Source organism: Dermacentor variabilis, chromosome 4 (assembly GCF_050947875.1).
Source record: "Dermacentor variabilis isolate Ectoservices chromosome 4, ASM5094787v1, whole genome shotgun sequence".
NCBI classification, from domain to species: Eukaryota; Metazoa; Arthropoda; class Arachnida; order Ixodida; family Ixodidae; genus Dermacentor; species Dermacentor variabilis.
The window spans coordinates 160430099-160502187 of NC_134571.1; the positions used below are offsets into that span (position 1 = coordinate 160430099).

General features: G+C 46.3%; 1 long non-coding RNA gene across 1 annotated transcript; it reads left to right on the forward strand.

Annotated features, from left to right (window-relative positions):
- The first annotated feature begins 6817 nt into the window (after nt 1–6817).
- Nucleotides 6818–35046, forward strand: LOC142578024 (uncharacterized). The gene is made up of 3 exons (XR_012827133.1): nt 6818–6942; nt 24501–24593; nt 34854–35046. It is a non-coding gene; the product is annotated as an uncharacterized LOC142578024 (long non-coding RNA).
- Nucleotides 35047–72089: the final 37043 nt, after the last annotated feature.

Genomic DNA, 72089 nt, shown 5'->3' on the forward strand with positions numbered 1-72089 from the left:
CAATTGAAACTGCACCTGCATATCGTCAGGGTACATTATCTATAAATCAACATGTTGCAACATAACCCTTTCCCTGAACCCATGTATTGAGAGCTGTGTTTGTCTCTATTCGGTAAAGATGCTCTTTGCCGTGTCGTTAAAATGTATATAATGCCAGCAGAGAAAACACTTTTGTTTCAGCTGCACAGTTAGACCTTGCCCGTCAAAATAAAACTTCATGAAAACTTCATGACAATATGACCTCATTGCAGCTTGCAACTAACCCGAGATAATAGAAAGCTGCTTCATTTTTTGTCGTGACGCATTTGATCTTTCAGACATTTCGCAAAGAACTATCAAAAAATAACTTCTTGTCACATCTTAGGATGTTCGGTTCCTTCCTCTCAAAAAACAATCAGTAATGGATGGACCATATGATTTTTATGCTATCGAGACTCATTTCATTATGTCAGCCGCATGATCGACATCTGTCTTTCGATAAGAAGCCGCTCAAATGCGTAGTGTGGTAGGAACCTTCGATGCCGCTCTTGAGTGGATCTCGCATCTGGGCGCCTGTCTTTGTCCCATTTCTAAACTTTCAGTATATTGCGTACCATGTATGCGTTTGTTTTTCGTGTGTGTCTAAATCGATTGTAAATAATTTTCGCACGACATTACTCATAATTCCATGCAATTAAAACTCATCCGTGGCGTAGAGCTCTAGTACTAGGCTTGCGATATGTAGGTCAGGCGATTGAATCTTGGTGGTAGCACGTGTTTTTTTTTTGTACACTTTATTGCGTTAAAATGCTCTGGGGCACGTCTGGGGCGGTTTCAAGTACCGCAGAGATCAGGGTGGACAGTCCACACAGTAATGTAATCAGTATACATAAGAAAACAAATGTCAGGTATTACCATCAGTTGTAAAGCCAATGGAAGAAGAGCGATTGTGGGCCGCCTTCTGCAAGGACGCAGACTTGTGGAACACCGCGGTGTGACGTGAGGAATCCTCCTTCCCGAGCATCCAGGCGTACAGGAAATGTTTGGACATGGAGGAAGGTGCAGAAGAACGTGGACGAACGTCCAGGGAGGTGCAGCCAGTGGAGAATTCCCACGTTTGCTTCAGTGCTCACATGGCTGTAAACTTTGCGGATGTCCATCAACAGTATGGTTCGAATCCAACGGTAGCAGCCTCTCACGAGAACTACAGAGGAAAGTACCCAAGCCCATTTCAGGTTCTCATCTGGTGATAGAATCGAAGTTATGCAGGGCGGTGCCTGGAGTATCACTCGAGCCACCATTTGGAACAGGTAGCAAGCATTTGCTCCATTAATTTGCGCAGAGAATATGGGCTTCATATGAGCGCCATTGTCTCCAGGTTTGCATGGCTTCGGAATAGCGACCACCTCCACATGGCACCACGTATCTTGTATCATGCTAGTGCAGTCCACGCTACGTTGATATGCTCCACAAACAGCTCAAAAACATTGCTTGCGGTTCTTGTATGCGGTTAAGGAATGCTGTCAGGTCCTGACGCAGTATGCGGATTCGCTTCGTTTACGCAGCCAGAAATTGGGTAGTCGAAAAGACGCTAGGATGTCATCAGTATCGTCACGTGTAGGTGGCATACAAGCATCAGTTGGGAGGAACACTTCCTCAATAAATGTGGCGAGGGAATGCGGAAAGCAGGAAGGGCGAGTGGCTCTTTAGCCGATGGCGAGAGGAGTCTGGCTAGCTGCTAGCAAAGCCTATGCCACATAATAAGGAGGATGGCGACTGCGTTCCATCGCTTGAATTGCGCTCCAAAATTACGCAGTTGATTACGAGGGGCTGAGGGAAGCAGACCAATCCTGCCATCGGCCTTGATCGAGGTGCCGTTCATGATGCCGACCCACCACTGTAACGGTGTTGAAGATCTAACGATGCTGCGGTTGACGTTGGATATGGCTCCTACGCAAGGTCTGCTTGACGCGTGCAGCCCAAAGATGTAGAAGATGTAAATACAGAGAGGCTTGGATGTCGTCGCGTCCAAAGGTACGTGTTCCATTGGTTGGTTCCGGGAGAACGCCATGTAATGGTGGACAAGGGGTCTTCCGGCAAAATTTTCTGATGCGGAATGCTAGCGATCTGAGTCCACCACACGACAGAAGCGACGAAGACGACCCATCTCTTTAGGATAGAGTCCAAGGTGAATTGGATTATTGTAGCTACCCTATCAATCCAGTTCACATTGTTAAGAACGGCCAGCTGTAGTGCAAGTTTTGCCGGTCGGTTGCGACAGTGGCGGCAACTTTCCTGGAACGTCGCCGCAAACCTCTAGCCACGGCGTGACTAAGTCGACTGTGTGTGAACAACAATACGTGCGTCCTCGACTTTCCGTCGCTGGAACCGAGTTTGACGAAGTCGCCATTGTGACTAAAAGGGCTCGGTGGACCAACTATTTTTACTGAGCCCGCGGGAACGTTTACTGAGACCCCTTCCCACGCGCCGACCGTGGGCAGCCACGCGCAGACAATGGGCAGCCGGCGGGCGCCGCTGCAGCTCGGGGAATAAATGCCCCTGCGGCGCCGGGTCGTCTCCCCTACGGTGCCTCGTCAACTCGCCTACGTGCCTCGTCGTCTCCCCTACGGTGCCTGGCCAACTCGCCTACGGTGCTTGGACGGCTGTTTCTGTCACCTGGGTATCGGGGGAGGACCGAGTGTTTATAAACCGCTGTTGTGCGGCTGCTCAGGACACACTCTCTCAAGCAGTCATGTTAGACTGATGTACTTTCTCAAGCAGTCATGTTAGACTGATATACATACTGTAAATAAACCCATATTCCTCGTTCTCGAAGAGAAGCAGTCCTTCCCTTCATCAACGTCCTCAACGCGGATAAGTTGGACAACGGCATGGGCCAGCTACCTTCTAATTCATGCCCGACTCGAATCTTGACAACGGATCACGAGCGATGGGATCGAACCCCCAATCATAACAACATGGACATGACACCATCATGCTTCTTAGTCACCATGATAAATCTAGTTACTGCAGTGGCGTCGCTGCTGTCCGTGCCGGCGGGGAGGCACGGATATATAATTAAGAACAATGTCTACAGAATTGGCATGCATCTGGTACTCCGCAGGCTCGATGCAGGATATCTCCACGTGGTCTGCCGTGCACTAAAGTATCCCGCCACCGCGACTAGTCGGCAACGACAGCATTGGCGGCATGGATGCTAGCGCTGGATATTTATACTACCACATAGACACATATACTACGCACAAGCTACCAGCGCTACCACTGTAGGGGCGAGCGTAATATGACAGAATGATGACGTCCGAACATGGGAGGAGAAGATATACTGCCACAACACAATGCCGCAATGTGCGCCACCGTGAGAGGTCGATGCCGGACTGCCGAAAAGTGGAAGGAACTTACGTTGCCACCTTTCCAGTTGGTATATGCGAGGTGTCGAATTTAGACACCCCAGAATGAACAGTGAGAAACAGTCTGAAAACCATGGAATTAGTGAGAGGGCATTCGTGTTTCTTTAGCACTAATGTCCAAACTTGTAGCTTTCCACAATGAAGTAATGGTCGAAACTCTCCAACCTTACAAGAAATGACACAAAAGTTCCATTGTAGTACGGCTTTCGACGACATCGTAAATGGCCGCATCATTAAGATCACGGCGATTTACCAATACCGAGGTGAGCTGCCACACATGCTGTGCTACCAAGCATAAAAGCTCCATAGGTCACAGCGCAACTGATGCGACTGCTTGCTTTCACGGGTGGGTTGGTGAAGTGACAGGGACGACTGCGGCGGTTCGCAACACTCACGCCGGCGGCGAATTTATGCGCTGCGTTCTCCTAACCGCTTAAGCTTCTTTTGGAGTGGCAAGACAAAGATGAGTCACTGATTCTGCACACACTACCGTAATCGAGGCGTCCTGTGACAATGGTTTGAATGCGGAAGACTCGAGGGAGCGGTTTTAACTGCTGCGTTGGGCGTGTTGTGTATCTGAATTGGCGGATAAACTTATTGGCGTATCTAGGAGCAGTGGCTCCTCATTTAGCGATGCGAGAACTGCACAGAGGTTGGACGTAGCTATTTGTTTTGATGCTTCATACAAAGGAGTCTACTGATTGTCGATGACGACGGCCCGCAGCGTTAAAGAAAGGAAATGCGGGCAAGACAGATGACGATTATGGTTGTGTGGCTAATAAACGCCCCAAAGGGTGCAACTGTTATTACAGTGTAAGTTCATTTATACACAAAACTTTTCATGTTTAGCGAGAAAGAAACAAAAAAAAACATAAAGCGTTGTCTAATTTTATTACATATTCTTCCTTTTGCGATGCTTGCGTCAGCTAACATATGGCATTAATCTAGGCGTGACGCGTTTGCTATTGCCAGTTTTTGCCTAGTGTCCCCTCTCGAAGTGTCCCCACTTCATTCAGCAGTGCGAACTGTGCGAAGCTGCTTTTCTACTGAAGCGTGCCCTCATCCCCAGATGTCGTTTGTCATTTTGGTAGGAAGGCACACATTCTACTGCATCATGGCATTAATGATCAAGGAATTGGCACAACGCTGCTGCTTTTCCGCAACGGCGCTTCCTTCGAGAAAGTCCTGGCATATGTAAGCTGCGTTTTCGCTTCTGTGGAAAAGAAGTGAGCTATCACCAAACAGCTGTAGCTTGCTTTTGTATGCTTGGCGCAGAAATTTCACCCATACCCCCCACAGATGACGTTTCACTGTTGTTACCGATCATCATGCCTTACGTTACTTGAGGATGTTCAGAAACGTGACAGTACACCTTGGTCGCTAGAGCGTCAAATTACAAGCATGCCATTTAGAAGTCATTTGTAAGCTCGAATCGAAGCAACAAGACTCCGATAATTTTACAACTTGCCCGCTACCTCCATCTTTGGATCACGTCGCAGTACACTGTAAACATGGCCGCACGGACGTCGCATCGTTAGTTTTACCTATTGGTTCCTCGTTCCAGCTGTCAGTAAGCCGTTCTTTTGTGTTTCCGGTCACCAGCGCGTTGCTTATTATTGCTACGGCCTCATTGAATATCTCAGTGGTGTTTTATTTAAACCAAACCTCAGGCTTCGGAAATAGCTGAAACTCTTCAAATTAGGCGACAGTGGTCCCTGCCGCTCCATTTTCTTCCGGTGGATCATTTATAGGTTCACGGCGTTCTGTGCTTCCTCGGTGCTGAATTTTAACAAAATTATTAGGCCAAACCGATGTCTGGCTACTTGGGTTACCTTAAAACCCGTGAGCACATATGCAGCCGATTCTCCTGTTCGAGTCTTCACACCAGTCCAGCTGGAAATGTCGCCTCGTGTGCTCTTTATCAACGCCGCAAGCGACCTGCCGCTGCAACTTCCTTGTACAGCAGCACTCTTCACTATCATCGGAATTGACCTTTACGGCGTTCTACCGGCCACCGGTGCATTTTAACTGCTGTAGACTACATGATCCCGTTCATCGTAACTGCTTCCCTCCGGTGAGGGAGTGTTCCAGAAGTGGCTGCCGGGGCCAACTTTTAAAAAGCGACCTACATGTTTCATGCAGCCCCTGATGTTCTTTTGAACGGGCACGGCAAGGCAGTTCTCTGCAGCGCGCTTGGCGAAGTTCTGCGAGCCTCCAACACCGTGCAAAAGGCATCGCAGGCTCAGTGAAATACAGTACACATATATCCAACCTAACCATGTAACTGCGAAGTCGTTGTTCTCTTTGTATCATTTGACTATAACGACGCTGTTCAACGATGCAATGAGTGGTCTGCGTTTCTTTCTGGTCCACGGCCAACATTAAACCTCTGCATTCATTGTTTCCTTCTTTTTTCTTTTTTGGCGTCATCAGGACTTCCCCATCTATTTGCGTGGACTTTGCGTCCCTACATACCCGAGGTCACCATTGTGCTCGTGTAAACACCGATGCGTACAAAGAAGATTTCAAGAATCGTTACAATGCAATTCACCGAGTCGTTTTGTGTAACCTCGGTGAAGGTATGCTGCTTCGGAGGCCCGTACGACGCCTGCTTTATGTGACAACTTCAATCTCGGTACAAACGGCCCCTGCAGAATCATAGAACACAACTCTGCGATGAACTACTGTTTTGACCTATTGTTACATAGGGCGAGCGACGCTGCCGCGGGAAGGAAATTGTTTATGTTTGCAGCCTCAAGACCTTCCATCGGCTTTAATGAGCTTATGGGCAACCATCGTCTCTTGCAGCACAGATAGAGAGAGAGAGAGAGAGATATTGCTTGACAAAGGTTAGTCCAGCTTCGTGACCGCGCCGTTTATTTCTAGCGTGTGACACACGACCTCAACATCGGTCAGCATTGTGAAGGAGGGATAGAAGGAACGGAATGATTATAAAGATCACCTTTCAGTCTCTGCTGTTACTAAGCCTTTTAAGAAATTATTTGATTAGAAGACGCCCTAACTGCGATGTACAGCTTTCCGTGTACAAGTAAAAGTTCCAATGGCGCCCACTATGGGGTTCTTTCAAGCATGTACGAAAAAGACATTCACGTTATTGATTGTGACACTTCGCTCTTAAACTTTTGTAAATGTATTCGAAGAGGAAACAGCGCATGCAGTGAACGCAACTTAAGCAGTGGTCCTAATCAATTAATAAGGTTACGTTCTGCGATCCCGAAACACTGCTACTTCATAAAAATACGGAATTCTTGTTGATGAGCTGAGTGCGGCACGCTGTTCTTATATGTCAAAGTTGACTAATGACCTGCTGAAATAACTTCCCTCATAATAGTAGTAGTGTTTGAACTACTAAGAGCTTGTGGTCAATTGTTTGAAAACATACTCTTTCCAGGTGTTAACATCAGGGTACAATGGTGAAAATGACTATAAACACGGCACTTGCAGGGGTGGAAAATGTATTTATACTGAGATACCCCTCGGGTGTGAAGATAAAACAGTACGCTTAAAGTCTAAGGTAAGTAGCAACAACTAAAATATTTCTTACCTTTGAGAACGTGATGTCCAACTACTTCTTTATTTATTGATACTACGATTCCTTGTAAAGGTCATAGTTGGGTGGATGCATATGTTTTCACAAAAACAAACAAACAAATAGCTAGGCGTACAATTAGTGTAAAGAATGTAAGAATTTCAAGTTAGGCGTTTTTGAAACGATGGCACTGTCCTGTGTTACAATGTCGTTGCTGAAGTTGTCCCATTCTATTATAGTTCTATGGAACTAAGAATACTTGAAGTAGTTATCTCAACTACATAATGGCTTATTGGTGAAAGAATGATGTAGCGGAGTTGCATAGTCCGTGGAGTAAATCGAAACACTCGAACTTTCTGTGTTATACTGCCCTCGCACTAATTGAAAGGAAGATTGTAAGCGGTAGATGAGATTTCTTTCTGTAATTGATGACGACCCACTTCGCTTAAATAACTTACCAATTTATGTTCGGCCACACGAATTATAGATTAACATCAATGCCTTCATTCGAACTTTATCGAATTTCATATTTTATGTCTGAGTTCATGAATCACAAATTAAAACTGCATATTCTAGTAGTGGGCAAATGATAGACTTTTGTGCGAAGAGGAGGAGGGCAGCTGTGACAAGCTGCAAAGAGGGCCTCAAGAAGAAAAGCTTGCTTGTAGCCATTTACCCATCACAGAGTAGATATGCTTTGGCCTAGAAAGGTTTTTACTATATTTTATTAATCCGCAAACCAAGATATCTATAGTTGGCAACTTCCTTTAAACAAATATATCGAACGCTATAGCAATAAAAAAGAGGCTTTTCTTTAAAAGCTGTTCGGGTATATACAGCTTTCCCATAAGGAATTTCCATCCGTGATTCTTCACACCGAAAACTATGATACAAGCGGCCAATTATAAGGAAAACTACGATCATGTCGTCGTGCTCCTACCCGTGTCAGGCGCCGTATTTTCCCCAGCATTACTATTCAGCAGGGTAAGCTGCGATGAGTTCATTCAAATAGCCATTGGCGCCACCAATGCCCGTCGCAACTTTCGGCCGGAATGAGAAAAAATAATACCCTGTTGCTGCCGGGATCGAACCCGGGCCTGCTGCGCAGGAGTCAGCTGCGCGGGAGCCACGGCAAAACTTGCTAGCTTGGTGCGGAAAACAGCCTTATCAACGTGTCTTCGCGTGCGAGGAGACACGCCATGCGACATGAGTGCCGCATAGCAACAATACGCGCTCACTTTGCGTTGTATTTGCATAATATTGCTCCAGCCGGTAAGCTATGTAGCAGATGCGCAGGTAGCTATATAGCATATAAGGTAGCTGGAGTAGGTTTGAGGAAGAAAAGGAAGGCTAAGTAGATGTATAGAAAAATGCTGGGAAAAATTGGTATTGTGTACCTAAGTAAGTCAATCTGGCTAGCGGACTACGTCACCGCCGCATTTCAAATGGGATGTGAATATGATGTGAGATGCGCGCCCCTTAAGTTAATACGTGCGCCATATGCATTGCAGTTTCATAGTATTACACAAAGCGGCACGCCATGTAGCAGTTGCATAGGTAGCGGCACGAGGTAGACAGAGAAGTCTTGAGGAAGAAAAGGAGGATTATTGAGTTATATAAATACCGCTGCAATGAAAATATGTCTGAGATACCTGATTAAATCAAGCAGGATACGTGATTTCGTCGCCGCTTTGTTTTAAAGGTGCTGCTAATAAATCCTCCTTAACATCATCATCTTCATTAGCACTGCAGCATGCCACTTCTCAAGCGATGTGAGGTGCACACTGCATAGCGTCGTTACGTGTACACTGAAGAGTATGCACAGCATACCTGCTTAAATAAGCAGGCTAGCAGACCACTACTATTCCGTTTCAAAGGGAATGCCAATAACGCGTAACCATCCTCATCATTAGCATCGTATTGTGCCATTTGTCACGCGATGGGACAGGTGCGATGTGTAGCGTCGATATGTGATAATTTTGCATTGTACTTGCGTTGTATTCCACCTGGTGCCCTGACATCTAGCACTTGCATATAGGACTTACATGCTGCATGTAGTTGGACCTGCCTAACTCAAGCAGGCTAGGTAACTGTTTACAGGCACCCTGTTCAGTAAGGTATGCCATTAAAGCGTCATCGTCATCGTCAGCAACAGTATCGTACTACGGCTCAAGGTATGTGATATTTGCGTCACATAACCTACATAGATTTTTTCACTCTTCGCTACACGTAATGGCGCCCCCTCGCAAGTTACTAACCGCTACTGAAAAAGAAAACGAATCGTAAATCTATTGGCGCGGCTGCAACCAGGCAACGTCTGGCACAGCGGAGCGCTGTGTAAAGAGCACGACAAGCCGAAGCTCACCGTCTATGCAGGGTGGACAGTTTAGATCGTTTAAGTGAAAACGACGCGAAGCGACTTCGCCACAAAGACCAAGTAGTGTGTGGTGCCGACGATGGAGCTCCTATGGAGCGGCTTCTCCAGCTTACGCTCTGACCATGCTGCGTGTGCCGCGCAGGCCTTTGACATTATTCTATGGCATTTTGCATTCTATCTTCACATACTGGATATTGCTGAGGTTACCCGTATTCTGTGTTTTGGCATTTAATACGACTCCACTCGCAACCAACACTCTTTCTCTGGTCATGTGGAAAAGCTATAGCCTACAGTCAATTTACGCGTTTTGTTTCATTGTCTTAAGGGCCGTCAGCGTGCGAAAACTGCGCGCTCTACTTATTTTAATGTTTTCTGTGTACAATAAAATCATTCTTGCTTCCTTAGGCCTTGGAAACATCTTCTGCTGTTCTATACCAATTGATATTTTATATTTTTGCATGCATCAAAATCTCACACATTGTGAAAGGAACTGGCAGATCTTATGATGAGCACATACCCCCTCAAAACATGCTAATTATACTTGGCTTTCGAGCAGGGAGTGGCGTTCACACTTCATTCTTCTTATAATTGCCTTCCTCTTCTCTTGGACATCGCCCGCTTAACTGAAAGAATCATCACCTGCTTTGTTGAATGACACTCGCTCTGCAATTACCGTTCAAACCTCTAGCTGTAATAAATCGCTTTACGTTTTAAATTTCCCGCTTTTTCAAGCGAATGTACCCTCTGCTTAGATGGTGCAAAACCCTTTGCTCCTGTCGTGTGACATAATCGCCCATCCGCGGGCAAGGACCTGTGAGATCGCCTTGCGGATCCCAAGCGTCTGGGCGCACACGACCTTGGTAGCTGGCAGCCAGGTCAGCTGATGGTCAATGCGCAGCCCCACGTTGATGACTGCCTTGCTCCATGGGATCTGGACGCCCTCCAAGCACAGCTGGACAGCTGAGCGGTGGGCTGCTGCTCTGGGATGCAGCAGCAAGGCCTTGGTCTTCCTGACCGAGATGGTAAGGCCGATGCTGCACAAATAGGCAGCCGCAGTGTCCAGAGCTCTCCGTAGGGCCGCACGTGCCTTGCGGATGTGTTGCAATGGTACCCGCATACATAGGGCGATGTCGTCTGCGTAGATTGAGGACTGCACGGGGAAGTGAGGGTCTATCGGCAGGGCAGGAGACAACCGTGCCATGGCCAGGTTGAAAAGGAAGGGGCTCACCACTGACCCCTGTGGCTCGCCTGCAGCGACTGGACGGGGGGTGCTCTTCGATCGACCCACACGTACCCTGAGGGTGCGATTGTGCAGGAACGACGAGAGGAACTCTTCACTTCACTTCACTTCACTTCACTTTATTACCTTAAAGGCCCCCGGGGTTGGGGGTCTTACATAAGGGGTGGGTTAAATGTATAAATCATAATAAACAAAGAAAACACGTAATGAACATAAATTATTCGCTGTTAAATATAGTAGTTATACAATTCAGAAATTTGGATGTACAGATGATTGCGGCGATGTCGTGTGGAAGGCCGTTCCAGTCCGGGGCTGAGCGTGGAAAGAATGAAGATGCGAAAGTAGCAGTGCGCGTACGAAGCCGTGCAACTTGAAGGGGATGACCAATGCGGGGGGAGATACGTGCCGGCGGATTGATGTAGGGCGGATGACGAAGTGAGATGTAATAAAGTTTATGAAACAAGCACATACTAGTAATACGACGTCTACAAGCTAAGGATGTTAAACCTGCCTCTGCTTTTAATGATGATATACTAACATTATATGAATAGCATGAATATATGAATCTTGTGGCTCGACTTTGTACTGATTCTAGGAAAATTGTTAGATAATTTTGGTTAGGGCTCCAAATAGCAGAGACGTATTCTAATTTAGGACGGACAAGTGATTTGTAGGCAAGTAGTTTTACGTTTTGTGGGGCATGTCGTAGATGACGTTTTAAGAATCCAATGGTTCTGTTAGCGGATGATATGATTTTTGTGACTTGTGCGTTCCAGGTTAGATCATTGGACAATGTTACGCCGAGGTATTTATAAGTGTGAGTTAATTCTACCGTGGCGTGCGAGATTTTATATGAGAAGAGGAGAGGATTCCGTTTTCGGTTAAAAGACACGAGTTTACATTTATAGGGGTTTAGTTCCATGAGCCATTGGTTACACCAGTTCTGTACGCTGTTTAAGTCATTCTGGAGGGCGAGCTGATCAGAGGTGTTATTGATTGTGCAATAGATGACACAGTCGTTGGCGAAAATACGGATGTTACAAGAGACATGCGTTGGTAGGTCATTATGGTATATTAAAAATAATAGCGGGCCAAGGACTGATCCTTGCGGGACACCTGATGTTACGGGAAGAGGACTAGAGGCTTGATTATTAACGTAAACATACTGGGTGCGGTTAGCAACGAATTCACTTATCCACTGTAAAATGTTAGGATGAAGGTTTAACCATGAAAGTTTTAGTAGCAAGCGTTGGTGGGGTACTTTGTCAAACGCTTTCGCGAAGTCCAGGAATATTGCATCAGTTTGAAGGTTACAGTCAAGGTTCATATGCAAGTCATGGATGAAAATAGCCAATTGTGTATCACAGGATAGGTTTTTACGGAAGCCATGTTGAGCAGGATGAAACAAATTAATAGAGTCAAGAAAATTCATTAAGTGGGAATAAATGACATGTTCCATGATTTTGCACGGCACGCTTGTTAAAGAGATGGGGCGGTAGTTAAGGGGTGATTCTTTGTTACCCGATTTGAAGACCGGAACAACCTTCCCCACCTTCCAATCGCTGGGGATGCTACCTGTGGAAAGTGATTGTGCAAAAAGTTTTGATAGATACGGTGCGGAAGCATGGCCAGTATTTTTGAGGAACTTGGGGGTGATTTCATCAGCACCCGCTGAAGATGACATCTTGATATTTTCTATAATACATATAATGCCGTGCGCAGAAAACGTGATTCAAGGCATAGGCAAACTTAGGTTGGTAGTTGTGGTAGAAAGTGGCATATCGGTTTTGTGTGTGAAGACGGATGAGAAAGCGGTGTTAAAAATATTTGCACAGTCAATGTCACTTGTCATCTCGCCAAGTGGGTTAGCTAGTGTGATGATCGGAGCCTGTTGAGGATTTAGTACTTTCCAGAACTTCCTCGGGTTATTTGTTACAATCTTTGGGAGGTCAGTTTGGAAAAAATCGCTTTTGGCATTACGGATAGATTGCAGGTATGTTGATTCGGCTGTGTAATATTTCTCCCAGGCACATGCGCTTGGGTTGCGTTTTGCTGCACGTAAAAGTCTCTTTTTTTGTTCTCGAGTGTCTTTAAGAGCTTAGAAAACCATGGTTTGTTGTGACTTGCACGATATGTGATGGTGGGAATAAACTTCGCGGTGAGTTCGGCAATTTTAGTTTTGAAAGTTAGCCAATTATCCTCCAGGGATCGATCATCGAAACCCATCTCAAAGTTTGGAAATGACGCCGTCAGGTGATTATTAATTTCTTCGTAATTCCCTCTGTCATAGAGGCGAATTGTTTTGTGGAAAGTTTGACGCGATTCAGGGGTGACAGGGAAAGTAGCGTGTAAAACTTTGTGGTCACTGATTTCGCGGAGGTAAGTAAGCGATGATAAACTTTCTGGGTGATTAGTTAGAATAAGGTCCAAGATGTTTGAGGATTCATGTGTGACTCGTGTGGGTTCAGTTACTAACTGGGTGAGATTGAAATCCAAACAAATGTCAACGAAGTTAGTTATTTCGGTGTTGCCTGTTGGCGTTAGGTTCAGCCAGTCAATGGAGGGCTAATTAAAATCACCAAAAAGAATAATGCGCGCGTTGGGATATTTGCCAGTTATTTGATTCAGACTATCGTTTAACTGCGAAGAAAAGATTGGATTACTGGAGGGGGGTCTGTAGCAGGCGCCTAGTATGACGATTTGTGGTATAGAACGACAGATTACCCATAGTATTTCAAGCTCCGATTGGATGTTAATAACAGAACAAGGCAACAGCTGGTTAGTGGCAATAAGAACACCTCCTCCTCGTGAGCTCTCGCGGTCCTTGCGAAAAACGTTAAATTGCGGCAAATCAGCCAAAACTTCCGGATCGGTGACGTCGTCTGTTAGCCACGTTTCTGTTAGTACGAGTATATTGCTCGCAGATGAAGAAACAAGATTACAGATGTGTTCACGCTTTGGGAGGAAGCTACGTATGTTGGTAAAGATAACAGAAAAAGAAAGATTTGGCAGTTTACCGCGAAGGCTTTTACAAGGAAAATTAGTAGTGCGGCGATAAGTCGTATGCTATGAGATTTCATGTACAGATTGTGATGACTCGTCGAATGCATAACGTTTAGTACCGATACACAAGGTTTTATAGCGCAATGAAAAATCAGTGTTAGTAGCTTTGGCAAACTTTACGAGGTGCTTTCGCGCTTCTCGGACAGGGCGTGAAAAGTCCTCTCCTATGCTGTAATCGGTGCGCTTTAACTTACGGCCGTTTGAAAGAATCAGCTCCTTGGTTTTATAAAATGTAAATTTGACTATTATGGGTCGTATGCGGTTAGCAGAATGGCGCCCGAGACGGTGAGCCCTTTCAATTTCTTTGGGGTCAATGGATAAGTTTAAGTGATCACGGCACAGGCGGAGGACTGTTTCTTCAGATTCGGGGTATGTTTCGGATGCATTCTCATCTTTAATGTTGTAAAAAATTAAATTGTTACGTCGTGAGCGATTTTCGGCATCATCCAAACGGGCTTCTATACCTCGGATTTCTTTGGTTGTTTGGGTGGTGTTAGCGCAAATGGTGTTTATATCGGTGCGTAGGGTTACAACATCTTGATAATTAGTTTCCAGGGCGGATAACCTGTTACTCAGATCAGAAATAGCTTGTACCGTAGTAGTAAGTTGATTTCTAAGTCCTTGGACCTCGGCGATTAAATGTGACTGTCCATCAGACAGTTTCTTCAGTTGTTCTAGCACCTTTTCGGGGCCTGGGTTTGATTCAACGTCGCCAGCCAAGAGCAACAGGGTAAGCATGACATCAGCACATTCGAGAGCAATAGAAAGGCAACACTGTGGGCTCGGCAGCTGCAGGAGACAGTAGTTGTTCAATTTTTTTGCGAAAAGAGAGTTTTGCTTACTAACCTGCGTAGCGAAAACGAGCGGGTTGGATGACTGCATAGTGGCACAGCCACCGAGCCCACAGAGCGCCGAGCGTGGATGATGCGCCTTTATAGTCGTCGTGTCTGTCGCTGTCGATGACCATGGGAGAGTCCGGGGGCAGTCGAGGAATAGCAGAGGTAGCGCCGCCGGGCTGGCTGAAACTGCAGGCAGCTGTGCAGCAAGGCCGGCGGGAGCTTTGAAATGAAGGGATTCGATGGCACAGGTGGCATGCGAAGGGGCAGGAACCAGGGACAGGAATAGCATCTGGGTGATGAGCGGTGCAAAACCCTGCGTAGCGAAAACGAGCGGGTTGGATGACTGCATAGTGGCACAGCTACCGAGCCCAGCAGGTTACCACAGATGCGGAGGAGTTCCAGGCCCTGCTGGACAACTGCGTGAGGGAGGCCGTGCACCAGATGGTCAAGCACTCCTGACCCACCTTCGCTCCCGGCCAGCATCACACAAGGGACGGCTGTGTGGCCTCTATAAGGAAGTCATAGGGGACACGCCTTCAAACGTTGTGCAGCCTCGCCCACCACATCGACCACCAATCCCTATCTTGACGGAGCTGCCAGGCGTTCCCCAACATGTGCCCCACACCAGACGGCAGCCTCTCTCCTCCAAGAAAGACTTGGGCACCACCTTCACATCTTTGTCGATGGGTCCGTGATACCGGAGACGGGCTCATCCACAGCAGCCTCCGTTGCACCGGCCCTACAAAAGTGCAAGCTATGCCGTCTCCCGGGACATCCAAGCTCTACCGCAGCAGAGCTAGCAGGACTCCACTTTGCTGTGGACCTACTGGCAGAGGAGCTACCAGCGACCCCGGCAGCCTTGTTCTGCGACTCCAAGGCGGCGCTAAACTGTCTGAAGAATCCTGACAGGGCTAGCATTGGGTTTGCGCTGCTCTCCTCAAGACTGATGGCCCTTCAGGACGCAGGATGCTCACTATCCCTGCATTGGCTACAGGCACACGGGGGGATCCCGGGCAATGAAGAGGCGGACAGTCTTGCAAATTGTGCCCACCACTCAAGCGTCTCCCTCAGCCCTCCTGTAACGGCCGCAGACTTCTCGAGACACAGGCTGCGCCGGCACATTATCGCCTGCCACCCGGACAAACGGGTATCCCTGCGCAGGCCTCCACGGCCCCTTCCACAGCACGGCCTCCCACGAAGTTATGCCTTTTTGCTGCTCCGACTGCGAGTTGGCTGCTACTGGACGGCAGCCCGCCGGCCCCGCCTTGGGAAAGCCACCTCGCCAGCCTGTGCCTCCTGCGGTGAACCAGATACTCTGGAGCACCTCCTGCTGGCCTGCCCTGCTCACCAGCAGCATCGCAGCCGATTTTTGCAGGAGTTCCACCGCCTGGGGCTCCCATGTTCACAACAGGAAGATATCCTCTTCCCCTGTCGTAATCAGGTACAAGCCTTCCTAAGTGTCGTCAAGTACCTCGACTCGTCGGGGCTTTCGGCGAGACTATAGGAAGTTTCTACAAAGACGGATAGCCTAACGGGAATCCCACCACCTCGGGCTTCCTCATCTGCGACTACTTCGCTTCTGCTGGGCCACCTCCTATACGGTCTACCTCCAGCCGACTCCTCCGATCAAACCCACTGGGCCCTCCCTGCCGGGCTGCTCTGATGCTGCTAGAACGACCCTCTACCTTTCTCCCTCCTACCCTCTCTCTATCTTAAGCCCACTGCCGGCACCCTGCTGGCGCTGAGCCGGGCTCCCGCATGGGCTGCAGAAAATAGTGCTAACCTTTCCTCGTTCCCCACAAGAACCACTTGTGCATTCCCTACCAAAACAATGCTTTAACGTACCACCAATATTGCTAGTTAGTGCCATAAATGCATATGTTCTAACAATCCACAACCTATTGGCGCAGACAGTTGAAGCCTGTTGATACTTGGCTATTACATAGAAATAAAACTGTTTAAAATTTTGCCCATTAAGTTACGCATGTCCATAGCCGTGAAGTTCCACAGGATAGTGAAAGTGCAATGTCCAGAATTCCTCAGTATGCCCATGCTACAAGGCACGATAGTACTTTTTAACGTAACACAAAGACATGCAACAACGAGCACGAGTCGCCTGCTGCTGCTCCGACCATCAAAGTGTATCCCACCCGCACCAGTGCCGCCATCAAGCGACCTCCAACAGCGCATTCCTGGCCATCGCGAGCGCCACTTGCCTCCGAAGCATTTGACCTTAATACCCAGGTTGCGGCCAGCGTGCGCACGACCCTCTTGTCGAGACACGGGCGAGGTCACACGCAGAAGTCTGCATCTTGAGCTGTCGACTGCGGATCGTGCAAGACCGGACAAGCGCGTGAACAAGCTACGTCCATCATGGCTCAGGCATCTGCGAGGGCGTCACGATCCATCTTGCCGCTTGTCGTGTCCACCACTAAGAGCGCGCTGTCCCCCTTTTTTTTGCATGGACTGCGTGAATTGCTGCTGAGGCGTGTGGCTTCACACTCCCCATGTGGACGTGCTGTGTGCCGTTCGTTCCGCAGCGTAACCCGCAGTCTTGTCCATCGGAGGGATTTGGTAGTCCCCTCCGCTTTCAACGGACTCGCACTATTTGGACTGCTCATGGACGCTTTTGACACCTGGTTTCACTACCTCGCTTTATCGCCGTTCCGCCTGTGCGGGGGGCCCTGTAGAACCTACCGACGCCGCAACGAGGGGCACTTTTGTCAGCACTCTTAGCCGGCTACGAATGAAAAAGGAATGACGACGCGCAGTGCGTTCTCGAGGTGCAAGCTCGGCACGTGTATTGTCGTTCTGGAAGGCTGCCACGTTGGTTGCCACAGCCACCATTCCGCTCGCAGCTTTCGCCTATCAGTCGAAATCAAGGCAGGGACGACGGCAAGGCTCATTGGCAACCATCACGTATTCCTACACTCTCACGATTAACGCATGGTTTTGAGGCTATCCTGTGGCCTTTCACTTGGTGTAGGGGTCAGATGTAGTGATCATCCTTTAATTTTGCGCTAAATATTATTCGTAGGATAAATATGGATCACTTTTTTAAAATAAACCCGCCTGTTCTATACTCTCGGCGATAGACTCAGATGCATCTACTGCCTCACTGTTGATATTGCTGTTAAACGAAGGGTTCACCACACAAAACACTGTGCTTTCCGACACAAAGACTGGCAGATTATCTGTTTTGTCGAGAGTAAGGATTCCTGGTAACAGATATGTGCGGCATCCTGATTTGGGATACAAAAGTCCTTTGCACTTTCTGTGTCTGTCGTTATTCTGGTGGGCGATTTAGTACTGATAGAAAAATAAAGTACTCTGTGAGATATATCATAAGAAGCCAACAAACAGTGCACCATGAACAACATAGGGGAAATTACTTGCTCTTAATAAACGTAATAAAGAAACGATAAATTAATCGAAATGAAAGTGGATGGAAAAACAACTTGCCGCAGGTGGTGAACGATCCCACAACCTTGGCATTTCGCGTGCGATGGTCTACCAATTAAGCTATCGCGGCGCCGTTTACCCGTTAACTTTCTTGGGTATTTATGTTTCCTAGCAGAACCCTGGGAGTGCTAGCCAGCGCCAGAAGCCAGCGCTCACAGACCTTGGAGGCGGATGTGGAACGGCGGTTGTGGGATCGTTCCCCACCTGCGGCAAGTTGTTTTTTCACCCACTTTCATTTCCAGTAACTCCCAGGGTTCCACTAGGAAACATAAATACCCAAGAAAGTGAACGGGTAAACGGCGCCGCGATAGCTCAATTGGTAGACCATCACACGCGAAATGCCAAGGTTGTGGGATCGTTCACCACCTGCGGCAAGTTCTTTTTCCATCCACTTTCATTTCTATTAATTTATCGTTTCTTCATTACGTTTATTAAGCGCAAGTAATTTGCCCTATGTTATCCTTGGTGTCACTGTTGGCTGCTTATGGTATGAATAATAAAAATCGGGCCCCTCGGTTACCCCGCTTTCTTCTGGTTTATTACATAACGAGTGTCTCGAATCCGGCAACATTGATGCCTTCAGATATCACGTGTGGGTATTTGAGCGACTGCCTTCACCAAAAAGATCACGTTCTCGTGACGCCTGCGGCAGAAAGAATGCTCCACATCCGCTGCCAATGTCTGTGTGTGGTGGCGCTGGGTAACACTCCCAGGGTTCTACTAGGAAGCCTAAATACCCAAGAAAGTGTACGGGGAAACAGCGCTGCGGTAGTTCAATTGGTAGAGCTTCATACGCGAAATGCGAAGGTTGTGGGATTGTTCCCCACCTGCGGCAAGTTGTTTTTTCATCCACTTTCATTTCCATTATTTTTTGTTTCTTTATTTCATTTATTAAGCGCAAGTAATTTCCCCTTTGTTGTCATTGGTGTCACTGTCTGTTGCTTGTTATGCTATGACTAATAAAATTCGGGCTCCTCGGTTAACCCCCTTTCTTCTGTTAGATTTATGAAACACTGCATTTGAGCAATGGCTGTAAGCTTATATAATAAAATCGCCAATTAGCACCATCGCATTGAAGGAAAATGCAATTTATAGAAGAACAACGTGCACAACTCTACTAAATTACTGATTCGCTAGAATGAGAACGATAAGTGGTTGCGATCACAGTGCCAAAGCATTTCCCAAAATTGACTCAGGATGAACATTAAGCTCGAAAAATTCCGAGATATCAGAGTCATTTAGTGTATTCTTTGTTACAACGTGAGGAACCACCAGCTTGACGATTTTTTTCTGCAGAAACCTTCGCATATGTAACCACCAAGTAATTTGACATCGGTAACCGAAGAAAACCACGTGCTTGTAAAGGCAACGATGCCAAACTTGTAACCTAATACATCTGGATCTGTTTCCATTTGAATGTTCTTATTGCTCAGGCTCCTGCTATAGACAACGAAATAGACAAACACTCACACGGGTAAAAAAAAAACCTGTTCATTGCAGAATTAAAAAACACAGTTCTAATGAATATTTATTTTACATGATTCCGTCATCAGTGAAAAAAAGAAGAACGTGAAAGTAAAAAGTAAAGGTTTGAAATGAAACACGAGCTCACTGCATCTTCTCTTAATTGGCTTCGCATACAATGTGTATCGCTCGCTCGCCATGCGACTTGTGCCTAAGCCTTCCATCTATGTGTCAAGCTGGTACTGTTTTTCTGGCGCTCTAGCGCTCTTCACTAGCAAAAGTTTTTCTTATTTTCTTCAGCCAGATCTTAAGTTAGGTGGACATAATAATTCTTTGATATATATATATAACCCTTCTTATCTCTCCATTAATCCCATGGACATGTGGCATAAAGCGAACGAGCGCCGCTGCTTGTTTGCCTGGCTTATCGGGAAGCATATGGAAGCAGTCAATTTCTACTCATGTCAGTTAAGCAAGGTTCACCTGCTTGGTCAGGTAATTAAGCTCAGTTTTCGTTCTGACTTAGCGGCCGACCATGGATTTATGAATTTTGACACTGGCGATATTGCTCCAGGTAGTTCACGTGTTCTGCAGTTTCTTAATTTCGTGAGTAACGTTCCATGCTTCAGCTTTTTTCGACCCTTTCGATTAGCTATTTCGCAGAACCGTTCCCTCATTTCAATGAGTATGTCTTCATATTGCAATGAGAAGCGCTGGTCTAATTGGCCCATGTTGTGGACTGTTTTCCTTAGCTGCATGGGATGATCAATTTTGCATTTACAGCGGCTATTTGTGATAACCTGTAAATAACTTCTGCCAGCATTTTTTTAGCAGCTGACGTCTGCTCTCGCTTCAGTTTTTTGACGTCGCTGTTTGTAAAGGCAGCTAATATGCCACAGGTTTGGCATTACATGTGTCATTTGTCGTCTTCTTTCGAGAAACAGAGAAACGTTTATCGTTTGTCCAGAAGGACAGCCGAACCTGCACCTACGAACGAAGTTGTCAAGACCAAGTGCACGTCTAGGAGACTGTGCAAGCCTCAGATCACCAGGCGCGTGACATCAGAGCGGTAGGACTGCTCGTCCTTCACGACGCCACTGCTTCCATCTTTTTGAGGCTACTCCTTGGTCCCGTTCGAGCTTGCTGCCGTCTGCCTTCTTCGTTCCGCTCCTCCACCCTTCCGCTTCAGCGCCTTCATCTCACAATTACTGTTCTACCACAACGGGCACGCCTCCAATGTGCCGATCGTACTTTTCAAAGAGGGGCTGCAATAAACCCTCCTCTTTACCAACCAGCACCGCCCCGAAACGGCCTTATAGCGATGACATCGGCAAGGCACACCATCGACAAAAACACACACTACTTCCGAAGTAATTGGAGAACTCGCTTATACAGCTTCGCTGGCTTTGATGTAGAAATTACTCAGATTAGCGTCCATTTCCGATAGTTGCTTTCCTTGGTGTTTCACTGTGTGAAATTATGGCTGAAAGGAGCGTCAAGATATGACAGGGACCTACTGCTGTCACTAATGTGATGAGCATCCCGGTTGACTGTTTGTCTTTTTTCTTCCAAAACCTTCAGAAATTGCGGCATACGTACATAGCAGATAGAATTACCTTGAGAAGATCTAGAATAGTTAACTTGTAAGTTGAACATCTGTTTACAGGATAGGTTCTGGAACTCTTCTGAACATGGTTGCACTTCTTGATCACACCCATTCTCTCTCTTCACGGCGCATGAATGTGTGGTCCGCCTTGTTATGTTCCAGGTGGCGTTCAGGTAAGCAAGAATTGAGCGTCAGCGGATTATACAGAGTACCTCTCATCGCTCATTAGTTGAATGCAAGTGGACTTTCTTATAGGTTTCCACCAAAAACATCATTTACAGAATGTTGATTTTGTATTACACATATGACTAGATTTCTTTCGGACGTAACACTACTGGGGCCCTAAATCTTAACGCGAAGCTTCTCGTATCATAGATGCGTGACGAAAAACTAGAAAGATGTGCAAATTTAGAGTGCTTCTAGCTCAGGTTCGAAATGCACGTCGCTGTAAAATGAGGCTCAACGTCGTTTCTGTCTCAGGGCAGTATGCATCGTCAGACTGCATCTCGGTGCATATCTAAGGCCGGAGAAAGCGCTGACGTCACATTGTTGGTTCGTGGCAGTGCAGTGAAGTTTGCTGTTCACTAGCTGCTGGGCGCTGAAGATTGTTTTTACATTTCAGATAGTGAAGTAAATGGATGTCGACGAGTATTGAGCCTGTGAACATACCACTGAGCCACAGCTACACCTTAAGAGCGATAACCAGAGCAGTATGCCCTTCAGTATGTCTTTGTCGTAATTGGATTCAAGGAGTACCAAAAACAAATTGCTTTTAAATATGTTGCCACTGTCTCTAAGATAAAAAACTAGAGCATGCTTTACGACTACATAAGAGGAGCACATTAAGTTCATTCCAAATATACTTGGCCTTAGTGGCACAAATCGCAGCTTTTGCAATTTCTCTGCACGGCATAATGAAGAAACATAGTACATCACATTAAAAACACGCTGTAGTGGCGCAAAGATAATTTAGTTTGTTCCCAGTGAACATTTCAAAGTGCGCCCATCTGCCATACGGGGATGTTGACTGTTTTCTGTAGTAACTGAGCAGCGTTACAAACCTAAGTAATGAGAAATAGAAGAGCCGAAACAAATGTGTTCATGTCTTACTCCTGTGCAAGTATGCCTGGTTGCCCTGAGTCGGTATTGGGGGACCTGCATTGGCCAGAATTTCCTACGTGCTCTCGGCGTCGTAAGTGGAAACTGATTAATTTGTAAAGAATAACAGACAGCTGGTGTTCACTCTGTGGTTTTGCGGGCTAAATGTCATCTTGATGGCAGTTCTTCCAGGGCAGCGGGCTAAATTGTGCCCCGTTCTTAAAACGATTCGCAAAAGTCGTAATTATCTCGCACGTAGCAAAGCATAGCTACACGTCACCCATAGCCAACCTCTTTATTCTTTACAATATAAACCAGGTACCCCGTTTAGTTCCCCAAGAATGCCTGGGAGATGGGAACCGCGCATACGGCAAACCGACAGAGAAAGAAGTAGGGTTCAGTAATTATTTGCAAAGATCTTATACAGGCTAGGAAGAATAATGTTTAGCCATATATTAAACTTAACGTAGCACCCATTTCCACCCTATGCTAACCCCGTGTCATGTACACGTCATTGAGGATAAAGGAACACATTGGGGATAACGGCCTTAAGTTCTACAACAACTGAGTAAGCAATTTTCTGCAAAGGCTGTAATTCTCTAAACCCACAAACCTTTTACTCTGAGTAACTTAAAATGAGCTTCCCCTTCAACTAAATACAAATAAACTATGACTAGTGCACTTAAGCAAGTATAATAACAACTAGATTATTTGCAAAATGCATGAAGTACGAGAGCCAAAGAGCCTGCAATGATTATTTTACAAACATATAATTAATCTACAGATGTCAGTGTTTCCATGCATGTCACCCATACAACGGCCTCTGATCTAAAATTTAAAGTTTCTGCCGGCTTTTGTCCTCCCGGTTCATCTAGGAAACTTTGTAACAAACATTTTGCATGCTTCTAAACGCGCACAAAAGGACATCATATTAAATTTTGCGATAGCAATTGTATAGAAACTCCTGGCAAATTCAGGCGCCAGCGACGGCGCAGCTGTGAATTTCCGGATTAAATCGAAGTGCGAGAAGAATGCGGCCGCGCCCCTTGTGCTGCAGGGGAAAGGGCAGCGTGCGAGAGTCAGCTGGGAAGAATGGTGCCTCGATTACGCACGCGTACGAGAGACGCCAGGGAGAAGCCGCGCCGTCTATTTGCGCACCCACTTGGGGAAGTGGCGAGGTATAGGCACGCTAGCATGGGAAGGGGGAGGGGGCTGGTTAGGGCCACGCCGCGGCCGCGCGTTCCCTATTTTGCAGGTAATGTGCCATTGGTGCAACTGTCGGCTACCTGAGGTATCTGGTAGGTTCATGTACGCTGTGTTGTCGCGCGCCTAGTTTGCGTGGAAGCAAGACGCAACAGGAAGTGTTTTACTTTCGCAATCAATGTTAGGCCTTTCGGGCGAAACTGCGACTTTTATAGCCCTTATTGAAATCAGCCACCTCCGCGTCTGCCGGCATATCCCATAACATTTGCCACTTCTTTTTTTTGAAAATTAAACTTCTGTATTGACCTATGACTTTAGAAAACCATTAAAAAGTGTACATACCATTTTCTTGCACTTCTAGCCACACTGATAGTTACGCTGTAGTAGGAATGCCTCCTCATTTTCGTGGTAACCTTAGGTTTCCTAAACGTTCGCAATTCTTGTAAGCCAGCTGTTATTCTTTTTTGATCGCAGTAACATATCGCAATCATAATCCACACTTTCGGCGGCATCGGTTCTCTCATAATCCGAATAGCACTATCCATGTAGCCAAGTGATAAATAAGTTTGTATAAAAGACGACGTTAATCCACCTCTAACAGCAAAGGCTTAGCTCCGTAAACTGGCGCTGGAACTACGGTACCACGAGGATAAGGACAAAATAATATGTAAACATTGTACGTGTTGTGCTGCTGTAGAATAATATGAATCAATCTATGCAATAATAAACGTTGCGTTTATAACGAAATGAGCGATCTCATAGGACGTCTTTTATGTATACATTTTCATCGGAAAACTCTACGAGCGATTGAACACCTGCCACCTCCCATGAAATTAATGAAAAAAAAATGAGAGAGAGGTTGCAACGACTCCTGTATGTAAAGTCTTGAACCGATGACTGTGGAAATTAAACTGTTGTAATTGAATTGCTCGGCTAAGCAGTTATTGCAATGCATAGCGCAGTTTCTATTTGCAAAGATGGCACACTGGTAAAAGAATAGAGTTCAAGATTTCGTTCCCGCATACAAGAAATTGCCAGTAAACTGAATATGTAGGTATTTGGAATGTTCTTGCTGCGTTAGCATACGGCATACTGTGGGTACAACGATATTAGAAAACTAGGAATATTTATAGGAGGTGCAGAGACCCACTTGTAGGTCGCAGGTGCAATTCACAGATGTCAATCTTGCAGCCTAAGCGTGGCGGTCAAGTTGGCTGTGCATTCACATGTTACGAGAGTGGAACTAAATACTATGGATTTCTACCCCCAGGAACTCCATGTCAAGTAAGAAATCTTGCGCTTTTTGTCAGACCATAAGTGATATATTCGTTAAATACGAATGAAAGAGCCCTGTAAGTGTACAATGCATAACCAGCACCATCTTTTCCAACAGCATTAAGGTCTTGTGTTTCCACAAATTTATTTGTTTTATATATTTACAACACCTTAGGGGTCGGTACAAACTCGTGCATATAGAAAGCAGCCCTAACGCTAGAAATACAGCTAATAATATATTTATTAAAGTAGAAACATGAAATATAAAGCAATCATGAATTATAAACATGAAATAAAACTGTAGAGATGAAACTAACACACAAGGAACGTAATATAAATAGTTTTGAACAGGGAGTATATGCAGTAATTCTTGAAACCTCAAGAAACTTGGTACACATTACATTAACATCCACATGTCCTAAGAATAAGTAATAACCAATCTGCCAACTCTAACCGCTTTCTTGAAACAATGTCTGGAAAGGTGGTTAGATAGCTCCAGCAGCTATGCGTGTTGGTAGGTTGGTGGTAAGCGCACTAATAATTATGCATAAGGAGATGAGCGTAACGTTATGAGTTTTACTTTGTTATCGTGACCATAGCGCGGGAAAACTACAGCGGGTGCGAAAATAAGTAATCTTCAAGCGCCGAATAATGACATAGCTTATGAAATAAATCTAGGCGACCAAACTAACAACGATGTTATAAGGATTCCAACTCGGTGCGTTGTTTTAGTGGTGTGATGATGCTGAAGGGTGAATAACCTGAAAAGATGAAGCGAACAGCGTGGTTTTGCCGAGCTGTTCGCTTAAATGCCATGGAAGGTCCCAATTGTGTTGGCACATGTGAAATAACATTACGTAGGAACACTGACCCCTGCGGGCGGAAGTGACAGCAACAGCTAGCGCAATATCTGAACCAAGAATCCCTACGCTTTGTGTCAATGCTTATGTACGATATACTCCGTCTAAAGTCGGGATTACAGTGGAAGAAATGCATGCAGACTAGTAGTCGGATACTTGGGTTCAGTGCCGACTTCAGGACGAACAATTTGGATGGCGGGTTAGGGCGCCATCTGCCGTAGCCACATACTCTAGAGTTGGCCCGAGCTAGTTCTTTCTTCTGCATTGCAAGACCTGACGCATGGCTCGCTGGTCAACTCGTCTTGTACTAACCTGCTATGCCACAGCTCTACTGCGTGTAGCTTCACTTTGAGTCACGTAGATTCATCTTACACACCAGGAAAAAGCAAAATGAGAAATGGTTGTTGCTAAGTGCAAGCACAGAAAAAAAAGGAAAATTAAGCGACAGATTTCTGAGATTGCAGAACTTCATTACGAGATAAATTGTTTTTGTTTTTACGAGCAGCTGCAATAACAGTTTTGGTTGTGCTCACATAAATCAGATATATTAACATGTCGCCCTTGTGTGACTGACCTGTTTTAAATTTTACCCTCATATAACACTTTTAAGCACTTGTTAACGACGGTTTCCAGAGAAATTGTCATACGCGCACATCTCGCTTTGCATGAACATAGATCAAGCCATAGTGTCCTCCCCTCACCTACTCTAAAATTTATTTGGGTTTCTTCTATAGACCGTTTTTTCGTAGGCGCCGCCATATTGTGAACGCAGTGGCGCCGCCTATGAGCAGCGCCTTACTGGCTTGGGTGAAAGCGGTCTTTTGCATGGCAGGTATACACTCGGCAGTAGGTTCTGGCGTTTGTTTTCGCGGCCGTGCGGTCTGTTTAGTATGACGTGCGTCTTCTACGTGGTAAACGGTTCTGTGAGACGTGCTGAAGTGGTTTAAGGCGTCGTGGCCGGAATTTTTGCTGGCGTTGAGGTGGACGGAACACGCAGCGCGATGTGTGCGCGCATATTTGAGCCTACAGTCAGCCTCGGAGATCAGTTGTGTATTTCTGAATGTTCCAATCACTAATGTGAGCTTATTGCAGTATTATCCTGTATTTCTAAGCTGCAGTTTAGGAGCCATGAAACATACGCGATGATCGTAACAGCGTGGGTACCGTTCTGCTACGATAGGATCTGTGCTGTTATACTTTGACAAGCGTTCAAACTGTTCGCTGCAGGTTACATTGCGTGACTACTTGGTTTGGTGGATGAGGTTTCCACCCATGAACAAAATAGTTTTGCCTAGTAGTAGCAGCATACCTTACAATCTGAATTAAGCTTCTTTAGCGACCGTTTACGAACTTCGCGAGCGTCCTAAGCAGTAGTAGGTGCTGGATTACAGATATCTTTGTTATATAGCGCATGGTCCAAGCATACGGCATCAACGGTCACATATTTATAAATGTTGTGCGGCGTTAGCCCATTTTCTCTTGCATTTTTAGAGAAAGAGGATCATAATCGAATTTTTTTTTTCATTTGTGTTCGTTCAATTCTCTACGACGCACTTACATGTATTACGAGAATTTTGCGCTCAAAAATTGTCATCGCATTCTTTTTATGCGAACCCTCTCATATATTATGGCTTCATACAGGCCAAAAAGGCAATGCCGAAGCACACAGCTTATATATGTATCATGCTGGCTCACCAACCGCAGTGATCGCTGTGTTGAGCAGGGCCATGGGCCTCATGCAGCAAGGCTAGCGTAGACATATTGTAATTTCAAGCGTACTAGACTTGAAATGCGTGAGAACGATGCCAGTTTATCACATATATTTGATAGCGCCTGCTGCTCTGATGTTTCATGGTTGCCTTAGGTTGGCCGTGCACGAGCATGCGCTCTTATGTTTTATGTTTTACTCCCTACGCCAATCGATCAGACAGTGAGCTGATTTACCACTTAATGCTGGTAATACAGAGACGCCGGTTTTCTCATTTGAATTACAATCTATATAAGCAAAATAGTAAACAACATATACACGCACCGCGACTGATAATGCGCATACACCGCGGCTGATTATGCACGTCACATTTTTGCGCCCCCAAGACATATTTCTGCCTACAGTAGTTACCGATGCACCGAAAGGCTTCCCTGATGACCTTATATGAACGAACATGGCGTAAAGCTCACAAAGTAAGATCTAAAACATCTCGAAATCGTTCCGCAGCACGCGTCAGCAATACTTTCAGGCAGGGCCGCGCCGTGTCGCGCAAGCCAGAGAGGAGGAAAGGTTCTCCGCGCGCCCTATCCTCCTCGCCCGATGAAACGGTCTATAACCCTCCCGCCGCAGCAGTACAAATTCTGCGGTGTTCGTAACACACACTTATGACGCATCGCATCGCTTGCATACGTCATTTACTGCTAAGGTAGTAGGTAGTCCACGAAGTTAGGACTGCACCTACGTGTTACTCAGAAACAGCTCCTGATTTTAAGCAAAAATGAAGACGGTGTTATGCTTGTTTCACCAGTGACGCCACAAAATCTTAGCAATTTCTATACCGCATAAAACAGGGAGGAAACGAAACTTTCATAAACAGTTACAAAGCTTCTAGTAAGACACGGAAAAATAATGTTTCACATCACATTTCATCTAACATGGCACCCATTTCAGCCAACAAGTACAAACAAAGCGCAATGTTGATGTACGTAGAGTTATCTTGGGACCTTGGCTGGGCACAGCTGGTAACCGTCGTATGACACCGTTGATCAGTAGATCAAGGTATTTGCAATTGAAAAATGTGCACATTGTTCACTTGCATATAACTTCACACAAAGGTTTGCATTAACATTTCCGCCACTTTATCTAAATATGATATATGTGGCAATTGAAATTTTACGAGGGTAATGGTATAAATTTCGGGCCGTGTATCAAACATACTTGCAACTCTCCGGAGCGCTTAGATATGTACTTTTCTGCAAAGGCCGCAAATCACCTACCTAGTGTGGATTTTGCCTTCACATCACACATAATCCGCTCTTTACATAGACCAAATACACAAAAGGTGTCTCGCCTAGTCTATCAAGGACACGGGGCGATCGTCCTATAACGCATAAACATACCAAAAGAAAGAAGGGATCAAAAATTAGTTGTGACGTGCCCAATAAATTGAACAACACAAAAAAAATGCTGCGAGATATCAATTTGGGCCTTTGCTGACGAGTGCTTCCTACTGAAAACAACCGCAACAAATCTATTAAAAAAAACGGAAGCTTTCTTTCTGAACCCCTTTGAACTTTTCTGACCATGACTCGCTCCTGCGCTCTGAAATATAGCTCACACGTAGGACAGCACCTTCATCTTTACTTGCTTTAAACGTGTTCTCACGGTTGGCCTTGTTTTCTAGGAAATATTCATTGATAAAACAAACAATACCTAAGCATCATTCGAAAAAAGAATATACGTCATCGAGTACACAAGTCCTTTAATAAAGCCAAACTTGCTATTTCTATTTTGCTCTAGCTTTCTGTTTGCCGCATCTGGGGCGCTATAACGTAAAACTATTCCAAACTTTTCTATTCCAATTCTGCTATCAGCCCTCCACGATTGGTCAAAAACTTTTTTTCGACCACCCCCACTTCGCCTGTCTCTCACGCGACGTCACAAAAACCGCGATACCTCCCCATCTGATATGATCTGAACACACTGATTATGCATGATTTGACAGAAAAAAGAAAAACAGTTATTTCTGATTCGACGCCTTTTCGCTATTAGTCCCCGGCTATCGGTCAAAAGTTTTCGGGCTGCACCCACTTCACCTGCTTGTCACGCGACGTCACAAAACCGCGGAAACTCACCGCGTCAAAGTGGCATGTACGCATTAAAGATGCATTAAAATGCCGAACAAAACTGAATTTTCTTCTGAATAGTCGCAGGCTGCCCCGTTCCGAAAGGAATAAACGATGGCTGCCGTCGATCGCTCAGTCGCTGGCTACTCGCACCTGCCGAAGAGCATGGCTGTATTTGCGTATAATGAAACTTCTGGCGTGGCCATGTAAAGTTTTCGAGCACTTCCGGCACGTTTAATACCTCATTCAGCCAAACCTTCTTTGCTGAGGGTCCGTTTTAGCCTCATTCTTAAGCTTCCGTTGCATGCCGCCGCGATTTACGACGAGCCACCGCAAGCTAAGTAAGGGAAAGCCGACCAATCGCAGACGCCGGCACAACCCTCTTCATCCGGTTACATATTTTCAGTGCACTGGCTCTGCCCCATCGAATCCCTCTCCACTTGAGCGTTCTCCTCGCATTTTGTCAGCCAATGAGATACGACAAGCCGCTCAGTGTAGGCAATGTTATTCGTTTTTCAAGCAAACAAAAGTGACCTCCTATGAACGAGGACAGCGTTTTATTGGTGTGTTCAGGCAACCCTGCGGGCGACCGCCCGGTGCTTGCGCCGGTGGTTACGCAAAGTTGACGTCAGGAGATTGGAATAGAAACATATTGGAATAGTGTTACGTTATAGGGCCCCTGCTTGGTCGTTTATTAGCAAGTAAACTGCAGTTTACAATGCAACTGTCTCCAGAATCAGCCCCTTTTAGTCAGTGCACCAACCGTGCACGCACTGTCATAGACTAGAAGGCCAATCCCGGAGACAGTGTAATGCAAAATGGATCACGTGGAGGAGGTCTCTGTATGTTGCCGTCTTTAGTGGCAGGCACATAATTGTTAAAGCGCAAAACCTTGTGTGTAACATTATCAGTTCCATGGCCTTTATTTACCTGTAATTTTCGGCTCAATGTCTTTCACCAAGACTGAATGATAGGTAACAGGGGCCACTAATCAGGGCATAAAGGGAGAATAAGGAATAAGAAGCGTCGTACGCTGATTGCTTTCTTCTTAAAGCATGGTCATAGGTTAAATTCCAATGCGTGATTTTCAGCTACAACGCTATTACAGGCAATGTAGAGGAAATACAATGTGCAGCTGTCTTTCATATCTCATGAAAATTGTCTATGAGAACATTCCATGCGAAAGTCGCCGACCAACATCGGCGACCTCTGTAGCGCAGCTAGTTGGCATGGCGCGCGTGTGAGGAAATTTGATCACGTAGTCGGCCGCGATGGCAATGAACTTATTGTCGCAGATGGATGTTGGAAACGGCCCTGCAGATCAAGACCGACAGGAAAGCACGGCTGTGGTGGTATGCCTACCGCTTCAAGTTTGCCATCAGGTTCAAAAAAAGGACGTATGCGGCACTGACTGCGATCGCAGGCGGGGACGTAGTGGAACATGGAACGGTAAAGGCCATGCCAAACAAAACAACAGCCGCACGTGGCCGTAGATCTGGCCGACACTAAGATGCCCAGGTGTCGATGTGTCATGAAGATGCGGGAGAACGGTAGTACCCAGATGCTGTGGAAGAGCTAGCGCGAATTCAGGGCAATTTCGCCGAAGTTTATGGCGGTATAAACGTTGCCGTGTTGGACAAAGTGCAAAAGAGAGTGGGAATGGCCACAGTGGATACGGCTGATTATGAATGACAACCAATCCTCACTGTACTGTTCGATGCCCGTTTTGAGCAAATTGGAGATAACCAGAATGCGTGTGTCGGCGTCATGGTCAGGAGCGCCAACACTGTCAACTGGGTGACGCGAGAGACAGTGAGAGTGTTGGTGCAATCGGTCCGACTTGTATATTACGACCAAAAAGTACTCTTTGAGCTGAAGTAGGAAGTAGAAAGAAATAGAGAAGGCAGGGCCGATAGCCCAGCGACGAAGGCGACCATTGGGTCCTTGAGAGAAAACACCCATCAAATGACGCGGTGTTCGGTAATGACTGAGAATGGCGGTCATACAAATGCAGCTGAAATTTTGGGCCTCCCTCGGCTAAGGCGCCCTGCGATCGAAAAGTTTGGTCCCAAGTAAAAAGATGGAGGTTGGTGTAAGCAATGACTTCTTCCTTCTCATGCTGATATTTGGCTAGGACAGCTCCTACGCAATGTCGACTGCTGACGGTGCGAACTTCAGTGGGCGCACATGGGTCGAAGTTAGCCAGTATTGGTTGTTAGCTCAAAAAATTGATCTGCGTGGAGAATGCTACGGCTTGTTCGTGGCCCCATAAAAATTGCACATCCTTTTTTTACAAGATTCGTAAGATTAAAAAGCTATGTTATCAAAATTTCATGCATAATATCGAAAGCGCGAGGATAATCCAATGAAACTCCGAATATCTTTCGCGGAACACAGCGCTGGGGAATTCCTACGGCACGAATATTTTCAGGGTTAGGCTGGACGCCCATGGTTTTGCCAAGTGTTTGCCTTTATGTGCCGAAATTATACATGGATGAGCTTAGCTGGAGGCAAGCATTCTTCTTGCCCACAATAACAGGAGAGGCCCATGGGCTGAATTATGCTACCATGAAGCCTTTGGCAAGCGTTTTACTCACTTCACGCTGAATAACTGACGTTCAGCATGATAGGATGCCCAGGGATAGGACGAGTAGCTGCGGCATGAATACGGCGAGTCACCAGCGAAGTTTGCTCTAATGGATGCCGAAATTTAACATGTTTCTAATAAGTTGCTCGAAGACTGCGGAGCTCATAAACTTAGTCGGGCACAAGAGCAGGAGCAATTAACTTCCTCATTTCGTCGGGGAGCGACCTAGAGGTACTAGGTGCAGCTAAGGCTCAATAAATGTTAGCATCTAGGATGGATACGTCGCATACACCAAGTGCACACACCCTTGCCCCCGAAATGCCTTGCTGGAGACCATGAGTAGAGATGCTCATTTAGAGGAGATGGAAGTGTGCCTGGTTGCCGGTGACGGTCACTACAGTGCGCTGAATGGCGGCATTTCGACCGATTAGAACGTCAGCATGATGGGACATGCAGTCACCGTCGGGAACGAATGATAATGCTGACAAGGTGACACAAGTGGCCGCTTCTGATTGCAACCGCACACAATCAGCTGAGTACAAGCGAAGCGGCGTTACCACTGGAATGCCGGTAAGATGAGGAACCTCAAGTTGTAGTATGGCGGTAGCACATACAATAGGGCCCGCATGCGGCGATGAAAAGTTCAATCCAAATATATTGTCATTGGGGCATTGCACCAAGATTGCAAATACGCCAGTGGTCTCGCAACCGGCAATAGTGACATCAGCTCTGCACATCCGCAAGACAGCAGGACTTATTCCATGAGCCACTTGAAGAAATTAGGAAGTGGCAGTCGTTAGTACTTTTTCAGGCTCCGGCAAAAGTGAGCAATCGTTACGGAAACGCACGCACCGAAGTCGACAAGTGCGGGCCCAGTTACAACGTCAATGTCAATCAAGCTTCGTCTTGTCGGCAGTAGAAGGAGAGTATTTGCAGCAGAAGTTGATGGTGCAGCATCACCTATGAGAGCTACATCACCTTGCTTTCCTTTTCACAATTGAGCGGCGAGTTTGGGGGTGCCCGGGGGAAAGAGACAATGGGCGACGTGGTTGTGGCGAGTGGAGCGGACGACCTCGCAGTGATGACGATCTGCTGTTAACGCAATGGTGGAGCCGTGGTTATTTAAATGGCCAAATGGAGGCTGTGAGCGACGGTAGCTTATCTCAAAACGTCTAGAAGCGGTATATTGTGTTCTTCGTGACGACCGCCAGCGGTTGTTACGATAGTGGACCACGGGACCGATACGGCGGCAGTAGAAACAAATCGGGCGCTCACCAACAGTCTCCATTCCGCTGGGTTGCGAGTGCAAGTATAAAACCAATTGTCCTCAGGTGGCGATATTTGGCGATAGTCATTGGTCGTTGAGCTGAAAACGTCGCAACCAAAATTTGTTGATTTCTATTGTATGATGGCCCGAACAATGGAAAGAAAACGCGCATAGGAATCGCTGAGGAGGAGGCATCGTGAAATTTCAGCACATGAAGAGGTTGAACAAGTCGTCCATTGCGCCCTTCAAGACAAATCCTACCTTGTCGGATACGGATATGTCTGTCTTCAATTCATGTCAGTCTGCATTCTTCGCTATGCTGGACATCAATCTTCCGATGTAGCGCCAACACCTCTTGAATATAGGATATGCATGGTTCGGTAGATGTCGGAGCACATCTGGCTAGGACTTTATTTGAAGAAACTTTTGGCCGACGGGCCTCCCGAACAGTGCGTGTAGTTTTTCCTTGAAGTCGTCGCAAATCCTGCTTGTGTTTGTTCAACCATACCTTTGCCATTCGTTGGAGGTAAAATACCGATTTTCATTGGGATCTGATGGCCACATCCCAGTGATTGTGCTGATTCACTCGTTCATAGCTCTTCAAACAATTTTCTCAACGTCAACTTCATCCGTACTGTAGAATGTTCCCGGGTCGCAAAGATGTGAAGGGGCAGTCATTGACGTTGTCGGCGCTGTTGATGTTGCCGGTGCCGTTGATGGTGAGCTTGCCGACTCGTCCACCATCGTAGAAACACCGAAGCCACGACCACGGCGCCACTCTGTGATCGGGCGTGTGGGACCGCGGCACTTCCACCAAACTGGCAACGCAATAAGGCGTAAATGAAGGGAAAACAAGAGCGTGTATTTATACAACATATACAATTGCGTAACGCAACCATGTTGACTGCCTGCTCGTACAGCACTTGGCCACGACGTTTTCTTCGCGCTCAAGGCACCGGTTTAGCGTTTATATGGAAGAGACGCACAAAAATATATACATTGAAAGGAAGAGAGTTATCAAACGTGGTATTTGTGACACGTCATGTTGGTAATACTAAGTACTAGCAGCAGTAATGTAAGAATAAATGCATGGTGAAAACGTTAACAGTTCGAAAAACCGCAATACGCTAAAATTTCTTGTCTTGCGATTTTACTGAAGTCTGGCTGATGTCTATCACAATATTTCTTTTATAGTAGGAAAGTATTACATGGCCCCCTTACTCGAAAATCCGGCGGCGTCATCGGGGGCAAGACCGAGTGATGGTACCGAAAATCGGTGATGACGCGAAGAGCGTACACAGTCTTTTCTAATTCTTGGACTCTCTTATTATCATAACGTGCGTGCTCTGTAATGTAGACAGAATATGGGGGCGAAGGGCACAGACAAAAATCGATTAGATGAGGGGTTGCTTGATTAACTTCTCAAATGGCAAATTTCTGTTATGTCCAAGAGTTCTTCAAGTGGGGTCCACGGGATGCATGGCGTAATGCCTAGATTACAGTCTGGCAAGCGGCCTGGAAATCAAAAATGTACGATTTGACTATAATGACAGGCCTAATGGTCTATTACCTAGTGACTAGTAATAATATGATTTGACTATGATGACTATGAGTATAGTCAAAAAACGTCATTGTACTCAGTCATCACGACAATGACAATCCCTTCGGGCCGCACTGACCTTTAAATTATCAGTTACACAATGTATATTTTGTATTTTCAGCACACTGTCGGTCCAGGAAAATATGTGAATGGTACATGCGTAAACCAAAATGGCACCGGTAAAGTTTTTTGCCAAGAATATCCAACTCCACCTGCCTGTTAAGAATATATCTGAAAACCGAAACATATGGATGCTTGTATTGTAAGCTAATCTTGCCAATAAACGCCCGCTGCTTTCGGCAATATAATTTTTGACCTCAACTTTCTTGTGTAAAAAAATCAATATACAAAATACCTCGTCGCTGGCTCATTTCATCCGAAACTTGGAACTGAAGTATAGTTTTGGCTAACGTTGAAACTTCATTTGTGAGTGTCATGGTATATCAAGCGTACATATGTGAATACAAAGAAATGAGACATCAACTTAAAATGCTTTCAGAGCCTTTAGATTCCAACTTGCGGCAGAAAATGATTTCCTAATTTAGGAGTTACATATTTGGTACACTCTAGAAAATAAAGCAGACATGATGGCGCATTACAGCACGTACTCCACAAGAATGAGCTTAGCTTTGAAATATTTCTGACAGAAAAGAAAGTTAACAGAAACTTTGCTGCAAGTACTCTACGTCCCGCGCAAATGCACTTCACACCTTAACTGCACAATTCTCAGAGAGATTAACATAGCTCTTCACTAAAGTGACCAGAGCATTCGTATGTTGATCTTAGTTTCGTTTTGGGCAAGTAAGTATGTTCGCTCATTTGATTCCTTCTACCCATTGTGGTTGCTTAGTGCCTATGCTATTGGGCTACTAAACAAAAAATCGTGGGATTGAATCTCGTCCATGGCGGCCACATTGCGAGGGGGGCTAAATGCGAAAACATTCGTGTACTTAGATTTAGGTGCACGTTAAACAGGCCCAGGCCACCCTCAATTTCCGGAGCCCTCAATTTCCGGAGAGAATATATGTGTAGGTATGTGATACGTACACAAATTTTGAATGATCAATTACAGGCTGGCCTTGTCAAAAATAGGTAACCATATCAAATGTAAATGCTACGTGAATATGGTAGACACTAGAAGGGCAACATTAAATAGCGTGTCATAATTCTGTAGGTTTTTTATGGTGCGTTCAGTTATCCAAACAAAAACGAACAGTGCGAGCGAAAGTAAAGTGAAAACAAACGTACGCACAAATACGGATGACCATAGCCACCAGCGTTCAAGTTATCTGGTTGGGCGGGGAGATCCAAGAAAGTTGCGCTGTCTTCATAAAATGAACATTGGAATTGCAGCTTAGGAAAGAAGTCAGCGGCCCATTAGGGCGACTGCACGATTGATACACTGCAGCTGCGAGAATTAGCACACTAAACAACCTGCAATCATAGCGCTTCTTTGACATTTGTGAATATAGGGTCATACGAACATTAACGCCATGGCGTTAAGGGCCGCGGTTGCAAAAATCCGGTGTTGGCGTCCGGCTTCTAGCGTCGACCGTTGTTTTGGCAAACATCATTCCGTACCACGTGTACCCAACCACTCAGGCCGTCCATGTAGCGCAAAACTTTGCTGAACTAATTCAATATGTCAAAGTAAAATATGTCAGAAAACGCGTAAAGTACGATTTACACACAACCTACAGACATGTTAGCGTCGGAGTATAATTTAAATATACCAGAAAACCTAATTCTGTTACTCGGAAAAGCTAACATAAACCCTTTTACAGCGTTTCTACTATACATAGACCGGCCACAGTGAGCATTGAGCACAGTGAGATTTGCCACAGTGAGCACTGAGCCCAGCGAACATTGAGCACAGTGAAATTTGCGCGCGCTAGCGCGCGCCAATGTCGTAGGCTACGGAGTAGAGCTCCCGGTTCCTTGCAGATGGCAGTCACCTCCGCCACACTGCAGCCAATGCAAAATGCATAGCGTTCAAAGCAACAGGCATAGCGTTCGCCCCCAGCGTTTCCCGGTAAACATTACGGTTACATAAGCTGTGGTTGCCGGGAAGCGTGAGAAGCCCTCAGAGATTTTGAATGCTATCGCGTTACACTCTTAAAGGCACATTTTAAGCGTCGTCAAAATTTTTATTGAAGGTCATCACAAGCTGGTACGCTTAATTATTGTTTACTCAAAGATTACCACACCGGTAGCATGTTCCATCCACTCTGTCTCTTGAGTACACTTTTTTCTTTTCGTGCTCACTAAACAAAAGAAAAACTACGATTAAAGGATTGAGATAACTCGCTGCACTCAGTATAGATCAGTACTTCATCATTGCTCCGGTAGACCAAACATCCGATTTAGTTTTTCTGGTACCGCCACCATTAAGCATGGAGATACTTCACTACTTAAAATGCAACTCTATTCTTTTGTTCCTACGTTAGCGTTAATATTTCTGCATTTATCTATAGGCTTCCAATCTATGAATTGCTCATGAAAGAAGCAAATATTAGAAGACTGACACAATAATTAAACTGGCAAACTGAGACTCGCCTTATAGGAAAAGGTAATCGCAGCCTGTCGACTATACTTCGAACGGACTATGAGGCGCAGTAGCATTAGAACAGGAGTTTGCGGTTTTGCTGCGCACTGATAAAGACGCCATCGATGGGAGAGCATGTGGCTATGGGTTGTAGTAAATTAGTTCGCGTATGCCTTCCAATAAAGTTAGTTGTGAGTTCAGCGCTGTCCTGTGTGTTGCTGCCTTCTGCCTTCGTCGTCTTGCGCTGCCCCTTCATCCTGTTGAACTAGTACCAAATCGCCCAAATGTCGATCCTTGTTCATAATTTCATCGCTTCCAGAAAACAGCCGACGACGTGCAATGAAGAGTGACTGGTCAGAAAACTTGCGCATTGAAAAAAAGGGACTGACAATATGGTGGTTTATTCAAAGCAGTTCACTCGGGACTTCTTTATTCCTGGCGGGTGTCATCGCTTTCTTTTTATACATTTTAGATAGGGCTGCTTTCGTTCCGGGTCACAGAGTGTGCTCTGTTTAAGCCGGCACTTCAAGTGAGTTAGTGATGTACGCTGAAGCTTCACTTACATGGGTTGATTTAGCTTTCCGCAGCAGCAAAGTGCTACTAATGCATTAAGCAGCAGGTATATGTACTTTTGTCTGGAGTCGCCTGTAGCAGGAACGATAACTGGCTCGGAAGTCTGAAGTTGATCCTGACACATTTATTGCCGCAAGTCGACAAATCGTTTCGATTGCACGCAGTAGTCCAGCGTAAAAAGCAGAACAGGCTCTTTTTTAATTGGCGCGGTGAGTTAGCTGTCACTTCGAGCGCTCGCAAGAATTTTAGTGTCGTGCCAAATCGCTTGTAATGATTGTAACCGAAGTCGTGCAATGTGGGTCACTCTTGCCATTCGGAAACGCGACTCGAAAAGAAGGAAATTAGTGATATAGCACACGCATGTGTGTGTGAAGCAGCTACGATGACACTGCAGGTTTTCCGCTCAATTTTATCCAAGCACCATTGAAAATAATCCACGTGCCAGCCAATTTAATCTGAGCACTAGCTTTTTAAATCCAAGTACCAATACTTTAATCCAGGTGCCACCACATTAGACCCCAGCGCCATCCCGATTAATCCACGTGCCAACTGATTTAATCCTTGCACCAGCCGTATTTATCCAAGTTCCACAAATTTTATTCCCAGTACCAGTGAACTTAATCCTGTTGGAAATTTATCGAGGAACGAATAATTCTTGCAAAAGAAGTAGTAACTGGCGTCATAAGTGCCCTCTATTCATTAATGTGATCACTGTATTGGTGTTAGCACTATAGGCGCACAGTTTCCACGCTACCATGTCGTCATGGCTGCTTCAGAAACATTTCCGTGTGGTATATCGCTCATTCCTTTCTCTTCGTGTTGCGTTTTTGAGTGACAAGAGTTACTCACGTACTAAGTGAGTCACGATCGTAACGCATATTACGCGACTTTGGCTGCGATCATGACATGCGATTTCCTTCCCTATCGTCATGCGTTTAATCGACATAAGAGAAAAAATAAGAGTTTAATCGACGCAAGAGAAAAAAAAATTGCAACTCCGCCCGAAAGGCGGAGCACTGATTGCAATAGAAAACTTGTAGATAGCTGTACAAAGTAAAGATGGTAGCTCTATCGGCCGTATGAACTTGTAAACAAACGCTCACTCACTAAATTAACAATGACAGAACATGTAAGCATGACTCAACGAGGACGTAGAAAGAAACAGAAACGCAAATACAGTGCTATCATTGTGTGTCTGCTTCCTTCTACGTCCTTGTTCAGTCGCGCGCACACATATTCTCATGGATTTAAACCAACTAGCCCATTATCTTGATTTAACTAACTTAACTAACACGGTGTCAAGCGCGCATAGGTAAACATGAGCACATCTAGCTCGATGACAGCGGAAACTGTCTATGAAAAAGCTGGAATTAAGAATCGTTGCAGCAACCGCGAGCAACTTGACCTCTGCGCAACTGTCGCTTCAACGCGAACGAAACGTCGAAAGCACAGCGCATACGAAGCTACTGGCATCATCTGGTGTCGAGCGAGATGTCTCATTAAACACATCACAAGCCTATTTTGCAGGTTCTCCTTCTTGCAATGCATCGTTGATCTTTGTAAGAAAATAATGCCCGCTGAATCCCACGCATCCAAGATTCAGCTAGTCTTCAATTTTCTACTTATATTTGACTAACGTGCGGTAATCATCAAAGTGCAAGGCTATGAATGATATTTTGTTATCAGGTAGGTAGCATCAAAAGGTCGGTGGTCAAATTGGAACAATGGTTCTATTTTGACCAATTCAATTCATTTGTAAGAAAAAGATGTGAATAAATGCGGATGTCTTACCCCTTGAAAATACTTTATTTTGATATCAATACCGCCCTTACTGCAGACTGCGTGCTAAGTATTCTTCAAGGTGACGTCAAGTGAGTCACCATGGTAATACGGATTGCACCTGCCAATCAGCCTCTTCTCCAGCATGGTAACTTGCGCGAGTTACTCGGAACAGCGGAGAGTGGTTCACTAGAGATCACGTTATGCTAATTAGCGATAGTGAGCAGCTACTTTCTTATTCAAAGTCATTTCTTTTGATGTGCTTCTAGGCAGTTAAGGGGAATTGATGCTCGCGTGCGACTGTGATGACGTACGTGGGTCATTAGTAATCACCTCATTCGACTTTGTGTTAATGAGCAGGTGGTGACTCTTTGAAAGACATATCGTTTGATATTCATGTGGGCAGGTCGGGAAAATGCATGCGTGGGTGAGAATCGTGGTGACGTTACGTGACTCACTAGTGATTGTTTCATCGAGTGTGGTAAAAGCTCGTTGTTACTCCTTGAAGGCCATTCCATTTCTTATGCATGTTGGCAGGTTGTGGGAGTTAATGGGTGGGCAATCGCGTGGTAACGCCCCGTAAATCACTAGTGATGACATGGTGGAACTGAGGGATAGCGAGCCGGTTGTTACTCTTTGAAACCGATTTCGTTGAATATGCATTTTGGGACAGTGCATACGTGCGTGAGAACCATGGTGACGTCACGCAAGTGACTAGTGATCACCTCAACTGACTTTGTGATAGTGAGCAGGTTGTTACCCTTCGTGAGCCACTTTGTTTGATATGCATATCGGCAGGTAAGGGGAGTTGAGGCTCGTGTGCGAATGTGCTGACGTCACATGAGCCACTAGTGGTCGCCGCAGTCGGCTTTTTGATAATGAGGAGGTTGTTACCATTTGCAAGCCATTTCGTTGCTATGCTTGTCGGCAGGTTAGTAGAGTGTATGGTTGGAGAAGAACCATGGTGACGTCACGTGAGTGACTAGTGAGCACTTCATTTGTCTTTGGTATAGTGAGCAGCTTGTTATTCTTTAAAGCGATTTCGTTTGATATGAATGTCGGCAGGTCGGGACAATGCCTGTGTGGGTGAGAACCGTAGTGACGTTACACGAATCACTAGTAAACACCTCATTTGACTTTGCGAGAGTGAGCAGGTTGTTGTTCTTTGAAAGCCGTTTCGTTCGATATGCCTGTCGGCAGGTTAGTAGAGTGCATTGATGGGTAAGCCCTCTGATTATGTCACGTGAGTCACTAGTGATCACCTCATTTTACTGAGTGATAATAAGCTGGTTGTAACCCTGCGTGAGCCGCTTCGTTTGATATACATGTCGGCAGGTTAGGATAGTGCATGCGTGAAAAGCATGCTGACGTCCTGAGAGTCACGTCATTTGAGTGAGTGGTAGTGAGCAGGATTTTAAGGTTTGAAAGCAATTTTGTTTGATATGCTAGTAGGCAGTTTAGGAGAAGTGTGACGGCGGTGACGTCAAGCGACTCACTAGTGGGCTAATTATGTCACTCAAGAATGAGCTGTTACTCTCTGAGAACCATTTCGTTTGATATGCATGTTGCAAGCATAGGAGTTCATGCAAGATACAAGCTTAATGAGCTATAATGAGTCGCTTAGTGATTATGTGAGCGCCTGAGTAATGGTGAGAAAGTTTTTATCCCCTAGAACCATGTCGATCGATATGCATGACGATAGGGAAGGAAATCGCATGTCGTGATCGCAACCCAAGCCACGCAAAATGCATCACGATTGTGACTCATTTATGTGAGTCATTCTTGTCACTCGGAAACGCGACTCGAAAAGGAGGAAATGGGCGACATATCGCACGGAAGTGTTTCCGGGGGAGCCATGACGACAATGACGCGTGTTACAACCTCTTTTGGAAGAATCATTCATTCCCCAATCAATTCCCAACAGGATTAAATTGATTGGCCCTTGGATTAAGATGTGTGGCACTGGGATTAAAGCGGCTGGAGCAATGATAAAATCACTTGGCATGCCGAATAATTTGGATAGCTTTGGGATTAAGTGTGGTGGTCCCTGGATTAAATTATTGGCACTCGAAGTAAAAATGCTGGCGCTCACATTAAACTGGCTGGCGGCTCCATAATTTTAACGCGACAGCGTTAAGGAGTTCGTGTCGCAGAAAAGCCGGTGCCATCGGCGTCAGCGGCGTGGCCGCGAGCGAGAAATCCCGGAAGGCAATCCATAAATAAAAACACCTTGCAAGATGAGCTGGGTGGGAATCGATCCAGGCTCTCCGGTGAGACAGAGACGCGACCACTCAGGAACAGAGACGCGACCACTCAGGAACGAGTTCGACGGTTCAAATGGGACAAAAGCGCCTCTAGTGAATGCGGCGTTGCCTTATAAACGTGCTGTAGAAAGTTATACTGCGCTTTATATCGGTAATTACAAGCATGTAAATTACAGAAGTCGCATTTAAACGAGTAGCGAAGTAGGTTTCCGCTACATTTCTTCTGCGCTTGGTGCACACGCAGAGCCATCTTGCTGCAAACACAGAAGACCCGGTGCTCGCAATGTACGGCGCTGCCCCGACAGGTGGCGCGGCACTCGCCCACTTCTCCCCTTCGTCTCGTTTGAGCGCATTGAGGCCGTGGGGGGACCGGTGCGAGGATGCCCCAATACCCTTGCGTTTAATAAGTTTTCTCGCTCCCTCCCCTTCTAACTTCCAGTGTGCGTCACTCGAACCCTCGTGTTTAGGCGACGCGGCTCCTCTCTCCGCTCACAGCGTGATTCCTAGGTGCAGCGTCCGATGCGGGACGCCTCTGACGTGATCGCTGTGTCGTAGCGCGTCTGGTGGGAAAGCGTCCCCTGCGATGTGTGCCGTGCTGCTGGCGAGGAGTCATGAGTCTGTGCGGTGCTCCTGGAACAAATAATAAAAAAAAATTGTGCTGTGGACTTAGAAGTGTTGTATATGAAAACTATGTCTTTGTGTGACTCAAGAGCGAGAGAGAGAAAGAAACTTTATTGTAAAGTAAAATTATTTATGTGGTTGGGGCCCTCAGTCCAAGGCCCCAATGGCTGTCGCTACCGCTCATGCTCGTCGTATCAGGGTTAGCCAGACCTGAGACTCGGAGCGACAGAGGATCGCCTCCCACTGCGCATATGTTGGTTGGGGGGATTGTAGACCAGGGATATCGTTAGGTAGTTTTCGACACTCAGTCGTGACGTAGAACGTCGTCGGTGGTGCACCACAGCCTTGGCAGGTGGTGGGATATAAGGTTGGGGAGAACTTGTCGAGAAGGAGGAGGTTCGGATATGAGTTTGTTTGAAGCCGTCTCAGCGATACGACTTCATTCGGGGAGAAGGATTTGGGTGGAGGCTGATATCGCAAGCGCCCTAGTCTGTAAGTCTAGAGTGTCACGGTATGGGGTGTTGGGCAAATTCTGGGAGGCTTGATATGGGTTGCTCGCCTCACTGCCAGGTGCCCGGCAGGTTAGTTCTCGGGCAGCTGAACGAGCGCGGTCATTGTCCGACAGTGAGGCATGAGTTGGTGTCCAAATCAGCCTGATGCGTGGTATTGAGGGGTCTGGAATGGCGGGGAGTTTGTGCGCTGGTGAGAGCGCGATCGGCTTCCTGAGGTATATGACCCCTGAGGGAGGCTCGATATGCGTCTCGAGAGTCTGTAATGATGATGTCGTCGTGTTTTGGTGGTATTTTCATGTGAGACGATATGGTTGATGGTGAGTGCTATGGCCAACGTCTCCCCTGTAAGCGTAGCCTTGGTTTGGACGCTACCCGAGGTGACGATATTATCCTGATCGTCCGCCACCACCGACACTTGTCTTCCTTTCTTTCTGATCGCAAGAGCATAGTGGGCAGCGTCGGTATAATAGACGGTGCCCTCCGGCTGGGCGTTGAGGAGTTTCCGAAGGTTTCTAACAAGTGCATCCCGACGACCATTATGGTGCTCTGGATGCACATTGCGCGGTATGGGCGCTAAGGTTAGTAAGGTTCGGATGTTTGAGGGGATTGGGACATGCTCTCGCGTAGAGGGTAAATGCTGTAGGTTGCCCAGCCGTGAGAGCAAATGCCTGCCTGTGGGGGTCAGTCTCAATAGCTCGAGTTGCGCCATTCTGTGTGCTTCGATGTGTTCCTCGATGGTATTGTGTACCCCGAGAGCAAGTAGTCGTTCCGTGGAAGCACATACAGGTATTCCGAGTGCTTGTTTAACGGCTCTTCTAATAATTGTGTTTATACGGTTCATCTGGGAGAGTGTCAGGTTGTGGTATGGGAGGTGATATGTTATCCTGCTGATAATGCATGCCTTGACCAACCGCAGCATGTCGGCTTCCTTTAGTCCTGAGCGGCGGTTACTAACGCGCCTCATCATACCGATGATTTGTTCGTACTCTCGTCCAAGGAGATCTATTGTGAAGTGAGCTTTGGCATTGGATTGTAGATGATAACCCAGGATTCGGACTCTTTGTGCACTGGGAATTGGTATGCCTTGTATTTTCACTTCAATTACTGGAATTGGCGTTTCACAGCTGCTTTGGGATCGGATTAGTAATAGTTCTGATTTATGTGGCGCACATTCGAGGTCTCCAGTCGCGAGGTACGCCTGCTCTATATCCACCGCCGTCTGTAGGCGGATGTCTCCATCCGAGCCGGTGCACGTCCAGAGAGTCAAATCGTCAGCATATATCGCGTGGTATAGCTCCTCGACCTTCTACAGTAACTGAGGTAGTCACGCCATAGCTATGTTGAATAGCGTCGGTGAGAGCACGGACGCCTGAGGTGTCCCCGCTCCACTAACTTTAATGTCTGATGACCGATATGGGCCCATTCCCACTGTGGCTACACGGTCCTTAAGGAAGGCTCACACGTAATTATGCATACGGGAGCCGCAGTAGGAGTGGGCCAGGTTCTCGACGATGAGACCATGGGAAACGTTATCGAAATCTCCATTGACATCAAGCGCCAAAAGAGCTCTCGTGTGCGCCCTGATGGGGGGGTCTACGAGATCCTCCTTTATCTGAAGAAGAACACCGTGAGCGGAAAGATGGGGGCGAAATCCAAACTGCGTGGGAGAAGAAATTTTCCGTCTCCAAGAAAGGTTGAAGCCGTTTTACGATTACATACTCAAACAGCTTTCCGACGCACGATGTGAGGGAAATCGGCGCAAATTTTGGATCGACAGTGGCTTTCCGGGCTTGAGCATGAAAGTGATCTCGGCACATCGCCATTCCAGAGGGAAAGTGCCGGCGTGCCAGTGCTGATTGTACATAGCACAGAACGTCTCCAGCTCCTCATCCGGGAGATTTCGCAGAAGAGTATACCGTATCCCGTCCTCTCCGGGTGCGGTAATCCTATGAATGTCTGCTGGCGCGGCCTTGATGGACAGTTATGTCAGTGCCTAGCGGGTCACTTTCTTTTCTATACAGATAGTCCGGATAGCTTTGCTTAGAGCCACGGGACAGATACCTTTGTTCAAGGTCCTTCAGGAGCTGGCCTCCGTCTCCTCCGTACTGGTGGAGGAATATTTGAAGCTGCCAATTTTTATGGGATTTCGTCTTTGTCGGACCTATTAGCGACCGAAGGATTGCCCAGGTTCTTGCAGCGCCCAGCGTACCGAAGGGTTACGTAGCTTACCCGAAAACGTTTGCCAGTTAGCAGTGGTTAGCTGGTCTGCGTATTCCTGGGCTGCTCTCGTGATTTGGCAATTCTGTAGCGCAATTTCTGATTGAACTTTTGCCGCTTCCATCGCTTCGTAAGACCTCCGCGCGCGTCCCACAGATGTAGGAGATGCGGGTCAACCTCGGGAGTCTCTGTCGTCATGGTTATGGGGCTACTCATTTTGCTTAGATCGTTGCGTATATCACTGAGCCAACTGGCATAATTTTTGGGGTTTTCACCACCTGTGGCTCGATCTCTAGGGATTGCGTGGAGTTTGGTCCAATTTGTGATGCAAGTTTTCTTTTTAGGGCGTTTGTAACTTGTGCGACTGATGCGGATGATGAGAATGTGGTGATCGCTACCCAGCGTCTCGCCAATGTTCAGCCACTCGCCCTGGACCCCCCTTTTGAAAGTGAGATCCGGGCAAGTGTCTCTCTCGACACTATTTTTCTGGCGACTAGGCTGGGTATGATCTGTTATGAGGGTGAATCGGTGATTGTGTGTGAGGTCCCAAAATCGGGTGCCCTTTGGTGTGTTACTGCGATAGCCCCAGGCCACGTGTGCGGCATTGAAGTCACCGCACACCATGGACATTGGGCCCAACTTGAGGAGTTCCAATAGTAGGTACTGAAAATTGTTCCACCGAGCACATTTAATATTGTTACGCATGAAGAAGACGAAGACCACTGAACGTGCTTGCGGTCCCGAGTGGGGAAAGGAAGAAGAGGACGACGCTGAGTTGATCAAGCAGCTGGCCGCTATTGCGCTCACCTTCGCGACCTAAAGTAAACGGTCCCCTTCATCCGTAAGGGTTATAAACGGTCTCCTTCGCGCGTAACAAAGTGGTGGAGGTGCGGGGTACCGCTCACAACAACGGAACCATCACTGCCGCAGCTTCGTCGACGCAGTCCACTTGGCGGCCTCCCGCCATCAGCCGTGACCGTCTTCAGCCGGGACCGTCTTCGTAACAAACTTAAAGGCTACTTCGATGCCAGAAGAAGTAGCCACTCGGAGGGCTGCGCCTGGCAGTCCCCTGCCATACTACCGAGTTCCACCCACCTTCGGAGGCAAAGCGGGGGAAGATGCCGATGAGTGGCTCGTCCACTACAAACGAGTGAGCAAGTCGAACGGGTGGGATGCAACCGCTCAGCTCACCAATGTGGTGCTCTCTTTGATCGATACCGCCCTCGTGTGGTACGAGAACTACGAGGACGCGCTTACGATGTGGGAATATTTTGTTGACGAGTAAAAGGCGTGTTTTGGGACTCAGCCGCCAAAAAGAAGCGTACGGAGTGGACACTGTCGCAATGGGCGCAGCTACCAGGTGAGGCATGCACAACATATATCGAAGAATTATTAAAGCTGTGCAAGGTGGTCAGCGCTCGCATGTCGGAAGAAGATAAAATTGTACATTTGCTGGAAGGAGTGGCTGAGGATGTGTAGAATTTTCGAATTGGAAAGGAGAGTCTCAGTTGTGTGCCCGACTTCATTCGGCATGCAGAACTTTTGAAACACTCAAGATGCGTCAGATTTCGCCCAAGTTTGATCGGTTGGCAAACGTTACGACGGTTGCCAGTGTGGACACGAGTCCTTGCCTCGACCTTCCTTCGACGATCCGACAGATTGTCCGCGAGGAACTTTCCCGCCTCGAAAAGTTGTTGCATTCAACTGCTGACCACTATGGCGTGTACACGTCACGTGAGGCTATGATGGCGCCACAATCGGCCCCTTGGCAACCGATGGTTACCGCAGCGGCCGTAGAGTACAGCGCAGCCCCACAGTCGAGGATGACAACACGCCCTCCAGCTCCGCGCTATGACCAACACGCTCAGCGCACGCCTTCTCGACGCCCGATGTATCGTCGTGACACACGCCACGAACCAACCCACTACACGCGGGAAAATGATAATATCCGCTTCATCGACGAACAACCGAGGTTTCGACCTCTCCCGGTATGTTATTACTGCGGTGTCCCGGTTCATATATCGCGGTTTTGTAACCAGCGTATGACCACGTGGTATGCCCAGCCCTCATAGTTTTCTCGGTCCTCCGAACGGCCACACGGTGCCCCACGGCCAGCACACGTATCTTCTGGCGACGAGTGTTGGCCGAGAAGCTCCTGGAATCGCTCCCCGGCATCTGACAGGAGTTTGACACCCCCACCGCAACGTCCTGCTCCTCGTTCTCCCTCACCGCTGCGTCGTACCACGTCACCTTCGTCACCGGAAAACTAACTAGCGCGGCCGATGGAGGTGAGGTCGCTGGAGACGTGCTACTGACAGAAATACCTCCTGTGTTGATGCTCAAAACAAAGTGCGCGTTCTTGTAGATAATGTACCTGCTATGGCTCTGGTAGACACAGGCGCAACAATTTCGGTCATGAGTGTCTCTTTTAAACACGTGTTAGGGCGAAAGGTTTTGTTTGAATGGGACGAAGATTCAAAGTCCTGTGGAGCGAGTGGCGAGCCGTTGCGACCTATTGGTGTGTGTAGTGCTGACGTATTTTTGGGAGGCCATGTTATTACGACAGAGTTCGTAATTATTCCTCGGTCAGCCCATGATGTTATTCTCGGCATGGACTTCTTGCGGGAGTATGGCGCTACTGTCGACTGCCGCACAGGAAAGGTACTCATAAATGGTAGGATTCCGTCAGGACTCCAGGAGAGCCCTGTAGAACGCGAAACTAGACTGTGTGTTTGTGGTGATACGGTCGTACCTGCATAATCTGCCATTTGTGTTCCCGCTGTCTGATGCGACGCCGATTCTGACAGCTTCGATGCTGCCATAGAACAGATGCACTTTGAATGTGTGAAGAAGAATGTATTAGTGCCACATTGTGTGGTGTCGATCAAAGGCAGATGCACTGGCTTATTGACCGTAAACTGTTCAAGGAGCCTGTTATACTACCAGACGGCATAAAGTTAGCCTTCGCCAGGAAACACGCGTCCTTATCAGTGGCTGAACTTACAGGTGTGCCGCAAGAACAGCTCCAGTGATTCTCGTTAAAAAAAAAGATGGATCTTGGAGATTTTGCGTCGAGTATCGCCGTTTGAATGCTGTAACAAAAAAGGACGTGTACCCACTCCCACGTATTGATGACGCAATAGACTGCCTCAATTCCGCCTCTTACTTTTCCTCAGTAGATTTACGATCCGGCTATTGGCAAATTCCAATGCATCCTGACGACAAGGAGAAAACTGCCTTTGTAACCCCTGATGGGCTCTTCGAATTTAATGTGATGACATTTGGATTGTGCAACGCTCCGGCATCTTTCGAGAGATTTATGGACACTGTTCTGCGCGGCTTGAAGTGGAACATCTGCATGTGCCACCTCGACGACGTCGTCAACTTGACGGCACCTTCAGCGAACACAAATTGCGTCTGGATATTGTCCTGAACTGCATCAGAAACGCTGGTCTAGTTTTAAACTCTAAGAAATGCCACTTCGGAGACCACCAAACCCTTGTGCTTGGGCACCTTGTCGAGAAGAACGGCATCAGCCCTGATCCCCAGAATACAGCAACCGTTGAAGCATTTAGTGCACCGCGCTCTGTCAAAGAGCTACGTAGTTTTCTGGGGCTTTGTCCCTATTTCCGCCGATTTATTCCTAAAATCGCCGACGTCGCGTATCCGCTGACATGCTTGCTACGAAAAGACACCCCCTTTGAGTGGACTCCGGAGTGCGACTCTTGTTTTCGTCAGTTGAAGTTCCTGCTGACGTCACGACCGGTTCTTCAACACTTCAATCCTTCAGCTCCGACGGAATTCCACACAGATGCCAGTGGCATAGGTATTGGTGCCGTCCTAGTTCAACGCTATGGTGACCGCGAACACGTGATCGCATATGCAAGCTGCTCATTAGGTAGGCCCGAGCAGAATTACACTGCCACGGAACAAGAATGCCTCGCGGTAATATTTGTGGTTCAGCGGTTTCGTTCTTACCTGTATAGACGCCCCTTTACAGTGGTCATTGCGCTGGCTTGTGAATATTCGTGACCCTTGTGGCCGCCTTGCGCGCTGGGCGCTCCGACCGCAAAAATACAGCTACACCGTCTCTTATAAAAGCGGTCGACGACACGCTGATGCGGACTGCCTCTCGCGTATGCCAATTAGCACTACGGACTGTGACGCCGACGACTTCGATCACCTCGTGGCTTCTCTGTCGCCGCGTTTTCCAGACTTCGACTGCTTCAAAGCCGAACAGCGAAAAGACGATAAATTAACACCGCTCTTCACCGCTACTACCGCCTCGACGACAGCAAACCATTTCTGCGTGCGTGATGGCCTCCTGTATAAGAAGAACTTTTTCGGCACTGGCGCACGTTTTCTCCTAGTGGTACCGGAGAGCCTTCGCACACCGATTCTGAGGGCTATGCACGACGACCCTACGTCTGGCCATTTAGGTTCGGCGAGGATGCTCTACCGAATTCAGGAACGCTTTTATTGGCCTGGAATGCGACATTCTGTTGAGACGTATGTGACCAGCTGCATGCAGTGTCAGCGCCACAAACAGCCATCTACTGCTCCAGCTGGTCTCCTGCAGCCGATCCCGCCTCCAAGCACGCCTTTCCAACAAGTGGGCATTGACTCCGTAGGCCCATTTCCAAAATCAGCCAAGGGAAACCGTTGGATAGTTGTTTGCGTCGACTACCTCACGCGCTACTCTGAGACGGCGGCCGTGCCCTCCGCAACTGCCACTGATGTTTCAACATTCCTGCTGCAATATGTGATCCTGCGACATGGTCCGCCTCGCGTGATCATCAGCGACAGTGGACGACAATTCACAGCGGACGTTGTAGAGGAGCTGCTTCATTTGTGTGAATCCAACTTGCGTCACTCGACACCATACCTTCCACAAACGAATGGGCTTACGGAGCGCACCAACCGAACAATTGTAAACATGTTATCTATGTACGTTTCATCTGACCACAAGAACTGGGATGACGTACTGCCTTTTATCACGTACGCGTTCAACACCGCCAAGCACGAGACTACAGGCTATAGCCCTTTCTTCCTGCTGTACGTACGGCCACCTCGGTGCACAATCGACGCTGTTTCCCCTGTCTGTAGTCACGAAAATTCCACTGTCGCTGAGACTCTCTGCCTTGCCAAAGAAGCTCGTCGTATTGCTCGTTTGCGCACTTTGGAATCGCAGGACAGATCAAAAGCACGCTACGACATTCGCCATCGTCCGGTAGCCCATCGGCCTGGAGATTTAGTCTGGCTGTGGACTCCATTACGGAAATGCGGGTTATGCCAAAAGGTTTTGGCCACCTACGATGAACTGTTTGTTATTATTAACAAACACGGAAATCACGTATAACATAGCTCGCCTCACGGCGAGTGGTAGAAGAACTGCCAAGACACAAGGGGTCCATGTCGCCCGCTTGAAAGTGTTCACGTCAAGAAAAATGGATTGACTCGCCCGGCGGGCTTCGTCTGCGACGAGAGGAATGTTACGCATGAAGAAAACGAAGACCAGTGAACGTGCTTGCGGTCCCGAGTGGGGAGAGCAAGAAGAGGACGACGCTGAGTTGATCAACCAGCTGGCCGCTCTAGCGCTCACCTTCGCGACCTAAAGTAAACGGTCCCCTTCATCCGTAAGGGTTATAAACGGTCTCCTTCGGGCGTAACAATATGTGCAGGTTACTTTGTCGCGTGTTCGCGGGGATAATCTCGATTATTTGATGAGGGATGTCTGACGTGAGAGTAGTATGGGTATAGGTGAGTTTCGTGGACACCAGCGCGCACACTTTCGCCTCGTCCTAGCCCCTAATGGTCTCGTAGCCACTAATAGGTACAAGTGTGGCGCCCGGCTCTTGGATGATGTCCGGCGGTTCTGATGCTGCGGCAACATACTGTTGCAGAGAGCCCCATTTAGATCAGTACCCACTGCAATTCTATTGCCACAGTGTCAGTCCCGCCGTTCTATTTTGCATTAGCATTGCAGGAGCCATCATTTTGTAGGTGGGCTTGCCGAACAAACCGGTGAGCGCGCTCGGTTGTTGCTAATGGCGGCGCTGAGGTTGGTGTAGCGACTAGTGAGGATGAGAACGAGGATTATTTAGAGGGTAGGGGTTGTGCCGTGAGCTCTCTCACGTTCTGGCTACGTTCGTTGGTAATTTCAAGTAGCATTGGTTTCGACACGGTGGTTTGGAAGTCTAGAAATGCGGCTCGGATCATTTCCTTGACCTCCGTGAGAATGAGTTCTCGCATCTCCTGTATAGCTCGGTGCAATTCTCGTCGAATCTCATGCTAGAGGTCACGGCACAATGCAGTTATAGACACGGAAGAGACCTTGGCAGGGGCGCCTGTGTTTGGGATTGGGTTTGTGGTAGCGACTGAGGTTGGGATGAGTATGAAGGAGATTAGTGCAGTGAAGGAGGCGGGGCCTCCACGCAACTTACCCCTTTAGGTCCGGCTGGCCCTTTGGGCGCTGCTAATGGTAGCTGTTGCGGTAGTAGTGGCGGCTCCTTCTTGGCCGGTGGTGGTGCCACTGGTGGTGTGGACGACGGTGGTGATGAGGATGATGAAGGTGATGGTGGTACGGACTCGCGGTTCTTAGAAGAGACGACAGGGCCTCGGCTCCGAGATCGTGACCGGAATCGGGACAGTGATCGGGTCCGTGATCGGGACCGGGATCGGGACCGGGATCGGGACAGAGATCGGCTTCTTTGTCTCTCGATTGGGCCAGAGGACGATGCTGCTGCCGTTTTTGTTTCTCGAGTCCCTGGCGCGCTCGTTGCTTGTTGGGTAGCTTTCCTACCCGGCCCGGACAGCTGGAATCGGTTGTCTGATGATCCCCTTTTCACATCAGGTACCGGGGCTGGCACTGGTGAGGTTCGGTGGTGGATGGGTTTTCAGTCCCACATGTGGTGCAGCGCTTGGCGTGGGGATGCTTGGCATGGGGAAGATGTCCGCACGGTGGCCCACTGTAAGGCATATGCTGCACACCTGGGCTCTCAGGGTGCTTATGTAGCATCGGTACTCGGCCCCATAATACCTCACGTAGCGTGGTACCTTGAGGCCAGCAAATGTAATTATCGCCGTGGTTGTTCGCCCCATCATGCGAGCATGGAGGATTTCCACCCCAGGTGCCAACAGGTGGTGTAAATGTTCGGTTGGTATAGTCCTTGTGTCGGGACCTGCGATTATTCCTTTGTAGGAATATCGGGGGAGGCGATGTATGTTGAGATAGGGTAGCGATGCGGGTCAAGTGTAAGGGATGTCATCTTGTTGAGGCTGGTGGCGATTCTTTCGCTCGGCGTGCTGATGATGGCGATGTTTTGGGCACGTTGAACACGTAGGTGAAGTTCGTCGACCTCTTGTTCCTTGAGGCGCGCCTCGATGCCGACGGCGCGAGTCAGAAAGTGTTGAGGCCACTCACCGAATGTAAAACCGTTTCTCGGGCGCAGGACGACTTTAATATCGTCAGTATGCAGAGGTGGGGGCCTCTGGGGTTGTCGTGGTACAGTTTGGTTCGAATCCTGCGTCTCTTGGCGGCGGGCTGCTGGGTCAGACTTAGCGTCGGCGCAGCGTCCCCGCCGGCCGCGAGCGGTGACCCATGATCCATCCACAGGGTCTTCTAGATATCCTTCTGTTTCTGGCTCGTCTTTGGTAGCTTCCACCTCCATGATCGTGGTCAATGGGTGTTCGTGGTGTTGGACAAGGTCGGCAGTCCCTGGACACTGATCGTGACTGCGCTGAGGCTTAGCACGAGCACGACCTGCACGGTGGCTCAGAGACGCCGCGTAGGTCCCTGCTGCATCGGTGGTTATCTTGACATCGCCGTGGAAGGTCGCAGGAAGCGTCCGTTGTCCTAATCGGAATAGGGTGAGGAAGAGCGCGTGAGATGCTGTAGCGTCTGATGCTGTCGCAGGAGCTCCGAACCTCGCGTCTGCACACGGTGGTAGCGGCGAGTGGAGTCCTCTGACTCAAGAGCATGCCGAGCGAATGAGTGGGTGGTGCAAACGGGGTGCGATAACGGTATAGCGTTACACTCTTGAAGGCGAAGCTCAAGCATCCTCCAATTTTTCAATGCCGCTTGGAATAAACTGAGCAGGAGAACCTTTAGTAGCGTGGGAACTGTGCTCTTGTAGTGCTGACAGCAACACAGTAATGACGTGAATAAATAGACAGCATTCATGACGACTCTTACATCCAGTTCTGCAAGAATTGTTCGTTCAACAATCAATTTTTAACAGTATTAAATTGACTGCCACTGGAGGTAAAATAAGGGACACTTGAATTAAGATGTCTGGCACAAGGATTAAATCAATTGGCACGCTGGTTAATTCGGATGGCGCAGGAATTTATTGTGGTGACACCTGCATTAAATTATTGCCACTTGGAATAAAAACGCTGGTGCTCACATTAAATTGTCTATCACCTCGATCATTTTAGATGGCGCTTGGATTAAATTAAGCGGTAAAACCCCTGTAGTATAAGGTAGTACGGTTTGTTTACCTTACTAAAGAAGACCTATGTGCATCGTATGCACTCTGTTTGTAGACTTATATGTGTTTTATTGGGAATAAAAGGTTTTGTGCACGCCCCTAATTATAATATGACTTTCCTAAAGGGCTCTATATCAGGGAAGGGTGGTTTCATTCAGGCAGCCTGCTACCACATTCTATCCATGCCTGCAAAGGCGGATCGGTAGTTTGTGCCACACAGAAGAGCGGGAATGTTATGCGGCGTTTCAACATCGTGGCCCTGCCACTCATTTCTATGCTACTTGACTACAGGTATTCAGTACTGCATCCTGATTGACTATGAAGCAGGTACTTAACGAGTTCTTTTGATTTCAACCATATAGATGAAATACTCCTGCTTATTTAGTGCAATTGACACGAGGGGTGTTTGCCACGAAGAGAAACGAATGACGAAATTTCCGGTATCTCATTCAGTTTGCCGATCAGGGTTGGCAAACTGATCTCAAGTTTTCATACATATCGAATAGCGGAAACATTAAAGTAAACAAGCGTAAGAGACAAAGTTGAGAGATCATGAGCAATTTTCGTTAAAAACTGCTCATCACAGCTGGAGTCTTGCCAGGATATTTATGTAAGTCCTACAATATAATTGACTTTGTTGAAGCAGTTGGCCAACTCTACGGAAACGGCTCGGCATGGTGAGGTTTACGGCCGGCTTTCCGCTAGATGTTGGGAATGTAGCTGTGGACTCTATTTTTCGAAAAGTAAATAATAAGCACAGTAGAGACGCGGCGTTCGGAAAAATTAACCTAATTCAGTTCTCTTGAAATGTCTGTATGTAAATTTAGCACCACTTCTAACACTTATTGCAACTACATATGCATTTGCACGCACACAAATCGCAAAACGTGCGTAAAATATATGTTTCGCACTTTGTCGCCAACTTTGGTAACTCCTCAGCTCTAGCATGTTTTTTTTTATATATATATAGCCTTTTCTGACTTCGGCACCGTAAAATTATGTATCTTTAGCACTTTTCTGCAATACTAAGGGTACATTTGTTTGCTCAATTAAAATGATCCATCCGGGTTTTACTGCGAGCACCGTTAGTTAAGGCTGCGGCTGGATATGGTTTCTAGTTCCTTGAACAATAAAGTTCTGGAGAAATGCTACAAAGCAGAGTCAACTACGATTTTATATTTCCGTCAGACACAGAAGTCGGCGTGCGCAGACGCAGTCTAGCCTGGTACTGTATACTGCTCAGACGCGAACAGCGAAATAAAGAAGTCCTATTTGATTTCGTGGTCCAACAACGTAAGAAAAAACGCTGAGGTTAGTCTACATCAACAAGGAAATAATCGCAAACAGGTGCGCAAGTAGCAAGTGATAGGCATTGGTATTAGTGTGCGCGACGAGTGTAGTCACAGCGCCGTTTCGTCTTTTTAAAGGCCTTTCGCCTAACGCAACTTCTTGCAGTGCTCAGTACATTAAGCTCTCTTCCAATGATGCAGCGTATTCTCACCAGGGGTCCGTACTGGGTTATCGTGAAACGATGCTAAACCACGAGTGCCACCTGTAATTTAGATATAAAAAATACAAGGGGCTATTTACTATCCCTACGTGGATGAGTGCGAAAGCATTGCGGCAACGTCAGCTGAAACGCGGCGACGTCCGGTGGCGCCACTGGCGTTGTCACGTGACGTGAGTGGCCGAGTCACCAAAACCATTACAACATTAGTCTTGGTCACAAGGTGCGCACAACGCACGCAAGTTCCTGGGTGCGACTACCACCACCGGTCATGGGTTCGACTGCCATAATCCGCTTTACCTTCATTCACTGTGCCTCAATTAACATCAAAAGCCGAAGGTTTGACTCGCAAAAAAGTTATTGGTTCAAGTGCCTTAATTCCGTCCTAATGAACTGTGATTTAATTTGTCTTACTGAACAACAGAAGCGCTGAATTCCACTCCCACCAAAGGTTGAGGTTTCTTAGCCTTTTTGGAGCATAGTGTTGTCACGCCATCGGCAATAAGACCAGATTCTGTGCCGCATGAGCCATGTAATGCTTCCGCATTAAATCTAAAGCTGGATATCTGAGGTAAATTTAGCACCCACGTGATCAGGGCTGACCACATTGGCAAGTTGTCGAGTGAAATGTATAGATACGTTTTCCTGTTTTCGTGCGGTTGTGAAAGTAAGTAAGTGCTTCGACGCGTTTCAATCATCTCATCAAGCGAGGTCTTGCGGTCAAAGCAGCGTCCTAATTTTAAATGGATGAGACCCCGAAAACCGGTGGTTTGGTGAAAAAGTCCCGCCTATCCATTAGGAAATTGAAGTCTTAAGAAAACTAGAAATAAAAGCTGCCATGCGAAACCTTCTGACCAAAGAACGCCTTATCTCAATAATACTCCGCCGTCCATACTCTGTCGCTGAGGCGGCCAAGGACTGGAATGTTTTACACACGGCCTTTACATCTGCCTTTCGAGCTTAAGAAATGCGGCATTGTGACGAAAGACCAGATCCCTAAATGAAAAATGCCTTCCGCAGTGAGCATCCATAACATTAATCCAAAGTTTGTGGTCATGTACAGCAAAGGAATGAGCTCATCAAAATGCTGTCTATACGACTTCTACCTGAGGGACCTAAAGATGTAACTTTGAGCAACCGCCATGTGAGGCGAATGTTCTCCTGGACACCATCCTAGCCTTTAACCAATAGGCAAGGCTTCAGGACCCCTATAAATTGCATACCCCTCATGCAACCTAAATCATCCAATGCTCCGTCCAGAGATAATTCCAGTCAAGACTACTCCACAGCCACTCAGAATTCAATGAATACATGCGTCTATCTCAAATAGTAATGAGACTTCGAGGATGAGGATGTTGTGGGCTGTAGGTGGATCAAGCCTTGTTTGAATGGTAAAAATTCCTCCACCCGAGCTCCACCTTCCCGCAGAGCATATTACACCTGAAATATATGGATACTCCCTTAAGTACGTTCTTACTCAAAGTGTATCGCGAGAGTGATGAGCAAAGCGACGCCGGCAGCCACGCGTAACAGAACCCAAGCCGTAGTTCATGAATCTTTTGCTATTTAGTGGCCAATGTGTTGTTCGGATAAAATGGGGGAATAAAAGAGGTCGTTTCAAATTTCCATTTTCAAATGTATTTCTTTACCTACACATCTCATTTTACAAATATGCAAAAAAAAGGCTTGGCTCTGTAGGTGCCACCAAGAGGTTTAAAAGGTATGACACACGACGTGCTCGTGCGCACGCTACCAAGCGCGCCTTCTATATTTTCCTGTTCTTCTTGCGCTTGCTAATTTTCTACGCCTCGTTGAGCTGTAAGGAGAGGGCGCTACGGTCCCATGGATAGGTCCGATAAAACAACACATTTTAAAGAATACGGTAAAGGAACTTCCTGTAGATAGTCTGCAAGTTGGGTGCACCCAAAAGTTGCCACGACGGAAGAACACACCCGGAAGTAGGCTCGTGCTTAGTACACACGCATACTACGAAAGGAAATAGAACTGGTATCGCTGGTATACTAGCATCGCCGATACGCCAGTGAAGAATTTCACCTTGGTGGAAACATTGGTTCATTTTTTCTGGTGATCGGCAACGGTCATCTGTGACGTCACTGGGAGAAGCGACTATACCACCAAGGGATATCACTATATCAACAGGAAAAAGAGGCCGGCATCTTTCAATTGGCAGCAGCGGCAGCTAACTTGCAGCGTCACTCAGGTTCGTCCTTTGCTGATTGCAGGTTTGCGTTTTCTTTGTAACCGCAGTTTATTAGCATATATAGGTTTCATTGCTGCTGCGCCTGCTGCTGCTGCTGCTGCTGTTGCTACTGCTGCTGCTGCTGCTGCCGCCACTGAAGTATACTATACTTCCTTTTGCCATTACCCTGTCGCGTTCACAAGAAAAGAAACTTGTAAACAACCTATAGCATGGCCTGTCTGAAATACGCCAGTCGCTTGAGGTGGAACTGCGGAAAGAGCTCCGTGAGGTGAAAGGTTGTCTTGATTTCATGAACAAAACTTTTCAAGATAAGACAAACCGAGTGAAATAAATTGAAAAGTAAATACAAAATTGAAGGCCGGAAAAACTCCCTCTCGGGTTAATGCGCCATCTTGAAGGATAAGATGTCCGAAAATGAACCGAGAATCGTTCAACTTGAGCAATACTCTAGGAGGAGGAACATTGAGATTAAGGGTATTCCCACGACAACGAATGAGTACATCGACAGCATACTTAAGGCTATTGGGTATACAATGAAAGAACGAATTTCACAGAGCGACATTGAGATATGCCAGCGTGTACCAACTTTGGACGCCTCGCGACAGAATATTGTTGTACAACTTCGTAGCCGCTTAAAGGAATGCCCTGCTTGAAAAGGTATGAAAGAAGTGCATTACCACCGCTGACATCGGACAGTAAAATTCCCAACCCATATACATAAATGAGCACCTTTGCCGTGCGTTGAAAATGCTGCTTGGAAAGACAGTAGCCAAAGAAAGAAAATAAAAAGACGAGAAGAGCTGGCGTTTCTGGGGGGAAAAAAGAGGGCAAAATATCCGTGAGCAAAACTGAGTCGTAACGTGCGCCTCGTGTCACAAAGTTCACTGACGCTGATAGAGCAAGCTACGCAGGTGCACACATTTCATTTCGACAACATGAAAAACCACCTTTTAGCAGTTTCTGAATGCGCACGTTGTCGCGAAACAAGAAATATTTATCTACTCTGCTCCACATTAATACCCCGCTAGCTAGAAATTAAGAGGAAGAAACACATTGTATATTCTTGCCTAGTGCTTTTCAGTTTGATGTGATGCTGATTGAGACATGGTATCGAGTTGCCACGGGAGTGTTGCAAATTCCAGGGTATACTTCTTACTTTTCGACTGCGGCTGTAAAAAAGGCGGCGTAGTTATCATGCTAGTTAAATATAACATCATCTGTGTTATTTTAGAGGCATTTTCGAAAATTACCCCCGACTTCGAAATACTCACCATCAAAAGCGGTGTTAGAGTGTGCAGCGTAATGTATTGTCCACCCAATGTGAATGTTTCCAATTCATTAACACTTGTGGAAACCCTCTTAAGCTATCTTAACAATATGGCCAACACTGTGATCCTTGGAGGTTACATTAACATCGATTGCTTGCAACAATCATGAAATCATAACGTATTTTGCAGTATCTTGCATGCGAACTAAATCAACGCAATTAGCCTACCGACACGAGTTCAACCAACTTTATCGACTCTACTTGACACCTTCATTACCAATATTACCTCCGAGCATCTCAGTGCCGGCGTTCTCAGCTCTCACCTAAGTGATCACTTACCCATTTTTCTTTTAACGCAGTGCGCTAAACCATCCAATGCATTAAAGAGCCCGGCCTGCCAAAAGTTACAAAGAGATAAATTCTTGTGCAGTGGAATAAGTTTGCTGTTCTCTGCTTCTCACTGATTGAAGCCAAGTCATAGATTCTACTGAACTAGAAAAATCCTATACACAGTTCATAAAAGTCTTTAAGGCGGTGTATGACCGAATTTTTCCGACTAGGTTAAGAAAACGAGCTCGGAAAGCCCGTAAGCCATGGGTCACATGGGAACACTTGCATATTATGAAAGAAAAAGATCATCTCTACCAGCATTTCATGAAAGCAAGACACCAGAATGGCGTATTTTAAGCGTGTCCGAAACAATCTAAGCAAAAAGCTCCGAGAAGCAAAACGGATATACATGACTCATCTTTTTTCTCCCGAATTGTGTAGAAGACCCCACCTAGTCTGGAAACGACTAAATACCGTACTGGAAAGCGACGCCAAAAAGGAATCAATTTTATCAATCACCAATAGAAGCGAGACATTACCAGATACCCGATTAGCGCATTCCTTTAACCAGTACTTCCCATAATTAGTGAAGAGTAAGCAGGATTGCAATTGCCTTGAATACTTAACAACACGAATAATGAATAGTGCAATTTTGTTGCCCACTACTGTGCACGAAATTGTAAGTACCGTTATGCTCCTGCGGAATAGTATGTGTATCGATGCTGATGACTTCCAGATACAACCGGTCAAATATGCTATCAGTATAATCACACCCATTTTAGAACATGTAGTTGACTTTATGTTTTCCATCGGCACTTTCCCCAAAGGACTTCAGGCATCAAATATATCAGTGAATTTTAAGGCCGGTGATATCAACGAATTCTCTAATTACAAACCAATTTCAATTATTTCCGTGTTTTCAAGATGTATTGGAAAATTGATATATGAGCACATGTTCTGCGTTCAATAAAGCACAGTATTATCAGGCCATGTCAGTACGGTTTCAAGAAAGGTTGCTCAACCGCAACGGCCCTTCTCAGCCGAAAAGAACACAGTTTGCAATGCTTTGAATATCGACTATGTACACTAGGCATATTCGTTGATTACTCTGAAGCATTTGACTCAATTAATCACCAGTTCTTTAGAAATCGATACATTATCGCTTTAGCAGCACTTCCCCCCCTCCCCCCGCTAAACACTTCTCACATCGTACTTTCGCCATCGTCGGCAGCAAACCACTGTTAACGGTTTTCCATCTGAAGTAAAACCAATTCATGCTGGTGTGCCTCAGCGCAGTACCTTAGGCCCATTACGCTTCAACACATATAGAACGATATGTAAACACAGACACTAACACATAATTTATTATATACGCAGGCGATACAAGTATGTTCATAACAGGGGGTGATCCTTCTAGCCTCATAGGAAAAAGCAACGTGCTATTAAGTAAACATCAAGCTTGGAGTGTCGCTAACTCATTAAACTGAAATGCTGAAGGGACGAAAGCAGTTTTATTTCGCGTTCAACATAAAGCACTTAATATAACCAGCAGTGTAAAACTTGGGTCATCAGATATACCAATATCGCGCGAAGCTATTTAGTCTGGGGCACGACAACACAAGTTAACGCTCAGAAGCTACATACACTTCGAAAGAAAGCCCTTTGCGACATCGTTAGTGCTGCATACGACGCACAGACGGAATCAATCTTTAAGGCTCTAACTCTATTAACGCTGAGAGAGCTTTACCCTATAATGGTAAATAAACGCTATAAATTGGAATTGAAAAATAACAGTTCAGTTCTTACTGAATTGTCCGGAATATGCTGGCTTGAGCACGTCCGTACATTGAGAATGCGTGAACTTTGAAAGGTGCCTAGAACTCGTAGAAAATACAGCACTCAGATGTTAAAATATCAGATACCTGCGCTGTTTAATATTTCGGAGTTCAAAATATAACACAATGCCACACCTAATTGTTTTATTCGCTTTGCTCTGATGTTCTTTTTTTCTCAGTGTTTTTCCTTTCGCGGCACAATGTGTATTTATTACACAGGGATTGACTGTTATGCTTTTTTACTAGTATTTATGAGAGTAGCAGCTGATTTGATATCGTACAATCCTTACACCTGACTTGCTTTTCTGTGATGTTGCTATTTTTCTCAGTGCTTTCCTTTTCGCAACACAACGTGTAATCTCATGCAGTATTCCTGTACTCGTGAACCTGTCGTCTGTTCAAGCGTGTTTCATTTTTATTTTTATTTTAATATTTTCTTACACAGTGATTTGTTAGGCTTTTTTTAGTAATATTTATGACAGCAGCAGCTGATTTGATACCGTACAATTATTACACCTGACTTGCTTTGCTGTGATGTTGCTACTTCTCTCAGCGTTTTTGCTTTCGCAACACAATGTGTAATCCCACGCAGTATTCATGTACTCATGTGAACCTGTGGTATGTTCAAGCTTGTTTCTTTTTTATTTTTATTTCATTATGTTATACACAATGATTTGTTATTATTCTTGTTTTACTAGTATTTATGACAATAGCAGCTGATTTAAGACCATGCAATTAATACACCTCCCTTCTGTACACTGTTCGGTTTATTTCTGTTGCCGTGCTGTATTTGTTATGCGCCTTGTCTGCCAGTACTCGGGGTTGCACACCTCGTCAAGCCTGATAGGTGGGGTTTTGTCTGTACCCACCAAGTGTCGTCCATACTGAAATAAATGATTGATTGATTGAAATATCTAGCTTTTTGTGTGACAAGAAGTACATATATAGATAATAAACATAATCTCGCATCAACAATGAAATATGGCACAGAACGTAAAGTCACGGCAAAGTAACAATTACAACATGTATACGAGGGAAATTGGAATGCAGCGGAATTAATGACATTGAAAAAAACGGCTCAGTTCCGTCAGTAGGTACATATCATTGTTTTTACTGAAATGAATGAATGAATGAATGAACGAACGAATGAATGAATGAATGAATGAATGAATGAATGAATGAATGAATGAATGAATGAATGAATGAATGAATGAATGAATGAATGAAAGGTTTCTTATCTATGTTTGGCAAAAACGCATACAGCGTTTCATTGCTTAAATGATTTCGAACGGCTGAAAACAGACGCTGGACGGGGACACACATACTTTCCCTGTCCGATACTAAGATCACGGAAACGAAAGACTGGTCCGCGCTCTGCGGGCAGCAAACAGGTGCGCTGAATTCGAAGTGCATTGAGTTACTCGACTTTATGACGCCACGCCAGAACACGGAAGTTTCTGCTGAAAACGAAGAGGATAAAACGTAAAGTAAACTATGGCTCTGCGGATAGGTAATGTGCGATAGGACTCAGTGCCCGAAGTTACGGCACGGCACACACAGTTGCACATACCCGTCGACCCAAAGTCACATCCAAGGGGCTCATGGAAGCTTGGCAGATGCCTAGTTTCACGTGCCCAGTCATCCAGGTTCGTATGAATGAAGTTCATTGAACGGCGGCACGTAAGCTGCAGCACACGCTTAGTAACATAAGTTGGCGGAAATACGGCACCTATGCAAGGTCATATTATTGTGATCAAAGTTTACCCGACGATTGGCTTCAAATTTGGTTCCCTAATATCACACAGTTCAGGGATGCTGGGAACCACTAGACTATGAACTACCCAATGATCGAAGTTGGCAAGAAAACGGTATAGACAGAGATAGAGAAACAGAAAGCCACACATACAGACAGCACACGGAAAGTGGTTGAAGTGCCCTAAAAATGCTAATCACAATAAAATTATAATCGCATTGAAACAGGAACACATCGTGTCCGGCCCTCGGACGTCTCCAAAAGGCGCAACTGTACAGGTTGTCCTGCAAAGTTCATACATCATTTCTACTGCTGCATTCGCGTTTTCGCAATCTACGACGCAATTACGCCACCGACAGGCACATATACCTCCACGGGCTATGATGTGATAATCAGCTTCGTGACAAGATGCGATGGACGCTTCTTCCTTCGAATATGGGAGGTGGCGGGTTCAAACACCTTTCGGTGTATATTGTGTGCCCACTACCGGTGTAACCGTGAAACCGTGCAGCTGTATTTGGCGTCTCCGCGTGGAGCGTGTAATTAGCCGACGGCGAACTAGCCCTGGAGGTAGTTTATAATAGTGTAGACTTGTTAGACACGGTGTCACTTTGATTCCGACTGCGCAGTTGAATCTCGGCAGAACAACGTCCGTGGCATTAATATGGGCAGGAGAGACTTAGGGTGGAAAAAGGTGTTAAGAATTTGGTGCCGCGGATACGACAAACGTCTCTGTTGAGAAGAAAACACGCAAAAACAGAATAATTTGGACCACTGGTTCTCCCAAGCCCCGCCAGCGACACACAGGCCATGTTTGTACGCAAACGTTCCAAACGTGTTGTGGTGACTGAAAAATGAACGCCACCCTTTTGCTTTATTTCTGTAGCATTGTTAGGTTTTTCATGTACTTTACAGGTGGTCTGTATACATGTGTGCACGCTTGTTAGTTTATTTGTTTTGTGCAATTCGGAGGCCATGCGCCGGTTTCGCGGCGGCAGCCTTTGTGCTCGATGCTACCAAGTGTTCTTAGGGAAACGCGAAAGAGTAGTCCCGTGGCAGTATGCACCTGATACACAACTCGTTCCGATGATGGCAGTGCGCTTTGTCCTTAAGGTATCTCAATGTTAACACATTACTATCCACCGTCATCGCAGCATGCATTCTACCGCATTTTTAAATGCGAGATCATTACTTGGCTCATGAGGCGGATAATCCGGTGTCAGCGTGACTACACCATGGTCGAAACATGCTACGAACCGTCCTGTTGGGGAAAGTCGAACCCACGATCTTTGGTGTTAATTAAGACACAGTTAATGTAAGTCGAGTTAAATAAGCACCCGCCACCGCACCCATGATCATTGGTGGTGGTAGAACCCAAGACGTTTGGTGTTCAATAAGGCGAAGTTATATAGGCACAATTAATGAAGGTAGAGTGAATTAAGGCACTCGAATAACCCATGCCCTTTGGTGGGAGTCGAAGTCGAGTACGATTACCCCAGCTGGTCAAGGTTATTCCGGAACTGTCCGGAACTGTTTAGCCAACCGACTGGCTGGGTCACGCAGTCCAACGAGCCAGCAGAGGGAACGATGGTCGGTGATAGTCCTGAAATGGCGGCCATACAAATGGCCTACAAATAAGATCTGACCTTGTAAATGGTGAAAAGAACAGCAAGACATAACAGTTCCATCACTATATAATTGCTCTCTGCTTTCGTCAAAATACGACTTGCGTATGCAACGACGTGTTGGCGCCCGTCATGAAATTGGAGAAGCACAGCGCCAATGCCCACACCACATGCATCAGTATGCAGTTTGGTGAACGCCTGCAGATCGAAATGGCGGAGAATTGGCCCAGAGGTGAGCAAGAACTTCCGCTGCTGGAATGCAATCTCGCACTGAGCGGACCACATGTAGAGAGTGTCCTTGCGGAGCAGGTCAATCACTGAAAGAGAAAGCTGGGCGAAGGCTTTAATAAACCTCCGAAAATAACATCGAATCCACAGTAAACTTCTGAGGTTTTTCACCATTTTCTGCTGGCTAAAGTTGCGAGCAGCAGAAATCTGTTGGGGACCTGACCGTAAACCCTCCTTGTCGACGAAATATCCCAGCAGAAGGGCTTGACGCTCACCGACACGACACTTCTTAGAGTTTAAAGTGAGGCGTAAGACTATTCCAATATGTTTTATTCCAATTTTCTGACGTCAAATTTGCGTAACCTCCGACGCAAGCATCGGGCGGTCATCCGCAGGGTTGTCTGCACACACCGATCAAATGCTCTCCTCTTTCATAGGAGGTCACTTTTGTTTGCTTGAAAAACAAATAACATTGTCTGCACTGAGCGGTCTGGCTTATGTAATTCGCTCACAAAAGGCGAAGAGCATGCTCAAGTGGAGAGGGATTCAATGGGGCCGAGCCACTGCACTGAATATCGATAGCCGCATGAAGAGGGTGGTGCCGACGTCAGCGATTTGTCCGCTTTATCTTACTTAGCTTGAGGTGGCTCGTCAACAATTGCGGCGGCATGCAACGGAAGCTTGAGAATGACGCTAAAACGGATCCTAAGCAAAGGAGAGTTGGCAGAACGAGGTCGTAAACATGACGAACATTCTCGAAAACGTTACACGGCCACGCAAAAAGTTGTGTTACACGCAGATAAACCCACGCTCTCCGGTAGGGGCGAGTAGCCAGCGCCAGAGCGATCGGCGGCAGCCATCTTTTATTCCTTTCGGAGCGGGGTAGCCTGCGGCTATTCAAGAGAAAATTCAGCTTTGTTCGGCATATTAATGCATCTTTAACGCGTACACGTCCCCTTGACGCGGTAAGTTTTTGCGGTTTTGTGACGTTGCGTGAGAGTTGGAAGTGGGTGCAGCTAGAAAACTTTTGACCAATAGCCGAGGGCTAATGACAAAAAGGCATCGAACCATGTATAAATATTTTTGTTTTTTTTGGTCAAATTATGCATAATCAGCGTGTACACGTCACATCAGATGGGAAGATATCGTGGTTTTCGTGACGTCCCACGACACACAGGTGAAGTGGAGGGGGACCAAGAAGTTTTGACCAATCGCGGGGGGCTGATTTCAGAATTGGAATACAAAAGTTTGGAATAGTCTTAGTTATAGCGCCCCAAGAGTTGTGTTGTTTATTCTCGTGAAGTTTATTGTGCTTTTATCGATTTTACTGCATAATTACATAAAATGCGCAAGAACCACGGTGTTTTATTTTCACGTAAGCGCAAATGCAGAAAATGGTGACTTTTTTCATTGGCACCCAAATATACACTTCTCGGTTCTATGTCACCACGAAATGCTGTTCTTGTGCTGCGGTGAAGGTTTCACAGTGCTAGCTGTGAAAGGTTCGCCTCCGGCTATTTCGTCATGCATGAAATTGAAGTGAATATGTGCAAGTTGTGTAACACTGCTGCATAGGAGTAAGAAGTACATTTGGGTTCAAACTATGTGAGTTGCGAGAAACACCCATACCGCTTCATGGGATATCACAAATGTTTTGGTAAGCTACCACAAACGGTCCTTTAAGAATTTCTAAACATTGATGAATATCGCAATTCAGAATTCACCCGTGTTTCTACGATGCAAATAAAAAATGTGCTGAAGAAGCCGGCAGCGTCTATAAGCACAAAACCTTGTAGGGTTACAGAATAGCCTCACATGTTAACATAACAAGAAGTGTCATTTTATCTTGCAGAACCACAAAACTGATCACAAGAGACGCCGTCATTGGGGACTCCGCGTTGGGGCTACAGCCAATGCCGAAACATTCTTGTGCTGTCAGGCAGCGCCGATCAAAACAACCCCCGGCGCAGGAATCATCCTCGATTTTGTCTAGTACGTCTTTTTCACGCTCGAAACGATATTTCAGCCCAAACATAGCGAAATGGGGCTAGATTTCGCGGCAACGGCCATGCACTGAGAGTCGCATAACGCAAGCATCCCCATCCGAGCAGAAAGTTTCAAGGGCGTTTTGATTTCATGCGGGCTCGTCGTGGCATCTCGCGGAGGCCGCGGAATCTACGGGGCGCATTAATTTCAATCCCGAAACTTTATGGATATAAAGATCTGGTTAACTTTTGGCCGGCGGTGGCAGCATTTATTTGATGCTGCGTTTTAAAATCGAAAATGACTGTCGGCGTCTACACGCGCGTTCAGCCAGTGGGAGGATCGTTGTGGTTCCTTGTGGCTGTGTAGTGTGTACTGTAGTACTGGAGCACTCTGTAATATCTACGAGTATGAATAACGTTGCCGTTACGAAGCTACAAAGCTTCGATCGAACTGTACTGCATTTACGAAACATCACGACATGTTGCCTGATTTGGACTGTCAGTTTCAAAGTGTCGTGGTAACACACCGCCGACTGAATATGGTGCTGACACGAATAATGCATATTGCAGGGTGTGTCATGAGTAGTTCTTTTTTAAGTTGTGTTTACGCCTTCTGGTAAAGCCGGATGTCTGTTTGGTCTTGGACACCACGCTGACACACTGCTCACGAGCTCGAAAATGCAGCAGTGGTGCGCGCCGGCATTGATGCCGATGTCGATCTTGGGTGGATCTTTCACTGTACACTGCTATACCAAAACCTCTCTACTTTTGTGTGCTTCATTTTTGTGTACTGTCTTTGCTCTACAAAAAAGGCCAAGTTTATTCCACTAAAGGAGAAGGCTTGTGCGACTTAGCTGGTCTTGCAAGCAAACAACAGGGGTCAAACACATGTGGTAGAGCTTTAGTGGTACAATTTGCAATTGGGGGCCATTGTACATTCACCCCTAGGAAATAATTTCCTATGGCAAATGATAATGTAGTGGCATTTGTATTTCAAAGTTGTATGCCTTACTAATAATGTTATAATATACAAGTAGGTCTGCAAAATTAAGAAGTGTGGAGTCATTTTGGAGGCTCATGTGGAGGCTATTTCCGTTGTCGTTGACCTGCATTGTGCTTATTGGAATATACGCACTCATATTTATTTTACGTATTACATAACCTGCTCCACTTCACATTTCTCTTCATCTTATTTAGCTGACCAGATACTACCTTTTGATCTGTATGTTTACTGGCACTAAATTTTGAAATTTCTCGCGACGACTTAACCCTACTTTCAAGGTTCCTTGTTATCGCTCAAGTTTCGGTAACACAACGCAGGCTTGGAAATAGCGTTGATGTATTTGTCACTCTGCAGCAAATAAGTCAGACTTGACAAAACATGTTGTGTATTAGTAAGTTTCGTACGTGTTTTTGAAAAATATACCGCCACAGGATATAAGCCGGCACATTTGCCTCAATATGTGTTCAAGAGAAGTGCGAATACTGGTAAATTTTGTACGATAACAAAAGAATTAGCACAGAAAACATGTTATGACTGAAGTAAACAGGCTGTTTGTCACGCAGAAAAGACGAATGCAAGAAATTCGCTGGGAAGATCGTCAGAGGACGGTTCCACGCGATGCTGGGCCCTGCTTATTTTCCCATAAAGCGCTCCCCTCGTCAAAGAAACAGCACTACAGAAGGAAGAAGGACATGCCACTCCCGGGGAGGGGAGGCGACGCGAAGGGTTTGTGAACATCACCCAGAAGAAATCCGCCATGAACTGGTGCTTGCCCTATACTGAAAAGCAGCGAAAACTGGTTGGGAGTAAAAGATCTCCTCTCTCATTCTCACGGCCAGTGACCACAACGCATGGATTGCAATATAGTGAAAGTCCATTGCGTTATCGGCAGCTAAAGCAGCATGTTGAGGGTGGCTCCAGTCTGACATACCTTGAGGTCCAAGTGAGCAGCGTGCGCAATGCGAACCTTGTGCTGACGTATACACAAGTCAAGAACACCATCGGGTGCGTTTTAACCGTCGAATTTGCGTCGAATTCGAGGTGGACCGTCTTCATTAAGGCTGAGAAAAGGTCCTGATAACTTCAATGCGAATAAAAAGTGATTCGACATGTGTACGATGGTCGTCCCCCCCCCCCCCCCATTTCTGGAAGACACCGAAATAAATATTTCTTTGGCACTCTTAGAGTCATTCTTCAAAGAATCTTCGAAGGTAAATTACAGTCACAACTTCGACGTCAGCCGTGCTTTGACGAAGCACAGGCAAAAGAAACCGCATAGACTTCTTAACAGGTCTTCCGAGCGTTCCTTAGAATTATAGAATATCTGCCAAACACCGATTTTAAACCATCGCATTAGCATGGACGATTGTGCGCGACAAGTCCCGCAGAACCCGCCACGCCTGCAACACGCTAATATACCTCAATATAAATTATATGACAGTATCCAAATGCAGAGTATTTATTTATTATACCTCAAGAATGGTCGGTAGTGATGCCCACTAGAACTGCACTAACTCATTTATGACAAGGTTAAATGTACAAAAGTGGGACACACCCAGTGAAACGAGCGTTCCACCTACACAATATCTGCCGCGCCTCTGACTCTCGGGCCACTTGAGCACCGTGCATTGCCCTCAGCATCTACCGGTGCCGATGACGCTTGACATCCGTAAAGCATCTCGGAGACCGGCCGACGTTGCTTGTCTTGGTCGAAAGGGGGCACCTGTTGACGCTTAAGGACCGTTATATGTGACATCATAGTCACAACACTACAGAGGACACCGGTTGGCTATTACATGAGGGATGGGTGGTGAGGTAGAAGCAAAAATTATTCATGAAAACTTATACATTTCGACGGCCGTTCTGTAGTGGGAGTGATTCGTGGTCATAGCATTTATTGGTCATTCATTGATGCACAGATCATTCCAGTCTTCGGCTGTATGTGGAAAAAAGAAGCGGTGCTGAAAATCTTTTGTATTTGGACGCTGTCGATAAAGGGCATTTGAATGGCTGCGGCGGAAAATGCAATGAGTTCGTCGGATGAAGTTATTACCCGCTGGAAGAACACGGAAGAATTGTTGAAAAAGGCAAATGAGTTCTGTCTTAGGGCGAGAGGCTACGGGAGGAGAAATCAATTGCTTTTTAGTGCTGTTATGCTAGGGTTATCTATCTAAATACAAAGGAAGAATCTACCTACCCGCTTTGGAACTGATTCAAATATGCTTGTTAGGTTATCCTGGGGCGTGATCGGAGATGGTTACTTGGAGCGCGCATTTAGTTGGCGTTCAGGTTCGCCACACGCGATTGGCCTAGGCGGAACTGAACGCAAAGTGAACTTGCATTTCGCACACTGATATCCGATCGTGCCACTAATGTCGAACAAAGACAGCGCTAGCGTACTGTAATTTAGGGCGTATGAAATAGTTTGGGCAAGGTCTTTGAAACAACAGGAGGAGAAGGAGGTAAAGTAGACGTAAAGACAGGGAGGTTAGCTACTTAACGAAACATTACACTAGGGCTAGGTTACGGCGCATGTATGCAAGTGCTATGCTAGCCGAATTTGTTATCTGTCTTACGCAGGGTTCATGCTAGATCAGAAAAAAAGCGAATGTCAATGCACTTCATAGAGTTTGTTAGTATGACACGACCATCATGAAGGCGACAGGTGAAAGTTGCGTATTTGCGTCGGCGGCGGAAAGAAATGATCGTCTTTGTAATATTAAGTGGCGTGAACCATTTGTCGCACAAAGATTGTATTCAATGTATGCCATGCTGTGCGGTGTCACTATAAGATGTTTCAGGTATTGGGCGTTGTAAGCAGAAGAGTCGTAAGCAGAAAGTTTTGAGTTAGAGGTTAAAATTCTTAGTATACTGGGTGTTCAAAATTAAGTTTATGGTTTTCTTATAATTAGGTATTGGGAGACACTCGAAGACCACCTGTGCAAATCAGTTATTTGGCCACGGGACTGATGTTAATTAAGTTGTTAATTAAGTTAATGTTGTTAAGTGATATGTTAATTATCGCTATCAGCAGCCGAATTACCTGAAATTGAATAATTAACTGTTTATTCAATGCAGTAAGTGTGCCTATTTTCAAAATTAAGACGCAGTCGTGTTTCTACACAGTTTCACTTGGACGGATTCTTCTAGCATGTCGGCGCTCCGACATGCTAGAAGAATCCACATTTAATTGCCGACTCCAAATTTAATTGCCGACTCCAAATTTTAATTGCCGTTCGCATGATTACGCACGCGAGAGAGGGAAGATCGGCGCAAAGCTCCTCCCTGATGTGAAGCGGCACTTGCGTGCAGCGTTTAGTCTTACAACAGGGCGGAGCCATAGGCACAGATCATAACTGTTCCCCTTCCCCACTCGGCTGGCGAAATCAAGAGATGACAGCGGGGTGGGTCGTGAATTTGTTGGTCTGGGTTTCAATACATTTACCATACTTGAAAATCAGCAGTCACTTTATTTGCTTAGTTCAAGCACGGACCATGCCCACTCGTGTAGTCACCATTAGGTTTGCACACTGCCCTCCAGCTTCTCCGCACGCGCCATTATCGCGGCATGGCAGCTGCCGCCCTCGTTACAGGTAAGGTGTTACAACAGCGGTTCTGGATTCTTCGATTTTTTATTTCACCAGCCGAGAGGGGAAGGGGACACTTATAATCTTTGCCAATGCCTCCGCCCCGTAGTCAGAATAAAGACCCCACGCAAAAGCCCCGTTAAATTAGGGAAGAGCTTTGCGCCGATCCTTTCTTGCATGCCTTATTCACGCGATTGAGAATGAAAATTCGGAGTCGGAAATCTCGGAGCACAGACACGTTAGAATAATTCAACCAACTGTTACTGTGTAAAAACACGACTGCCTCTAACTTTTCGATAGAAACATACCCACTTACTGCACTAAAAAAAACTTAATTGTTCCATTCTCGTTAATTAGGCTGCTGCCAGTGATAACTATAATCCCAATTTGTGCCCCCCTGGCATCATAAGTTATTTGCACTGGTAGTCTTCGCTCGCCTCTCAGTGCCTAACTTTAAGAAAACCATAAAGCTTAATTTTGAACACCCTGTATATATACAATGCGTCAGAACTATCATTCATCAAGATTAAATATATGCAAATACCACGTACCTGGACAAAACCAAGGTAATGTTGTTTTTCGTCGCTTGAAGATACTCAGATGATTTTTTTACATTCCGCTTATTTATGTAATGAGCCTTATTAATTAATCTCAAATATTATAACTAGATGAAAACATTTAATGAGCAAATTTTAGAGCTACATGAAAAAATCCTGATACAGCTTTTTGTTGCTGAACACATGCTATATAAGATTATTTTTCCCAGTGTGAAAAAAGCCCACGAATACACGCAAAGTGCCGTGAGCTGCCGGTCGCTTGGCAATTTTGCCTAACTTGCCAGCCAGTTGCAGATTTACCTCGTGGTAGCGAAAAAGAAAGAACACAAGCTCCTAAATTGTGCGAAGATATGGGGAAGAGCTCCACCTGGGAGTGCTGTGCATGACTTAGTGCAAGCGACGAAGACCCAAGATATCGCAAGTTAAAGGTAAGCTGGGAAGTAAAAAAAAAGACAG